At 33.1% G+C, this 72,089-nt stretch overlaps 4 protein-coding genes and 1 pseudogene across 4 annotated transcripts; 2 read left to right on the top strand and 3 right to left on the bottom strand.

Annotated features, from left to right (window-relative positions):
* Nucleotides 1-10,073: 10,073 nt before the first annotated feature.
* LOC133702523 (large ribosomal subunit protein uL13c-like) lies at nt 10,074-14,996 on the bottom strand. Its single transcript, XM_062126817.1, has 4 exons — nt 14,653-14,996; nt 13,575-13,760; nt 12,385-12,555; nt 10,074-10,505 (listed from the first exon to the last, which is right to left on the bottom strand). Exons 1-4 carry the CDS (start codon nt 14,902-14,904, stop codon nt 10,389-10,391), a joined length of 726 nt encoding a protein of 241 aa, XP_061982801.1. The 5' UTR covers nt 14,905-14,996; the 3' UTR covers nt 10,074-10,388.
* Nucleotides 14,997-38,710: 23,714 nt separating this feature from the next.
* On the top strand, nt 38,711-43,958 carry LOC133702607 (protein VTE6, chloroplastic-like). Its single transcript, XM_062126916.1, has 5 exons — nt 38,711-39,171; nt 39,738-39,991; nt 41,400-41,523; nt 42,631-42,735; nt 43,548-43,958. The coding sequence occupies exons 1-5, from the start codon at nt 38,779-38,781 to the stop codon at nt 43,632-43,634; spliced, it is 963 nt and encodes a 320-aa protein (XP_061982900.1). The 5' UTR covers nt 38,711-38,778; the 3' UTR covers nt 43,635-43,958.
* A 129-nt stretch (nt 43,959-44,087) lies between these two features.
* On the bottom strand, nt 44,088-46,766 carry LOC133702608 (protein ROOT INITIATION DEFECTIVE 3-like; annotated as a pseudogene).
* Nucleotides 46,767-55,443: 8,677 nt separating this feature from the next.
* Nucleotides 55,444-60,433, top strand: LOC133703856 (mechanosensitive ion channel protein 6-like). Its single transcript, XM_062128562.1, has 5 exons — nt 55,444-57,519; nt 57,878-58,001; nt 58,616-58,909; nt 59,019-59,221; nt 59,900-60,433. Exons 1-5 carry the CDS (start codon nt 55,682-55,684, stop codon nt 60,177-60,179), a joined length of 2,739 nt encoding a protein of 912 aa, XP_061984546.1. The 5' UTR covers nt 55,444-55,681; the 3' UTR covers nt 60,180-60,433.
* Nucleotides 60,434-60,806: 373 nt separating this feature from the next.
* Nucleotides 60,807-65,362, bottom strand: LOC133703857 (B-box zinc finger protein 22-like). The gene is made up of 3 exons (XM_062128563.1): nt 64,684-65,362; nt 62,804-63,235; nt 60,807-61,535 (listed from the first exon to the last, which is right to left on the bottom strand). Exons 1-3 carry the CDS (start codon nt 64,864-64,866, stop codon nt 61,254-61,256), a joined length of 897 nt encoding a protein of 298 aa, XP_061984547.1. The 5' UTR covers nt 64,867-65,362; the 3' UTR covers nt 60,807-61,253.
* Nucleotides 65,363-72,089: the final 6,727 nt, after the last annotated feature.

The raw sequence follows: 72,089 nt of genomic DNA, 5'->3' as shown, positions 1-72,089 counted from the left end.
ACCAAATTTAAACCTAATAGGTATTGCACACCATACTGGGGGCAAAAAGTGCACGTAGGGGTCTATAGTGAACCAAAGCCCAAAGTGGTATCATCATAGAACTTCTGAAACACCTTTTATGAGAGTTACTTAAAATAAAATATGATGATTGCATTGAAAGTTTTAGTTTTCATGAACAAAACCAATTTTTTTGAGTTTTCCTTTTAAAAATAATTTCTCAAAAAAAAAATGGAAAAAGACAATTAAAACATCGGTAAAAGTATAACACAAAGCAACGTTCAATGGAGCAAGGAAGTTCCCCATGAGGAACTGGAGATCTCTTCATCAAGCATGAAAAGGATAGGAAATATAGAGCGTGGAGCATATTCTAGTTCAAGAGGATAGGTCGAACAAACAAATGGAAACAGGAGCTCGAAGAAGTCCACAACGGAAATGAGGGACCTATATTTCCGAAAATAGGTCAACGGAACTACGGAAAAGGATAGTAATTGTGAAGCGGCACTGCTTCATTCCTCGAGGTAAGATGATTTCTTTTGAAGTTCACCCATCACAATGAGACCATTTTTTCTGGGTAGGTCACCCATTAGAATGAGACCATTCTCCATTTTTTTTTACTTGGGTAGGTCACGCATTATAATGAGGCCATTCTTCCCCCTGGGTAGGTCACCCATAAGAATGAGACCACTCTTCCCCTTTTCCACTTGGGTAGGTCACCCATTATAATGAGACCATTTTTTGGGTAGGTCACCCATTAGAATGAGACCATTCTCCATCTTTTTTTTTTACCTGGGTAGGTCACCCATTATAATGAGGCCATTCTTCCCCCTGGGTAGGTCACCCATAAGAATGAGACCACTCTTCCCCTTTTCCACTTGGGTAGGTCACCAATTATAATGAGACCATTTTTTGGGTAGGTCACCCATTAGAATGAGACCATTCTCCATTTTTTTTTTTACCTGGGTAGGTCACCCATTATAATGAGGCCATTCTTCCCCCTGGGTAGGTCACCCATAAAAATGAGACCACTCTTCCTCTTTTCCACCTGGGTAGGTCACCCATCACAATGAGACCATTTTTTGGGTAGGTCACCCATTAGAATGAGACCACTCTTCCCTTCTCTCCACTTGGGTAGGTCACCCATCACAATGAGACCATCTTTCATTTTGGGTAGGTCACCCGTTATAATGAGATCATCTTTCATTTTGGGTAGGTCACCCGTCATAATAAAACTACACACACATTTTTGTATTGGTTCTGGTTAAAGGAGATCGCCAGATGGGATCTCAGGTTAACCCAACCACACACAGAGTTTAACTTTGGTTAAAAGAGATTGCTAGATGGGATCTTAGGTTAACCCAATCAAAAGGGCAAGTAGCCCATGAAAATAGACCAATTTTCTAAAAAAAGAAAAGAAAAGAAGTGAATTCTTTGGATGAGTAGATCACTTAGCAAGCCAAAAAGACCTTTTATTTCTTTACAAGCTTACTATGCAAAACATTGAGGAGTTTTTGCTTCGTAAGCATTGTAAAGAGGGGGCATCTGTTGTTACTCATTTTCGGACCCCACGTGCTAGAGACGGTGTATACCTCTTTTGAACAGAGTATAGGAGTTTAGCTCATATTCGCCAGAAGATTGACAAAAGCACAGAAAGAAATATTTTGTGTTTTGAAACCTTGTTTAAGCTGTTTTCTGCTCTTTTTATCCTTCCCCTTTACTACCAAAATCATCAGGTTTTCTTAGGTTGATCAGGAGTCTTCATAATGCTAAATTCATTCTTTTTTTATCTGGTCTTTAAGGTTGAATAAATCCCTCATAATTTGCACTAAAAAAATAGTTCTGCTGCTGTCGTAATTTTTTTGGTTCCAACTTAGGCTCCGATTCTGACTCAGTTTCGTACGATATCTGACCATCCTAGGTATATCCTATCACTCATTACATGTTGAAAAGTTGACGTACACCTTTATTAGGTCCTAGGGATCATTTTTCTTAGAGCAGATTCTCAGTCAGATGTGGATGGCTCAGTTTTGTCAGATCAAGAACCTTTTGACCAACCAGATTACTGCCAGTTTCTGTTTTGTAAAAAGATTTTATCTCACTTCGACTCCTTCATCAAAGTTGTATTCCTAGACGCGTAGATGAATTTGGGCTTTTGAATCACTTGATTTCAATATCAGAAGCTCAAGATATTCCCGTTTGAATATCTGGTGTTGAAAGTAGGGATTCCTGACCGCGAGAAGGATTTTTGCCCAAGTTCGCGGGACTGATTCGAAGGATTTTTTTTGGATCAAGGACTGAATCGAAATGTGCTAAATTGAGGGATTGAATTGAAGAAGGACATTGAAAGCTGGAGAGGGGGGCTGGATCATCATAAATGACAGGATTTTTACCACACCGAATAAGGAAAATAAGACCTTGCAGCTGCACCCTCCAGCTGATTTCTTTCCTTTTTTTCTCTGATGTTTTCCTTTCTCATCACGCCTGATTTTTGGAGCTGAAGACCACGTTTTGTTGCCTCATTTCAAAGGGAGCAGCTGGCCCTATGGAAGGAAAGAAAAGAGCCACACCCTCCTCTAAAACTGCAAAGAAATCAGACGTAAAGCACTAACACAAAATCAGAATATTGCAGCTTCCTTTTGTGTTTTTTTTACTGCAAATCAGTAGGGATTTACGTCCTAGAATTAATGCATTAAATCTTTCCTAAATAGAGATATGTTAGACTATATATAAACCCCTCTAATGACCTAGCAAGGGGCGGGGAAAAGAGAGCAGAAAAATAGAAAAAAGAGAGCAGAAAAATAGAAAAGAGAGGGCAGAAAAATAAGAGAAAACCGGAGAGTAAGAGGCAGAAAAAAAAAACACAGCAAAGAGAGAGACAGAAAAGAAAACCGCAACAGAGGCAGGGAGTGAAAACACATATAGCAGGGGAACATAGAGGATCTGCAGGTATGAGTCTCGACTTCCTTCATCTTTGACATATTTAAAGCTTTGTTTGGTTTTTTGTTCTTTTTTTCAAAAAAAATTTGTTGCTGCTTTTGTTTCGGGGACGTTCATTTTCCATCTTAGCAACAAAGTTGCTTGCTTGCCCACTGTCCCTCCCATGTCTTTAAGTTTAGTTTATTATCACTGTTAGAGCTGCGTTCTTGTGTTTTACTCCCTGGTGATCAGAAACTGTGAGCTTTTACAATCTCCACCACCCCTTTCTCTCGTCGCTCAAGCGTTCTCTTGCAATGGAACGCTATATAGAAACAAGTGCTTAGGTGCAGAAGAGAGAGTTTTGAAAAAACGTGAGGGAGGGTCCCTTTCTTCAGTTAAGGATTCTTTTGTTTTCTGCCGATGCTGGGTTCACACTTTCTTCTTTGTTTTTTTCAGTTTGCAGGGGGGTCACGGTTCATGTTGTAATTTTTTTTTTTAGCTTCAGGACTTTGTTTTTTATGCTTTGTGCACGCTGACTTGTGTTTTAAATTGGTGTGCCGAACCTTGTTTATTTGAGATTAATTGTTTTAAGCTTCTTGCGAATTTTGGAATAGGTGAATATTTTTCGTGATGTTTGCATTTTGACAAAAAATATATATAAAAAATGTTTTCTTGTGTGTTGCATACGGCCAATACCCTAACATGTTTTGAACGCTCGTTTTTATACAAAAAAAATATTGAAAGTTTCGAAAATGTGTTTTTGCATGGATTTCTTAAACACAACAAAAATTATTTTCTTGCATTTCTGGATTTTACAACATGTTTGTAAAACTCCAAAGGGTATTGGCCAATATTCCAAAAAATATAAAAATCTTATTTTTGGGGGAATTCATCTATTATTCACCGTTAATGTTTGGATAAAGAAATTCCAAAGGGATGAATATCCAAAATATTTAATGGGAATAACTTGTTATTATTCACTGTTAATATTTGGATAAAGAAACCATAAGTGGTAAATATTCAAAATAATTTTCTAGGGATAATAATTCATCACACATCCTTGAAAGAAGCCTTGATTGTAATCGAGGACATTTCAATTTTTTTTACTCCGCGGTTTACGAGCCGTAAGAGTATGAAATACTAAGGGAAAAATGAGCTTTTAAAGCACATGGAATCTCCTTGGATTTCTATCTTAATAAATTTAGTTTGAATCAAACCTAGGAAAATTGATGGGATTAGAAAACACCAACACCATAGCAATTATAAGACAAACCAAATTAACACCAAGCAGCTTACCTAAGGTAGGGCGTACTAGGGGTGCTAATACCTTCCCTTTACGCAACCAGTCCCTTGCCTTAGAATCTCTGAAAGACCAGTTAGGTTTCCTAGTGACCATAATACTAGGTGGCGACTCCCTTTATCCACAATCAAAACAAAAGACTCTGAAATCAATCGAGGGATCGTCGCGACGCCGCGTCCCGCCGCACTCCGCTCACGAGGGTGCGACACCACTGTAAACTAGTAATAGACCTTTCACATTTGAGCTCACAAACCAAAATGAAAACACCAAAATGCACGAGACTCTAACACCCATAAAAGGTTGAAAATCAAGAGTTGAAGAAATAAAGCTAGAAGAAGAAGAAAAAGATGGAAAGGCTATTATGGAGCAACTGAGGCTTAAAAACTAAAAGCTTAAGATTGACAAAAAAGTGAAAAAGCAAGCTGAGAATTAAGTTGAAAAGGAATTAGAGAAAGTGAAGAAAGAGATGAAGAGTTTAGAAAACAAACATGAAATAGTATAAAGCTCCAACGAAGAATTATAGGAGGCTCATCGACTCCCTATAAAAGATCACAATCTCTTCATAACATTACAATAATGTGCCAATGAAAAGGGAGCCAAACTAATAAGTGACAACAAAATAGCCCAATGCTAACACCGAAAACAATTAGATTTGTTAATGGATGTCAACAACACCCTTAGATGGGAAATTGAAGTAGAGCATTAAGTTAGGTTCATGTGTTTCTTTGTAGGGGTGGACTAGAAAATATGGCTTTCAAGAAAAAGCTGGCCAACTAACCTAATGTATGGGGACCATGCCCAAACCTTGTATGTTATTACATTTCCACGCTTTTTAAAATTGTGTTTGTGCAAAAAATCATCAAATTGTTAAGTAAATAAGAGTTCATAGATGATAAAACTCAAAACAAATGAAAACTGGACTGATTCAAAAGGTAAATAAATATACATAGACTCATTTAATTTGTGTTAATGAGTTCGTTAATTTGTGAAAGTAAATTAAGCATTTAATTTCTTTTATTTTTTCTTACTAGTTTTTTAAGAACATGTGAGCTTCGTTAAAATGCATGTTCTATACATCAGTTCCAAATTCTAATTACACCATAGATAGTAAAGGATTGCTATCAACATTTACAATACTAGTATATATTTTAGTTTTCCTTTTCTTTTTCTTTTTTAGTTTATATTACTCTTCTCTAAAGGGAAAAGGTCATTTATTTACTATCTTTGTTCTCGGTCTTGTAGGAATATGTGCTCTTAGTTTTGTAGTTGAAAAATGGGTTCCTTATAGATGTGGTCTATGAAAAAATAGTTAAGGTTCTTAGCAACTAGTGGTTGGGAAAGAACATGTTGATCTTTAACACCTATCATTGGTAGCTTCACAGTGGACACTTACATACGAATGATGGACACCATTTCTATATGAAATGAATGAGTGGCAATTAACTTGTAAATAAATTATAAAGTGATTAGTTAATGAAGCACTATTATGTTACAGGTGAGACTGCTTTCAAATGAGAGATAAGATAATCGAAGGTATGGATCGTTTGGAAGCCTTGAAGATTGCATTAACAACTTGAGCTATTTAGATTGACAATAATATTGATCATTCGAAGACTAAAGTATTCTTCTAAGGAGTTGTTGCCATTCTTTCTGAGCAATTTTCCTTTTACTTGAATCTGACAACAGAATCTATCATTTCTATGAATAAATCATGTCTGCTTATTAATCTTGGCCTTAATTTATTTTTCGTTTCAGTCCTAAGGAATGGAAGGACCTAGATTCAAAATGAGGACATAAATAGAACAAACTAAACCAGTTGAAGGAGCAAAGTATCCTTGACCTAGTCGTCTTGAAGAAGCTGTTGTAAGAAGTGTGATTGGTAAAATAGCTAGGCTTACCTATTTGCTCGATAATACATTACTAACTCAGCCGAGAAAAGATGGACATCTAAGTAGTTATGCTACAAAAAGCCTCGCGTGGAACGATTGCAATCATTGGTGTCCTCTTGGTGCTCCTGGCACTTGGAAACAGGTACTATACGCTGCATTGCAATAGAATTAAATAACTTTCAGTTTGATTTTTGACTTTAAGATTTACTTTAAGAAATGCATGGTGAATCCCTGAATAAACAGTTTTTACAAAAGCAATGTGACATGGGTGTAATGGATTTGGATTTTAATGTACACAACATATAATTCATGATCATGAGAGGGAAATATTAAATTTCTTTTTATCATTGCATAAAGGTGGACAAGTTATTTATACAACAAATGTTGCAAGCCATCTGACATATGGATGCTTGTGATATTTACCAACAATATTCAATCGCAAAAAACTAAAACAAGTGCGTAACAATACATTAAACTACCAATATAAATCTGCACTACTTGTTTAATTCCTAACAAAGTCAAGTTTTCAGATATTTTCTAGCAATATCTTTTCTTAGTAAAAGCATATTGTTATAATTATTTGCCACAATAAAGTCATACTGCAAAGAAACTATCACATAATGGTATTAAGTAGACATCACAGGATGCCATATCACACGTTGTTAGCAAATGAATAAAAAATCAAGGTGCTGAAAATGATAATAATACCTGTAAAAAGAAAATATAGTGGCGTATAAACCATATTTTTGCATTAGTTATTAATCTTGTAAATCGAGAATATTACAAAAGCTTGAAATCTTACCTGAAAAGGCTATTGAGTATTAAACTTGTTATATTAATATCAACAAGATTATTTGATATAAATTACTCATAGTGGGATTAGAAACAGTGAAATTAAAAAAACATTCAAATCAGTATTTAGTTTAGTGCTTTAAGATGTGTAAGAGTCATTGCTATAATTTTCTATTAAGCCTATAAATACTATGTATTTTGTATTATTTAAGTAAGCCATTAATAAACAAAGAGTTCAAAGAGATTGTGGGGGTGTTCTGCCCTTTTATTTGTTCAAAACTCCAAAAATTTTGGTATTGGAGCAGGGATAAATAGCGATTTCCAGCAACAACAACAAAAACAACTAGTTTCAATCTCAAATTCCCTATCTCACAAAACAAAATTATGACCTATGGTGTATAAAAGTTTGTGGGAGCTAATGAAAGATAGGTATACTGAATAAGAATCAACATGAGTATAAGCAACCTTGAGTAATGCCAAAACAATGATTCTTAAATAATATAGGAAAAGAGATAACAAAACCTTGTTTACTATTTCTCCAGGGTTTGATGATGGTGTATTAGAGATGGTGGCTCTAACATAGGTCAATGCATTGACTAGTTTCCTTGTGTACTATTTCTAGCACCATTCTTCTTCTATAACCATCTTTACAAACCATTAGGTTTCCTTGTTCTAAACACAGCATATCCACAAACAAGTCCGTATAAAACCTTATCTACATAGCTTTCCATCCAAATACCTCTGAAAACACCAAGTTATTTTCTTTTTAAAAATTTAATGGTTGTTGTTGTTGTCATTGCCTCTTATCATTGTTTCACTTTTTATGCAATGACAATCCATATATTCTCAAGTTTCTTTCTAGTAATAAAAAAAATCTACTCATTTGGACCAAACTCAAATGGCTATAAATCCTAACCATCTGGCCCAAGCTTAAATGGCTAGATATCTCTCTACCATTATAACAAAACCCTTACTTTCTTTTTTATTATCTCCATTTTTCTCCTTATCAATTCACTAACTTAAATATCAAAGGATCCCTTTATCACATAGATAACTTGTTTTTTTGTAGGAAAGCACATAGCCAAACTTTCTAATCTAGTAACCCAATCAAACAATTAAGACCAAAAGTCAATCATGAAAGCCCACATCAAGTTGGTTATAGTAAAGATTTGATACTATTAAGTGTGGAGACAATAAAGACACACATCAAGTTGTAAATCATGCTATAAAGGAAAGGAAGAATTTAGTGCTACTAATTAGACTAAAAGATTTTATAGCTATAAATTTAGGGAAGGTTATTTAGTGGTTTGTTTGGAGAAATCATGGCTGAAAATGGGATGTGTGCTCCACCATTTTCAGTTGTAAATAAAATGGCTTAGAGAGAGCTAAACTAAGTAACAAGAAGTAGCACTTTGTAGATGCCTAAAAGCAAAGGTAATAGCTATGATTTGTGCAGTAGAGAGATAAAGATAAAATATAAGAGAGTAGGAGTATAGTTGAGGGAGTTTCTCTTTATACATTATTATAGTTTTGTGTTTTCTCTCTATATCTAATGAAAGAGTTACTCCATGGATATAGACAATTTCCAAACCACATTAAATTATTATGTTTTGTGTCTAAGCAATAATCAATTAATCCTAACAACTGGTATCAGACCTATGATGAGAAAACAATAGGTGTTTGATTTTTTTTCCAAAAATAAATGTGGTCAAAAATATGTTTTGAATAACTAATTGTAAAAACTAAGTCGATGCAAACATAATGGTGAAAATAACACGCAAAACAGAGCCCTAAAGGTTGTGCGCACCCCCACATGCTAAGAAAGGGTTGGTCTATGAGCATAAATGCATCCCACACTCGTTCTTAACCCAAAATAAAGACCCAACCTAAATATTAGTTTACTTGAGAGAGCTAACCTCAATACATGAATGACATCATCATGACATAAACAAGATGTCACCATCCTACATTGATAGATGTATCATCAGTTAAGTCAACAAGCTATAAGTTGAGCTAAGTTGTGAGTCGAGGTAAAAGGTTGAGTGCAATGAGCTCTACGTGCAATAAATTTATTGTTCAATCTAGGCTGTTCATCGATCTAGATTTGTTTTGATCAAATCACAACCATTTAAAATATGATTTAGACAATTTTTGACTACTCCATTGTTAAATTCAAAATCAAAGTGATTATGAATTATTTAATAAGATGGATTGCCAATATAAGTGATATCTGAAGGTCATCTCATGGGTTATGGTGTTGATGAAGAAAAAGTCATATATTAAGGGTTAACCTTCAAAACCAGTTATTTCTCAAAACCAAAAAGACTTTGAGGCATTTAAATCGTTGCACTTCCTCTTATTGAGATGCAAAGATCTAGCTCTTTAATATTGGACATAATTTCAGCTCGAATCTATGCACTTACATGGGAAGAATAGCAATCTCTTGTAAATTTAAGTATGAATTTTTTAAATCTTAACTCTATGAAGAAACAAGACTCTATCCATAAAAAATTATAAAGAATTTATTAAATTCTAAATTTATCAAGTACTTTTCAAGATTAAAGGTGTATTTAAAAATATAGTCGAACAGCCTTTCAAAAAAAAATTAAAATTTTTTTCTTTAAATTATTTTTTTTTATTGTTTTTGGATCATTTTGATATTCTAATGTCAAAAATAAATAAATAAAAAATATTATTTTAATATATTTTCAAATAAAACACTTTAAAAAAACAATATCTATCCAACTCTAGAACATAAACTAAATAATAACAAACCGTCAAAATCTAAATTAGTAACTGAAATCCAGAGGTAACTCCATCCTGGGACAAAATGCTAGTCCCCGGCTTAGGACACAACACGTGTGAGCTATTATTGTCAAGAGTTTATGTTCTCCACGTTTGCATGCAAATGCAACCTTGAGTTCTTTCCCATTCTCTCTCCGCTCAAAACCAGATATTTCTCTCCTCCCAGGGAGAAATTATTACATGAATCCAGCTCACCATGCAGATCCCACAATCAATTTAAGACAGGTCTTGCATAATTTATGTGAGCATGCAGTTAGGGAGCCGGGCTCACCATGTTCTGACCACACAAACTCAATTTCTGCACAAGGCACACTAACGATAGCCATCGAATACCAAAGTTTGCCCCCAAAGTTTGCCGCCTTACTCCACAGCTATAGTCGGAAGCGATCTACTCCTTTCATTTAAGCAAATAAAAAACCAGTGATACAAAATAAATTGTAGATCCAGCTAAAATACATCCGAAACAACAGAAACCTACAAAATATACTTCCTTGATTCCGCACTGAACCTTGGCAAAAGACAAGCAAGACCACCACCAATAACCTCTATTATCAAAGAGAAACATGAATGAAAAGCTTATCTTCATAAGAAGGCTATGCATAAAGCTAAAACTCGATCCTGCAACCATGGTAAACATTGGACAAAGATCGATCACTAGCCATATCTAAAGCCAGGGTTGTGAAGCAAATCTATCTCTCCATCTGTATTCTTTTGTCCCTTATCGGCAGCTCAATTGGCTTCTGAGCCTCATGCGGATGAGTTGGGCCTGTGTAAACCTTAAGGTGGTTGAACAATGCTCGGCCAAGCTGCAGGAAACAGACGTCAAAACCACATCATTGGGAAACAAGCAGATACCCAGTTATGTGGGCAGCATGAAGTGGAAGTACTTTAGATAGGAAATAAAATAGAAATGACAGAATAAAAATATCATCCAAAGACAGAAACCAAGTAGAAGCATCTATTTCACTAAAAATCATGAAATTAATGCATAGCTTATCACAAGCACACCGACACAAGTAAATTTAATTATTTACAAGAAAAAATAGTTGTCAGAGTTTTCAAATTTGATTTCTAATTGGACTGTGTAATAACCCTCTCATATTTTCCTCACTTAACTAATGCCAAATCAACGGTCCTGCAACCCATCAGGCCATGACCCACAAGGCTACTTGATGCCAGACCCCCTCATCCTACAAACTACTCGAACATAGAAAAGCTCTATTGTGACTAAGTACCTGTTTGTCTAAGCAGTTATCCGCAGTGCTTTTTCATTCCAACCTCCATTTCAACAGTGGATGACCGCATATACAAACAGAGCTTTAAGAATCATTTAATGGCCTTTAAACTTACTTAGGTCACAAACAATACAAACCCAAACAAACAAAAAAAGGCATATGTGAAAAGGCTTGCCAAGGGTGAGGTCAGAGACTCGGATATTTCAGGTATAACATATCCTGTCAATGAACTTGGGGAAAGCCAGATTGTTTAGCGAGTGTAGGAATTGATCCATCCAGACTTGTTCTATAGTAACATGCCAAATTTAACCTTGACTATACTTGATAGCTTGAGTGTAAATATTGGTATCATTCACCTAATTGAAGTAGAGCATATAATGGAAAAAAGATGGCTCTCATCACAACATTTTGTTTATGGACAAATACTGCAGTCAGATAGAGGGAGTGGCTGACTTAACCAATATCCTCACTCCAATTATTTTTTTAGGGAGGAGATGCGAAAGTTGCTTATTCTGGTTATCGAAACTCATATACTACAATGCTCCAGGGCCCACATGCTTGCAGCTCAAGATTCCTCAGTTCCTCAACCCATAATTTCATACTTCATAGAACTGATTGTTTTGTTTCCCTTCTAGGTCAACGATGAGCATACAGTAAGTACTCTTCAAATCTCACTAAGCCAACCTTCTTCCTTTTTCTATTCAGCTGTATACATTTTCTAAAAGCTCAATCTAAATCACTTATTCTTGACAATCCAAAACCATCAAGAGGACATTGCCAACTTATGTTCATCCTCTTTGGCTACTCAGTATCCTTTCAGCATTTTCACATTTTGGGGCCCTGTCCCCACAGATCCTTTTGATTATGTGTGTGCACACAAATCAAATTATGCAGCCCATCAAAAGGGCAACGTTTCAGAGAATGCCAGCACTAGCTTCATGAGGACCCCCCCCCCCCTCCCCATCATCATGAGAATATCCTTAACAGCTCAAGCAGCAAAATCCCCTAGCAATGCTATCTTAGCAACCCAATTACATGCAAAACCATAAATGAATAGGTTATCAACAATAAATTGGGCTCTATCATTCCACCTTGTCCATGGACAGACCAATCGCTTAAAGTAAAAGCATTTTAAATAAACTGTTGCAAACCTATGTACAATAAAGATGCTTTTAGAGTGAGACCGAGAGAAAAAAAGACAATAAAACTGGAGTGAAGATCAAAGAACCCAAGAAGAAAAAATCATACTGCAGAGCAAAACACCCACGGGAAAACCCAAAAAATATTTAATTAAGCAAAAAAAATAAGTTTAGAAAAATAATTCAGACTTTAAAGAAAAACTTTGTTCTAAAAATAAAAGGGAAAACAGATAATCTAAAATACATAAACGTGTATATGTATGCTTTATTTTATAAACAGTTACTCATTTGAGTCAGACATGCTTGCTCACCCTTCCTTTAGGAAGCATACCACGAACAGCATGTTCAATAATTCTTTCTGGAATCCTCTGTTGTAGCTGATCAAATGTCTCCACTGTCATACCGCCTGGTCTTCCTGAATGCCTCCTGTATAACTTTTGGGTCCTCTTCTTACCAGATACAGCAACTTTCTCAGCATTTACCTTATGAGATCAGAAAAGGCAAAGGCTTCCAGAACTTTAGCACAAGTTAATTCCAATTGGTACTATAAGAAAGCACTTTACAGTAATTGACATTCAATGAAGAAGCAGCCAAGTCCTCCTAATCCTTACACCAGAACCTCAACAAGCAGATACAATCATATAGAAACAATCACAATACCAATACCAGTTATCCATTAAATCTGAGTGGAGTTTTGAGAAAATTATATGAAACAAGGGTAATATCAAGTGAATATCTAGATGACAATATTTTGAAAAAGGTATTTGGTACCTGAACTTAGGTAAGAACTTGTCTATGTTGAAAATAATGATGCATCTAGTCAAAATAGATGATTTAGAGATTTATGTTTGGAATACAAAACAGATATCAAATGGTGAAATCCTGCAATGAGCCATTACAAATTCTAATTCTTCATCATACTTTTCAAGTTCAAATCAACAAATATATAGATGAACTATTGGCAACCAATTCCAATTTCAAATTTTCAACAAATTTCCTCATGTCTGAAAGTACCTAATGAACTGAGACAAGCCTCTACATATAAAATGCTGGTAAGAAACATGGTTGAAAAACAACTAATAACTACTCTCTTCTTCATCCAAACCACATCAGTAACTTGTACTAAGCACATTAAGCAATTAATGATCTTATCAATAAAGATTTTAGATACATATGTTATGCTGCCATGATGATAAAATTAGTAAATAAACCACAATTTAACAAGATTTTTCTGAATGACAATCAACATTTAGCAACTGATGCAAAAATGCAATAGACAGAAAGCTATATGAGGTCTGAAACCATACCAGGAGCACTGAGGACACCTAGAAGAAACTAATCAAATGCAAAATAATGTAACAGAATAAGAAAACATATCGCTGAACAATCCAATTGAAAACAACAAAAACCACCAACTTCATACATTAAGCAATCAAAATTCATTGCAAATGATTGGAAAAAAAAAGGGCATTGGCAATGGGCACTTATTCAATCCACATACCACAATCACAAAAGCCCCCATGTCCACACTAGGAGTGTAAGTGGCCAAATTCTTTCCACGAATGTAAATGGCAATTGTAGATGCCAGTCTTCCAAGAATCTTGTCAGTTGCATCAACAATGTACCAAGTTTTCTCTGTGTTAATATGATCTGCAGCTTTAGGATACCATGTCGTATTCCAAATATCCTATTTGAAATAAAACCAAAACAAAATTATCATTGTAATCAAGCAAAAGCAAACATCAAGAACCACCATAAAAAATTTACAATGGACTCAGACCTTAGTAAAAATCTGGAAAAAAAAACCAAATTAACAGTTTTTTTTCCTCGTTTAATAGACAAAAAAAACACCCAGATAAACAAAAGAAACAAAATGTGCATGCATCAAACAAAAGGCTGTTTGGAAGATTAAGATTTGACTAGAATTGATTTCAATTCTACAATTTTTGTCAAATCTCACGTTCGGATCCAACAATTCACTTCAGAATTGATTTCACAACTTAATAAATCTGAGATTTTCGTACACTTTGAAATCGCACCCCTTCAGGTGCGATTTACTGGGAATGGTAGAATAGAGCTGTTGTAATATTCCTATCTCTAAAAATACCCCCAGCAGCCATTAATTTGTGCATACTCCGGGATCTTCATCACAGGCTAAATACAACCATGGTTGCAGATCAAACATAGTATAGCTGGCCAAACTACAAATTCCCATTAGTCCTTGCTACTAACAAATTCCCATCATGCATCAATCTCACAATTTATTTTCTGTTATTGCCTTTCAGAATTGAAGAGATCGAAAAAATTTTAAGGAAAAAAAATACAGGAGATATGACGGAGTGGATGGTAGAGCAGGTTAGAAGATAAAAAGAAGTTACAGTCATCTCAGATTCTTTAAATACCTGTCATAAAATTAGCCGCATAGAATGTTTGCAATAAATTATGATGGAATGTGTGTTGCCCAACTTGTATTAGATTTCATAAACATAACTTTGGGTTTATTCCGATTCAATTATAAATCAAAAGAACTCAACTTAATTAGTAGCAGTCGAACTTGAGAAAGAAAGAGGGGAAATTACAGGGCCATTAATTTCAGATTCTTCAAACAACCAGCGTTGGTCAAGAGGAACGCGAGTGACGACGCTCTTGTCTTTCTTCTCGCACCGAACCTCGAAACCACGCCTGCTATTACTCAAAGAAAACCATGATTGTGAAAAAGAGAACCCAACAACAAAAGGGCTGGGACTAATACTAGTTCCATTCTTTGTTGAGTAAGAAGAAGAGGGTTTTGTTGAAGCAGTAAAAGAAGATGAGGCACAAAGCATTGCCATTCTCCTCTCCTCTCCTCTCCTCTCCTCTTTCACATGCACTTCACTCTCTTCTCTTACTCCTTACTGCCGTCCTCCTACCTGCTCCTTTGTTACATCTAACTGATAAGATGGGGCTCTGTTTTGAGTAAATTATATATCAGTCCCTGTTATTTTAAACACTGAATCAAATAGTCTCTTTTTCCTAAAATAATTAATTAGTCTCAAATTTTTTAAATATATTTGTCACTTGATTCTTTTCACCCATTTCATGTTCTTTTTTAATTTATTTTGTTCTTTTAAGAAATAAAAAAATATTAGGTAATATGAGAATATTGATGAGAAAAGAAGACTTTTTTTAGCAAATAAATATTAAATTAAGCATGATCAACACTAGTTTAGGGATTAATTAATTATTTTAAACCTAAAGAGGCTATTCGATTCATTTTAAAACATTATAGGGACTAATTTAAAATTTACTGTATTTTTTATTTCCAGTTGTATGCACATATCAGATGGATTTTAGTCTCGAGACAGAGAAGTTACCCCATTTTATTTTTTGTCTTGGATGCCATGCATTGAGTAGCTAGTGATTTTGTATGCTAGGTGGAGCATATTTCAATTAGAGCTACCCTACTATACTACAAAATAAAAAAAATAAAAACTTGGGAAAGCTTTTTATTTTCAATTCAAACCCCTTTTTTCTTAATTTTTTTTTATTTTATCCTCAAATTTTTTTTAATAATTATTCATAATTTAATTTTAAACCTGAGCTACATAAAAATCAAATTAAAAAGCTTTTTATATCAATTTTATTGTTTTATTTCTCAATTTTATCCTCAAAATATTTTTATTAGTAAGTCAAGTTATTTTTATATCGGCTTGGTCATATTGAATCAACTCTTATACATTTTAATTTTAAATTCAAAGAAGATGAATTTGAAAATTTCAAGATTGACTTATAGATTAGCTAATTTACTATGTAATGTTAAATATTAATTAGATTAGTGGTTTGCTTAAAGACTCAGCAGGATACATTAGTCTCAATCAATATGAAAAAAAAATTGTTATGAATGATCTAGATGTCCATGACAAAGAAGTGCATATAGAAAATTTTATAGTATTCAACAACTAAATATAAATAGAAATTATTTAAACTCACTTTGAATAGAAATACATAAATAATGAAAGAGAAAACTAAACATGCACTCATCATAAATAATAAATATATTTTTATAATTTTCTTTTTCTCTCTCTCTCTTTTTATCTTTTTTTATAATAAAAATGAGTAATTACTTTATAAACACCATAAATATTCTATTTGCATATAGTAACTTTCTTATTTAATAAGCATGACAATGAAAATGAATGTTTGGTCTAACAATATTCATCCTTGCACAATAAATAAATAAAACATTTGAAATCTTGTATTTAAATTTAAGTGTATGTTGGACAATATAATAGTTTTTACACTTGAAATTTTAAAAAAAAATTATGTTGTCAAAAAATATTTTTAATTGTTATTAGTTGGTGTATAATTAAAATTGTTATTTAAATTAATATTAAATAAAAAACAATTCAAAAGTGTTTGGTAAAACTATTATTAAAGATGTTGTTGATAATAAAAATGATTATAAAAATCATAGAGTAAGTTCATAACTTCAAATTATATTATAAAAAACTTATTTAATTCATTCATTTTAATATTTTCAATTTAAGACAAATAAGGTCCATGAAGATATTGTATGTAACAAACATGTTTACTTAATTTTAGTGATAAAAAGCTATTAAAAATGAAGAACAAAATTAGGGATGAAGAACAAAAATTATTTTTTTAAAATTAACTATAACCATAATATTTCTTGTCCAAGTGATCCCTTACTACTCTAATTGACTGCCCATTATCCAGCAAACTCAACCTTTTAAGAAGCTTATGAACTTGTTTGTTTTTACGTTACAAAAGTATTTTTTTTTAAATATTGATTTTTATTTTATTTTTTCTTTACTTTAAATTATTTTTTTATATATTTTCAAATCATTTAGATATGCTGATCTCACAAAAAATTTTAAAAAAATAAAAAATATTATTTTAATACATTTCCGAGCAAAAAACACTTTAAAAAATAACTACTACCACACTTCCAAACACCTTTTACATCCAACAACTGGAGTTATGAAATGTACAAAGCTCTATGGCAACAAGGCATACTAAATTAAAAAGGCATTTATAGAGTGATCACAAAATACAAAAAGTCTAACATTAGTCCAAAATAAATCAAAATCTAAGGCTTTGTAAAGAAACAAAGTTTCCATTAATTTGCAATTGGATGCTCTCTTATTCTCTAATAGCATCGCCTCTTGTACCTTGCCCTGACATTTGTACTCTCGCTTTGGTAATCTTTTTCACCCACTACTCTGTTTGTTTTCTCTTAAAATGCAAGAAAAACGAAAGTCAAAATCACCCCCAATCTTAAAATTAATTTAATGTAGGTATATTTTTTTTATTTAGTTATTTTTTGAGGTTTTTGAGGTGGCTCGTGTTTCTGCTTTCTCTTTGAGTCTTCTATACAAACTCAATCAAATCTCTCAAATCAGTTTGCATCGTATGTTTGAGAAAGACTATTCATTTGTTGATGCAGGAGGGGAGATGAGGTTATTTTTGTTAGGAGTGGGTTTTTTAATGGTAATAAGAAGTAATCTTGGGTTTGTCAAATGAGAAGCAGATTCAAAACTACAAAAATGTTTGTTTAGGTGGTAGAAAGTGTGGTGTGGTTTTGACCGATATAAATGAGTGTATGGTAATAATTAAAAAGCAGATTATGTTATTGGATCCATGTTAAAAATATGGTCTAACAACAGGTTAATCAGAAGCATGCTTTTAAGATTATTGTGCAAAAAAGAATTGAAGCTTGAAGACAGTTTAATTTTTTGTTGACCAAAATATCCCTTTCTCTTCTCCTCTCTACTCCTATGAGAAACCAGTGAATAATTATTCTCATCATCCATATTTTTTAGCCTCTTCACCAACCGTTTCCTTTCTTGAACAACCTTTGTTCCGACACTGTTTTCTCTTTTTTTTTCTTTTTTGTAGCCAAAAACGATTTAAAAACCCATAAAACCAATACTATATTTACACAAACCACCATCCACGACCAAGATCTATAAAAACCACCACCAGATTTGTCTTCCTTAAGTCCTGTAATTCTTTTTCATGTACATGTAAGTGTTTTCAGCAGAAAAATCTAGGTAAATTTTGATTTTAATATTTCTTTAATTCCAACTTTGCATGTTCATAAAAATATCAAATCTAACCAAATCTTGTTCATTGTTGAAACTATATCCATATTTATTATTGCAGGAAGTGTTGATCTACTTTTGTCATTTATGTTTAGCACTCGTAGTTCTAATCTTCTTCTTTCTTAGTTGTATTACTTATTAGGAGATTGATAGCTTTGTTGATTTTGATTTCATAAAGTAAATTGAAGAAGGTTTAAAGTGTAGTTTTGATTATTTTGAGTTCAAAAAAATATATGAATTGATGAAATGACGTAGAAAGTTGAGATTTTGTAAATGATGTAGAAAGGAAATAACAAAAACCCCAAATACAAAATTACTCACAAAAATTATTAGTACGATTTATATGGTGCAAGAAACTAAAATCAAGTGTTGGATACTATAACATAGGAACCAGACTGATTATCCTAGACACCTTGATTAACCCATTTGTGGCTTTAAACAATCCAAAAATCGGTTAAAAAACCAAAATAAACCTGAATCCAAAACATTTCTCAAGACTAAATCTACCATATCATGCGATATTGATGGAAAATAACACCACAATATAACTATTCTTATCGAATGAAACCATTTGACACTAAAATCAACTATTTTAGTGGTTGAAATCAGTGTCAACTAAAACTTTTTCTCGCTGTCATTGAAATGCGATGACTATTTCTCAAATCATAGACTAAAAAATAATAAAAATAAAGTTTTATACATGATTGTGCATCAAAAGTATCATTAAGTCTCTTATTTTACATATGTATTTATTATTTTTATTTGGGTTTTTTATAATAATTGATGTGCTTTTTAGTAATGAAGTTTCTTTTAATGTTTCGATAGGTTTTTGAGCTTAAATGAATTATTTCAGAAAATTCAACGTCGGAATTCAAAACAAAGAATTGAAGAGAAATTTAGTTGAAGATTGAAGCAAATCTTAGTTCAAATAAGTGCTCCAAATTTGCCCCAAAAATCAATTCTATTCCAATTCTAGAAAAAAAATATCATATGATCTATTTCAAGCCCAAACATGCCTTATGTTGTGTGCAAACTTCAACCATCAAACACTCAAGGTTTCAATGTCAATCTTAGCCCAAATAATAGGTACATTTGTATCCTTATTTGATGCTTAAATTCAGCCCCAAATCACCCTCCAAATCAGCCCAAACACAATCCATGATCCTACATGTCCACACAACAAATAACATTTGATTTATTTGGGTAATTCATTGATCCAAGAGGGCAAGCACATGGATGGAAAGCTGGAGGGTACATTGTGACATTATTTTGGGTCAAAAAAAGAAAGAGACAACTCTTAAAGGAGGAAGAAAAACGTGCACCAAAGTGTTCTCCAAGCTGGCCTGGTTTGATTTTCCAGAACACCTTTCGGTGTTTTGCCCATAACGTTTGACTCAGATGTTCAAATGAGCTGTTCTTGAATGATCTGGAAAGCTAACAGAATGGCCTATAAATATGTCTCTAATATCCATCTCCAAAGGAGGCTTCTAAGAGGGTCGAATTGCTGTCCAAAGTTAGAGTCAGATTTGTGTCCGAATTTTTACTGAAATTGTGTTGTGTTCTTCTTTATAGATTTCGGTTCTTTAGCTTGTAAAACTCATTATTTCAGTTTGATTCAAGTTATTTTATTTTTATTAAAGTGTTATTATATATAATCATGGTTGGCTAATCTTCTTCTTGGATCCAAATCAAGGATGATGGTGGTTGAGGTGAGTTCTTTAAGATATGAATGAATCTTAATGTCTATCTTTTCATTTTCTTCATGAATGTTTTATTATTGCAAAGAAATTTTAGAAATCATTTAGGTAATGTTATAATCTTGAATTTTTATGCACAAACCTTAGTTTTGATATAGAGATTGCTTGATTCAATGTCTTACTTAATATGAAAATACTTGTTCATTCTTAAGCAATAATCAATCTTCATCTTTTTAAACTTCATTGTAATATCTTCCAATCTAATATCACCATCGTTGATATTAGGTTGAGTTATCTTATATATGTTGAAGGAATCACCAATACATCACCATTAAAATTGATTTGGACCAAGACTTACTTTTTCTTGTCATTTAAAATCTATTTACACTTTTTCATCTTTGAAAACAAATCCATCAATCATTTTCAACCAAGTTATTGTTAATTTAATTTTTTTTGAGTTTTTTTGTTACCTAGCTTAATTTCCAGATCTAGCTCTCTGTGGATATGACCTCGATCTTACCGAGTTAATTGCTACATCGCACACTCGTGCACTTGCGAGTTAAAATAAGCCGATCATAAAAAGCGGTCAAGCAATTTTGGCGCCGTTGCCTGGGAGCTAGCAAGCAAAGGTAACAAATTTATATTTGATTATTGGAAAACAAAAAAAATACATATAAATAAAAAATCAAATGGTCGGTTTTACCGCCTAAAAAAAAATTGACCTCAACTTTTCGGATATTGGACTGTGGACTGGACTATTAATTGTTGGATTTTGGTTGGTTCAACCATTTTTCTTTTATTGTCTATTCTAATTAGTTTCTAATATTTATTGTTTATATTATAAGGCTGGTTTTACTGCCTCTTGTTTATTTTATTTTATTTTATTGTTATTATTTTTCTTATATTTATTGTCTGAAGTGCTTGGTCGGTATTACCGCCTTTTGTTCATTTTATTTTATTTTATTGTTTATTGTCGATTTTCTTATATTTATTGTTTGAAGTGCTTGGCCGGTATTACCGCATTTTTATTCATTCTTGCTATAATTAGCTTTTAATGTTTATTGTTGTTATTATTGCTTATTAGTTGGAGTGTGAATTTCTTAATTTGTTGTATTTTTATTTTTGTGCTATTACTTTAACTTTTACGTTTCATTTACTTTTATTTGCAATCTTCTTTTTCTTTTTCTTTTTCTTTCATATTCATATAATTGTTATATTATTTTTCATCATGGCTAATTTTGAAAGTGTAGAAAGTGAAGGGAGTGTTCAAGGTAATGGACCTCCACAATTCAATGATCAACCTAATTTTCGAACTCTTAGGGAGTATCTTCACCCAGCTAGATAAAGTACACCTTCGTGTATTATCTTGCCTCTTAACCAACAAGCTTTCAATTTGAAACCGGGCATGATTCAACTTCTTCCCACATTTCACGATATGGATTCTGAAAATCCATACATACATATTAAGGACTTTGAAGAGGTATGTAATACTTTTATTGATAGAACATGCACCGAGGAAACCATTCGGCTTAAATTGTTCCCATTCTCTCTAAAGGATAAAGCCAAGCTTTAGCTAAACTCCTTGCGTCCTAAGTCTATAGGTACATGGAGAGAAATGCAAGTTGAATTTTTGAAAAAATACTTCCCCACTCATAGGACGACAGCCTTACAACGTCAAATGATGAATTTTTCTTGTAGTCTAAATGAGTCATTTCACCAAGCTTGGAAAAGGTTCAAAGACTTCTTAAATGCATGCCCTCACCATGGTTTTGAGATGTGGAGGTTAGTGAGTTTCTTCTACGACTCTCTTACCGCAGATTTTAAAAAGCTAGTGTCAACCATGTGTAATGGTGAGTTTTATGACAAAGAACCAAGTGAAGCCTTTGATTTCTTTGATCAATTGGCTGAAAACACAAAGCAATAGGAGACTTCTCTCCCACTTCATGTTGAGTCTAGAAACACCATTTCTCATTCAAGTGGGAAGTTCCAATTGAAAGAGACTGATGACCTCAATGCTAGATTAGCCTTATTGGCTAGGAAAGTAGAGTCTCTTGAGATTAAAAAAATGCATGTCATGAGTGAACAACAAGAGAAAAGTTGTGTTGTTTGTGAGAGCAAAGGGCATAGGACAACTGAGTGTCTTACCATTCCAGCCTTCAAGGAAGTGCTATATGGCCAAACTTCTGATTCAAGTAATGTTAGAAAGCCATTTTCAAACCATGTAGGCAATCCTTACTCTGAGACCTATAATCCTGGATGGAGGAACCACTCAAATTTTGGATGGAGAAATGAGAGCCCTTCAGTAACTCAAACATTTCAACCTCCACCCCAACCATTTCATGCTCTCACACATAATACATACCAACCACCTCATAAGAGATCCCTAGAGGATACTCTTCAACAATTCATGCAAACACAAGGAGGAATCAACAACCAAGCTTATAAATTTCAAGACCAGACCAATAGGACCTTAGATGACATTCGAAGTCAACTAACCAAGTTGACTCAATCACTAAGCATTCAAGAGAAGGGAAAGATCCCAGCTCAACCAATGCCAAATCCTAGAGGTCAGGTACACATGAGTGAATCCTCATCTAGTGAACCTTCAAACCATGAACAAGTCCAAGCCATCACTACCCTTAGAAGTGGAAAGATTGTTGATAAACCTATAGGTTTTGGGATTCCTAGAAGTATTGTGGAGGAGGAATCTAGGGAAAGTGAAGAGGAAATCAAAACACAAGTGACAAATGAGAGCTTGAGTGACAAAGAAGGTGAGATAAATGAGAAAGAGATGAGTGAGAAAAGAGATGATTCAAGAAAAATTGGAGTCAAAGTGAGTGATTTAGAATTTGTTCCTAGAGCACCATTTCCACAAAGGTTAGGGAAACCTAAACATGATCTTATGAACTCGGAAATCTATGAATTGTTCAAACAAGTGAAAGTCAATATTCCACTCGTTGATGCAATTAAACAAGTCCTATCTTATGCAAAGTTCCTCAAGGACTTATGCACAGTCAAAAGGAGATTGAATGTGAAAGAAAGAGCCTTTCTAACTGAACATGCTAGTGCCATCATCCAGTTTAAGACCCCTCCCAAATACAAAGATCCTGGTTGTCCTACCATTTCATGCATTATTGGAAATCATAAGATGGACCAAGCTTTGTTGGATTTAGGAGCAAGTGTGAATTTGATACCCTACACTGTTTACGAACAATTAGGTTTAGGAGAAATCAAGCCTACTCGAATCACCCTTCAATTAGTTGATAGGTCAATCAAGATTCCCAGGGCTATTGTTGAGGATGTGTTGGTCCAAGTAGATAAATTCTACTTTCCTGTTGATTTTATAGTGTTGGACACCACACCAATTCAAGGTTCTAATGCTCCCATCCCAGTCATCTTAGGTAGACCTTTCCTAACTGCATCCAATGCTTTAATCAACTGTAGGAATGGGGTGATGAAATTGTCTTTTGGGAATATGACTGTGGAGATGAACATATTCAATGTCTCCAAACAAATTAGTGAACATGAGGACATTAGAGAGGTGGATTTGATCCAAACAGTTTGTCAAGAACACTTTGAGAGAGAATGGATAAAGGATCCATTAGAGAGAACTCTAATTCATGATGAAAGATTTTATTCTTTGGAATGTGTTGATGAGGAAGTAAGAGAACTCGAGACTTATCTAGATCTAATGCCTATTATGTTAATAGGTCAATGGACCCCATCGTTTGGGCCTTTGATTTCACCGCAAGTGAAAGTTGAGGCATCTCTTGTCCAACCTTATAAACCAGAAAGGAAGCCTTTACCGAGTGATCTTAAGTATGCATTTCTAGGGGAAGATGAATCATATCCTATTGTGATTTCATCAAAACTTAGCATAGAGTAGGAACAAGAACTTTTGAGAGTGGTGAGAAAACACAAGAAAGCAATTGGGTGGACTATTACTGACTTGAAAGGAATTAGCCCTCTTTTATGTACACATATAATCTATCTTGAAGAAGGGGCTAAATCTGTGAGGCAAATGCAAAGACGATTGAACCCAAACATGAAGGAAGTAGTAAGAGGTGAAGTGCTTAAGCTACTTGATGCAGGTATCATTTACCCCATTGCAAACTCAAAATGGTTTAGTCCAACCCAAGTTGTCTCTAAAAAATCTGGAGTCACGGTAGTGAAGAATGAAAATAATGAGCTAGTACCAACTAGAATCCAAACTGGATGGCGTATGTGCATTGATTATCGTAAGTTGAACATGGTGACTAGGAAGGACCATTTTCCGCTTCCATTTTTAGACCAAGTGCTTGAAAGAGTAGCCGGAAGAGCTTTCTACTGTTTTCTTGATGGATACTCAGGTTACAACCAAATTGAGATTTCTTTAGAAGACCAAGAAAATACCACTTTCACTTGTCCTTTTGGTACCTATGCTTATAGAAGAATGCCTTTTGGCTTGTGTAATGCACCAGCCACTTTTCAAAAATGCATGATGAGTATCTTTAGTGACATGGTGGAATTTTTTTTGGAAGTTTTCATAGATGATTTTTCAGTTTATGGGGATTCTTATGAGTTGTGTCTAATGCATTTGGAAAAAGTTCTTGAAAAGTGTGAGGAGAGCAATCTTGTACTCAATTGGGAGAAGTGTCATTTTATGGTGACACATGGCATTGTCTTAGGTCACATTGTCTCTTCAAAAGGGATAGAGGTAGATAAGTCAAAAGTTGAAGTTATTCAAAAATTACCTACCCCTAGGACTGTGAAAGATGTGAGATCCTTTTTAGGACACGTTGGTTTTTACCGAAGATTCATTCATTCTTTTAGTACCATTGCCAAACCATTTTGTAACTTGTTGTCACAAGATGTTCAATTTGATTGGACATCAAAATGTCAAGAAGCTTTTGAAAAGCTTAAAGGGTTGTTGACCACTGCACCAATCATGCAAGCTCCTGATTGGTCTTTACCATTTGAACTGATGTGTGATGCTAGTGATTTTGCGGTAGGGGCTGTTTTAGGACAAAGAAAAGATAAGAAGCCTCATGTCATTTATTATGCTAGCAAGACTTTGAATGATGCTCAATTGAATTACACTACAACTGAAAAAGAACTCTTAGCTGTGGTCTTTGTATTAGACAAGTTTAGGTTTTATTTGGTTGGATCTCTTGTTATTGTTTTCACTGATCATGCAGCATTGAAATACTTACTCACAAAACAAGATGCCAAGCCACGTTTGATTCGATGGATCCTCCTACTCCAAGAGTTTAACCTTGAAATTCGAGATAAAAAGGGAGTAGAGAATGTAGTGGCTGATCATTTGTCCCGTCTTTCAAGCTATGAGATCATAATTGATGAATCTCCAATAAATGAATTCTTTGCTGATGAAAATTTATTTTGTGCAGGTACTGTTTCCTACATTGGCTCTCCATGGTATGCTGACATAGCAAATTACCTAGCCACATGTCAGATTCCTTCTCATTGGTCTAAACTTGACAAACAAAAATTCTTGCGCAACGTGCGAACTTTTTTTTGGGATGAACCCTACTTATTTAAATACTGCCCTGACCAAATTGTGAGGCGGTGCATCCCTGATCATGAAATTCCAAGTGTCATTAATTTTTGTCATGCATTAGCCTGTGGTGGGCATTTCTCTTCCAAGAAAACCACTGCCAAGATCTTGCAGTGTGGTTTTTATTGGCCCACCATGTTCAAAGATGTCCATGCCTTCTGTGTTGTATGTGACCGATGCCAACGACTAGGTAACCTTACTTGGCGTAACATGATGCCCCTAAACCCCATTCTTGTTTTGGAAATATTTGATTGTTGGGGGATTGATTTCATGGGACCTTTTCCAAGTTCATTTGGTTACCAATTCATCCTTGTAGCTGTTGATTATGTGTCTAAATGGGTGGAGGCCATTGCATCTCGAACCAATGACCATCGAGTTGTGGTCAAATTCTTGAAAGAAAATATTTTCTCTCGTTTTGGCATGCCCCGGGCTATGATTAGTGATGGGGGTAAGCATTTTTGTAACAAGCCCGTTGGGATTTTGATGAGAAAATATGGTGTAATTCACAAGGTCAGTACCCCCTATCATCCACAAATTAGTGGCCAAGCTGAGTTGGCAAATAGGGAGATCAAGAACATTCTAGAGAAAATAGTCAATCCAAACCGTAAAGATTGGTCCCTACGACTAGTTGATGCTTTGTGGGCATATCACACTGCTTACAAGACCTCTTTAAGAATGTCTTCTTATAGGCTAGTTTATGGAAAGCCTTGTCATCTCCTTGTTGAGATTGAGCACCGTGCATATTGGGCCATCCAGCAATTCAATGACAATGAAAACGAGGTTGGCAAAAATAGAAAGCTTCAATTGGATGAATTAGATGAGTTAAGAAATGATGCATTTGAAAATGCAAAAATTTCAAAACATAAGATGAAAACCTTGCATGATAAACATATTCTTAGAAAATCCTTTCATATTGGTCAAAAGGTTCTCTTGTATAATTCACGATTACATCTCTTTCCTGGGAAGTTGAGGACAAAATGGATTGGTCCATTTGTGATTAAATCCATATCTGAGCATGGTGCATTTGAGGTAGAAAATCCTAAGAATGGAAATGTTTTCAAAGTAAATGGTCATCGATTGAAACCTTATCTTGAAAACTTTGTGGCTGAAGTTGAGACATTGGATCTTAAAGATCCAATACCATTGTAGTATCAGAAGTAATGAGTTTTTATTTGATTTTTTATTTTTTTTCTCTTTCTTCCATCTCTTATATTTTCTTGTTCATGCATTAGGGACAATGCATTATTTTAAGTTGGGGGGTGTGAGGTTCTTTATTTTCAAAAAAAAAAAACTTTGATGTTTTCTTTTAGTTGTGATATGCAGGTTAAAAAAAAAATCAAGCAAAAAGTCAGCTCATATCCAATTCAATCAGACATTCATCCTTGAAAAAAAAAGAGAAGTAACAGTTTTCTAATCTTTATACTTTTCTTCTCTTCCTTTTTTTTTTTTACATTGAGGATAATGTAAAACTTAATTTTAGATATTTGATTATGTTGAATGCTTGAGATGACCATGCTTGTTTGAAAAAAAAAAACTTGCATTCGTATGTGAATGAGACTTGTTTAGGATCAACATTACATTTTTGGATTCATTATTGTGTTGAACATTGCATGCTTTAATTTGGGATAGATAATATCTTATAAAGCAAGATATAGCATACTTTTTTTTAAGATTATTGAAGTACATCTTTCCTTGTAAAAGTTGTGTGAGTTGTGTGATTATGCATGAAAGATGAGTGTGATGCTTTACTTGTGATCATCCTTTTTGATCTAGTCCTAAACAAGGTTTAAGTAAATAGAGTAATCATTATTACACAAATGTGTACAAAGTTCTATCTACTCCAATGTTTTGAGTTGCTCAGTAACTAGGGGTATTCATCACAAATGTTTATCTTTACGTCAAACGACAGCTTGAAATATGAGTATGCAAAGCACTTTAAGTTTGTGACTTTGTGAATAACCGGGTGCATTCATCACAAATGTTTGTATTCACGTCAAAAGGGAAGTGACCACTTAATGAAAAAGAATAAATAATATCATAAAAAAAAAAGAAAGAAGAAAAGAAAAAAATATATATAGATATTTCTCTAGTTTGCTACCTTGTTTGTAGTAATGAGAAGGGAAGATTACAAGTTGAGTTTTCACGTGAATCAATTATGTTGGTTGCATGATAAATATGATTGAATTTGGAATTTTGTATGGATGTTTGATTTAGAGAATGTGAGTATGCTTATTTTTCTTTATTCGTTATTGTGTACACTAAGTTAAAGATACCAATGTTTGCATAATAGGTCCTTTAAGTGTGATGAGTCAAGCCTAATTATGTTATTATTATTCTTTTTATTTCAAAGGTTTTATGTTTTGTTTTGCTTGAGGACTAGCAAAATCTAAGTTGGGGGGTGTGATTGTGCATCAAAAGTATCATTAAGTCTCTTATTTTACATATGTATTTATTATTTTTATTTGGGTTTTTTATAATAATTGATGTGCTTTTTAGTAATGAAGTTTCTTTTAATGTTTCGATAGGTTTTTGAAGCTTAAATGAATTATTTCAGAAAATTCAACGTCGGAATTCGGAACAAAGAATTGAAGAGAAATTTAGTTGAAGATTGAAGCAAATCTTAGTTCAAATAAGTGCTCCAAATTTGCCCCAAAAATCAATTCTAGTCCAATTCTAGAAAAGAATATCATATGATCTATTTCAAGCCCAAACATGCCTTATGTTGTGTGCAAACTTCAACCATCAAACACTCAAGGTTTCAATGTCAATCTTAGCCCAAATAATAGGTACATTTGTATCCTTATTTGATGCTTAAATTCAGCCCCAAATCACCCTCCAAATCAGCCCAAATACAGTCCATGATCCTACATGTCCACACAACAAATAACATTTGATTTATTTGTGTAATTTATTGATCCAAGAGGGCAAGCACATGGATGGAAAGCTGGAGGGGACATTGTGACATTATTTTGGGTCAAAAGAAGAAAGAGACAACTCTTAAAGAAGGAAGAAAAATGTGTACCAAAGTGTTCTCCAAGCTGGCCTGGTTTGATTTTCCAGAACACCTTTCGGTGTTTTGCCCATATCTTTTGACTCAGATGTCCAAATAAGCTGTTCTTTAATGATCTGGAAAGCTAACAGAATGGCCTATAAATATGTGTCTAATGGCCATCTCCAAAGGAGGCTTCTAAGAGGGTCGAATTGCTGTCCAAAGTTAGAGTCAGATTTGTGTCCGAATTTTTACTGAAATTGTGTTGTGTTCTTCTTTATCGATTTCAGTTCTTTAGCTTGTAAAACTCATTATTTCAGTTTGATTCAAGTTATTTTATTTTTATTAAAGTGTTATTATATATAATCATGGTTGGCTAATCTTCTTCTTGGATCCAAATCAAGGATGATGGTGGTTAAGGTGAGTTCTTTAAGATATGAATGAATCTTAATGTCTATCTTTTCATTTTCTTCATGAATGTTTTATTATTGCAAAGAAATTTTAGAAATCATTTAGGTAATGTTATAATCTTGAATTTTTATGCACAAACCTTAGTTTTGGTATAGAGATTGCTTGATTCAATGTCTTACTTAATATGAAAATACTTGTTCATTCTTAAGCAATAATCAATCTTCATCTTTTTAAACTTCATTGTAATATCTTCCAATCTAATATCACCATCGTTGATATTAGGTTGAGTTATCTTATATATGTTGAAGGAATCACCAATACATCACCATTAAAATTGATTTGGACCAAGACTTACTTTTTCTTGTCATTTAAAATCTATTTACACTTTTTCATCTTTGAAAACAAATCCATCAATCATTTTCAACCAAGTTATTGTTAATTTAATTTCTTTTGAGTTTTTTTTGTTACCTAGCTTAATTTCCAGATCTAGCTCTCTATGGATCACAAAAAGCGGTCAAGCAATACAAAATTGAATTTCAAACAACTTAAGGGACTAAAAAGAAATCATTTTAAAAATTGAAAGACAAAAATGAACTTTTAGCGTCAATTTTGAACCTACCAACTATTTTTAATGCTTTTTTTCACCTTGGTCCTCCTTCTTTCAATTTTGGCATTGGTTAATAAATAAGAAGCATTTGCCTTTAAATTTTTCAAATTAAGGACTCAATTAAGGAAAAAAAACTTTAGGAATCAAAATAAAAAAAAATCACCAATCCAATCCATAATGAAACATGAGAGGGTGCATAATACATGCATGCACAATAATTTTACCTCACCTCTTAGTTTCTTTATAATATATGTTAATGATGTTGACCACTTAATAATTTAAAAGTTAAAGAAAATATAACACTAGGACTATTTATTTATAAATCATCATGAAATATTTAAGGGAAGATTACATCTTGTAGTTTAATCATGTGTGTGTTTCTAATGTAATGAAATTATAAAAAAAAATTTGTATTTCATGTCTTTCTTTCATAAAAATTTTGAAAAACCAATATCTTTTCTCGGCTTTATGGTTGCTATAAAAATCATTATAAAATATTTTTTATTTACAACAAAATCTGTTTCAAGAACATTCAACTTATTTTGGATGTTCTCAGTTACAGATGAGAACGTTGGAGAGATTGGAGGAAAAGGTTGGTCAAAGTTTGAATATAATAGTTTTGATATGTTTGTGGTATGATTGCCATTTTGGAAACTAGTGCTAGGAATATCATATATTGATTTTCTAGAAGAGTTCATGTGGTAAGGCATATTTATAACTAAAGGAATCTTAGAAATTCTTCTAAGATTTATTATACTTGATGTAGAAGATTCAACTGAGAACCAATAATTGGTTGATCGTCTATGAAAGGATAGTTAACTTTACCATCACTATACTGGATTTATGTGTTTGAGAATTGTCTTTTGGATTTATTTTTCTATTCTGGTCAATTACTCTCTTATAATATTGAGGTTGGTATTAGTGAATTTATTATGCTAGATAATATGTTTGATGCTTATGGTGATATCATCATTTGAATTTGTGTAAGGGGCAACATCTATAGTCTGATTATTATGTGGGATTTCAAAGTTTCTTAAAGGTGGATGTTCAGACTCAATGGAAGTACCACTAGCAAGTTCTCAAACAAGAGTTTTACTTCTAGATGTTATAGGACATGCATACTTTACAAATGGATATGAAATTATAAAAATATTTTTGTATTTCATGTCTTTCATTCATGAAAGTTTTGAAAAGTCAAGATCTTTTCTCAGTATTATGGTTGCTATAAAATCATTAATAAAATATTTTTTATTTACAATAAAATCTGCTTCAAGAACATTCATCTCATTTTGGATGCTCTTAGTTACAGATGATAACGTTAGAGAGGTTGGAGGAGAAGGTTAGTTAGTATTTAAATATAATAGTTTGAGTACCTTTATGGTATAATCGACATTTTGGAAACTAGTGCTAGGAATATTAGAGGTCGATTTCTTAAATGAGTTTGTATAGTAAGGCATATTTATAACTGAAGGAATCTAAAAATTCTTACAAGATTTATTGTACTTGATGTAGAAGATTCATCTAAGAACCTAGAACTGATTAATGTTCTACGAAAGGATAGTTTAACTTTACCATCACTATACTGAGTTATGTGTTTAAGTTGGATCAATGTTGTCAAAAAAGCGAGTTGACTCTTAAAATCTTATGATTTTACGAGTCAACATGTATCTAATGTGTCAAATCAAATTAAAACTCGAAAACTAGTAAAATCGATCACACTCGATCAAACTCGATAAAATAGGACCGATTTTACGAGTTTGAAAAACATATAAAATTATGCATTCTGGTAAAATGTACCTTAACATTTTCATTGTTTTAAATTTATATCTTGCAAAACTGGTGCAATTTGATAATCAAAGGCTTGATTTTGACTATAATTATTATAATTGTTTTAATGATACAAGTTATTTGTGGATTTATTTTTGTAAAATTAAAATACCTTTATTTGTGGATTTTATTTTTGTAAAATTAAAATACCTATTCATTCTTCACAATTTCTTATATAAACTATTAGCATATCAATTGATATATTACTCTGTTTTAGCTGGCAAATATATAAAATAAAAGTCTTGACCCTTAGAGTAATTAATGTTAAATGGTTTATCAAAATTTGAAGGGACTCATTTATTGTAAATGACGAAGTAAGTGGGTCGATTTGTCCAAGAAGTAGAGGAATCAATGTAAATAAAACAATGGTGTTTGGACTTTTCTATTGTTTATTTTATTTTTATTTTAATTATGTTATATTGTTAATTACTACTTGATTGAAATTGTTAATATATAATTAGTTAAAATATTTTACTTATGATTTTATGATTTTATTATTTGAGTTTACGATTCGAGTTTATATTGTATATTCCATGTCGTGTTAAAAAAGTATTTTTGACAACCTTGAATTGCATATTTGGTTGTGGTACTTGAATAAGCTTAGGTTGGGTGGCACCTTTAAGGATCCATTCTTCTGGTAGGGTAACATCTTTTCATTCTATAGATTTAGGTACAACTGTGTTTTATCTGAAAAGGTTTGTTTGGAGAAATAAGGTTTTATCTTTTTGGAATTGGAATTTATGTTTACTAGAAAAAGGTAGAAAACATAGTTTTGTAATAGATCTTAAAGATTAATGGTATAAGGATTGATCCTTCAAACATGTTGTAATTATCAGTTTTTATTTATAAGATCATACTTTGTAGGATGTTTTTATCTTTAAGGGATATGGTAAGGTTTGGATGACAATCGAAAGAAATAGGGCCACTATATAAACCGAATTTAATGGAACTGAGTAAAGAATTTTAGAATTTAACATCTTTTAGGACAACTAAATTAAATGTGTTTAGTACTTTTTTGGTAAGGGGTTTTATTCCTACCTGTACTAGTTCAATATGAATATATTTATAACTTTTATTTATATGTTTTTATAAAGATTTTGAGGAAAAAAGTTGGATTTTGTAAGTTGAGTATCCTTTTCTTCAGTTTTTATTATAAAATCAGTTTTGAAAAGATTGAAAGAAGAAGTTTGATAAATTTGGTTCTTTTGAACCTTTAGAATTTTTCAATTATCAATAATTTTTTGTCAAATCTTCAATTGTAATGTCTTCACTATTTATAACCTTTTAACTTTCATTAGAATCAGAAGTAGAGGAAGCTAAAATAGAAGTTGTCCTACAAAAAACAGAATCCATGGTTTAAAGATAACTTAGATAACAATATATAGGTTATATGGATTTACTGCCCTATCATCACTCATAAATGGGACTTACACCAATCTATAGTATTTATTTATTCTTTTTAGGTTCTCTCTTCTAACCAAGTCTCTAAAATCTTGTGTAACAATACTATCCAAATCCCAATAGGCTCTGATACCAATAGAAAATAAGAACATGTACGTGACATTGTTACATCTAAGAATGATCTAAAGATCTGGTCACAGGTTTCTAGCTGATAAACTAGATTTTAAAATAGAGCAAAACTACAAATAAAAATAAAATAAATTTTTGATGTGAATGAAGAGGCAAGTTTAGGAATGACATGATCTTCTAATAAACATAGAGCATACTTAATTTTGCATAAATGTAAATATAAAATAAAAAGAATTTGATATATATATATATATATATATATATATATATATATAGAAATGAGATTTAAATGAATATTACTTAAATTTGTATAGATAACAGTGTATGAGATATAAGTTCTTTGGTTTGGATCCAAAAATATGGATCTGTTTATAGGATATTAGAGAGTAATACAGAAGATTACGAGAAATTACAAAATGAAAGGTTTTGATGCCTTTAAATGAACACTTTTTATTGGTTTTGCCCCTCAAGTTTGGGGAAAGCTTATTTATATAGAGGGGTTTGAGACTAGCTGCAATATACCACATCAGTGAGTGAGGGAGTGGTAGCTGGTTTTATTAAGAGTGCTGGTTGCCAACTTGTCATACGTGTTTTGGGGCGTCAGGCTTAAAAGTGGGCTCGCTTTACCAAGAACAAAACCGTGAGGACAGAAATTTCTTCTCATTTTCTAAAAGTTTAAAATTTTATTTGAAATAAATGTAGTTATTTCAACAAAAATATGAGGTTTTATTACTTTGTAAATACAATCAAAGTAATCCCATCATTGAAGGAACCAGTTTGGTAAATTTGAAGTCTTGATAAAATTATTGAAATAGAATAGCCAGGAATGGCTACCTGTACTATTTTGAAGAAAAAAGGCATCGAACCATGCTTGTTGATAATCTGAGTATGAATAAGAACAAGCAATGAAATCACTAAGTTTGACATGGTAGCTGATTGGAAATTGAATTGTTTGGAGAAGAGGTTGTTTTCAATCAGAAAAATAAAGAATATTTTGGATAATGCATGTGAAGTAGACATATAGGGAATAGTTTTGTTGTAGTTTGAAATGTTTGAATTTGGCAGATCCTATTATTTCAAGTATTATCATGTAATAATATTGGGATTTGGATAAGTCTCATGGTTTGAAATACCAATTTGGAGGGAAGATTTTTGTGGTTGCAATAAAAGGATCATGATGGAAAATCCATTTTCGATGATCAAAATATTTTGATAATTTAATTTTTCAATATAATCAGATCTTTTTTTAAAAACTTTTTGAATAGATCGAATGTAAAATTTGAATTATAATGAAGCAAGGATTTTTGAGAGGAAGATCCTGCTTCGGGTTTTGGAAATTGGTTTAAAGTATTTATTTGTCTAGGAAGATTTCTCTTTCTCGGATGACTTCTTGTAAAAGCTTGTCAAGCCAGAAGTAATTTTGGTGAGTTGGATAGGGATTTTTCCTAATTTTTTACTTGTAAAGAACGTTCTTCTTCTTCTTTGATAACCATTTCATACCATGATTTGATTGGATTTGTAGAGGAAATTGCTTATGTAAGTAGTATTGTAGGGTTTTGACATTTTGGAGACTCAGACTTTATTTATGAGTCTTTGCCTCCTTTGTTTTTAGATTTGGATTTGGGAGGCATCGGGACCTGTTTTGAAGGAATTCTCTAGTTAGGAAATTAGGAATAAAATTTGTATCTCCTTTTATATATTCTTTACCAAAATAAAAAAAAAATACTTAATATAACTTTTCATTGAGTAAAAATCTGTTTTGAAGCAATATTTTGAATGTTTTTTTTTTGTAAAACTTCTTTAGCAGATTTACAATCAACACATAAAAGGAATTTTTGATTTAGTAAATCGCTTTGAAATTTCATAATGCATAACACAATAAAAATATTTTCTTTTTTAATAGTAAAATAATTCTTTTAACAATTATTCTAATGTGTAGATGTAAATTGAAAAATTTGTTCTTTGTTTTCTTGAACCTATTTGAGGATATGAGTACCCTAACTCTGAGGCATTTGTCTCAACTATTTTGGGAGTTAAAGGATTGGAAATGTGTAGGTAAGGAATCTCTTAGACCTATTTTTACCTATTTTTTAACTTGTCGAATGATTCTAATATGTTCATCAGGTCAATAAACACGGTTCTTTCTTAGTTTATCATATAAGAGTTTTGTTATTCTACTCATATTGGGATAGAAGTCTAGAGCATGGTTAAGACTTCCTAAAACTCTTTATAGCTGAGTTTTATCTAAGATTTTGTTAGGAAATTTACTATCAAAAGTAAAGGATTTCTCTATAGGTGAAATAGTTTCTTGGGAGATATGATGACCAAGAAAACAAACACAAGTTTGAAAAAGAGAATTTTTTGTTTTTAAAACAGCTAAATTATTTTTCTTTGCGATATAAAAATATGTTTGAAATGTTGTTCTATAGAATTTGAGAAGATAAGAATATCATCAAAGTATACAATGCATAATTTTGAATATGCATTGAAATTATCATTTATGATTTTTTAAAATTCAGAAGAAGCATTTTTTTAGTTTGATTGGCATAGCATTCCACTCGTACTATCCAAATGGAATTGTGAATGCAGTTTTTTAACGATCTTTTGGATGAATTTGAATTTGCCAAAATCTTAACTTTATATCAAACTTTGAAAATATAAATGTAAAATGTAATTTTTGTAATAATTTTTTTTATTTGAAATTGGATATCTAATCCATTTTAGAGTTTTGCTAAGAGGTTTATAATTTATGAAAAGCCTTGGTGTACCTTTTTTAATTTCATAATTTTTGTTAACATAAAAAGTTGCACGTGACTAAAATGATCTAGACTTTTGTATAAGGCTTTTAGACTCTAAGTCATTGATCTTAAGATGACAATGTTGTTCTAATTTATCATTCATTTGAATAGGCCTTGTTTTAGTTGAAATTTGCTTTTCATTAAAACTATCATCATAAGAAAAATCAACAACATGTTGTTTTCTCTTCCAAAAGACATTTATTAAATCAGAACAATTTTTTTTTTATCTTGCTTTGAAATTCTGAAATTCTTTTTTTTTTTTGTAAAATAGAATTTTTTAATTGCTACTCAATTTTTTGTAAAAAATATCTTTTCTGAGATGCTTAAGATGAGTTTGTTATCCTTAAATCAATGCATTGATGTAATAAATATGAATGGAACATACTTTAATTAAATTTAAATTTCTAGTCTTTGGCTTTTATAGGAAAGGAAAAACAAGTTTTCAACAATTGATTTTTGAAATAATATTTTCATGATTAATTTTGTAAGGAGTAATCATGTCAATAAAAGGAGTACCAAGAATAATAGTATGATTAATATCATTAGTAACGACAAAGAAATTCTTGAGATAAAGCCTATTATTAAAAACCGATGCTTGAGTTTTTTATGCAATAACTAATTTAGTATTATTTGCTGTAGAAAGTTTTTTAGAAGTGTTTTGTAAAAATTATTTTGGAATGATTTCTTCTTTACTACAATTCAGATCTGCACATATATCAAATAAGACAATAGTGTTTTATTTTAAAATCATTTGAAAAATTAATGTAATTTTTATTATATATTTTTGAAGTAATTTGGGTTAAAGCATGCAGAAAATCTTCAGGAACATGCTTGATAATGCATGATTTTTTAGGGTTTAGTCTTTTGTTTCTGGTTTAGAATTAGATTAGTTTTCTAATTTTGAGAGGATGTGTTGTAAAATAGCTGAGTCTTTTTGTTGGGTTTGTTTAAGGTTTTGTATTTCAGTTTTAAGGGTTTTGATTTCAAATTGTAAATGGGGGATAGTAATAACAGGTTCAGATTTCTTCTTTTTATTGAGAATTTTGGTAAGGTTATGTACTTGTACTGATTGATGGCAATTAAGTTGGTTTTTGGACAAGTTGCGGTGTTTCAAACCATTTGAAGAACTTAAGAGTTTGTCTAAGTAAATTTTTTATAGCTGAGGGTCATCAAGCTTTTTGATAGCTTTAAGAATAAACTCTTAATCTTAGGTTAGGACATGTATTTATTTTGGAGTGGTGTAGTTTGATGTTTCTGAGTCAAAACTGGATGTTGCTAACTCATCTATTTGGAAAAGTTCTTCAAAAAGATCTGATAGGTTGGATTCAGTATCAAATGTCTCAATCAAAAGGCTTTGGATATGATAAATGACTTCCTCTTTTAAATATAGTTCATATAATTTTGTATTGATCCAACAAAATCTAGAGGCATGACCTTTCTAATCACATTTATAATAGGTAATGTTTTTGGATCAAATTTTGGTTTGGATTATGATTTTGATTGGAAAGGTTTTGTGGGTTTTTTAGTGGTCTTTTTGTAGTAAGGTTTGATTTTAGTATATAAATGTTTTCTATATTTGTGGGCTATTCCTTTGTGAGATGGTTTATTTGGTTTTGAGGTAGTAGGTTTAGAGTATGAACCATTACAAGTTGGTTTTGGTTGAGACAAATCAAACTGCTGACAAAAGCTATATAGTTCTTGTTGAGCTCTTTTCATTTCCCACTTGAGGTGTTTTTGAAGTTTAAGATCTTGACAAATCTTGGGTCCTTTCTTTTGGGTAAAACTAACAAGCTCTCCATATATTAATTGGTTATAAGGGGTTGTTTTGGAGAAAAAAATATCTTTAATTTTTTTTTTCTGACTCTTTATCCTAGAAGGGTTGACAATCCAACAATGAATATTTCCTTTCAGAAAGATTGGTTTGAATCTTCTCAGAGCATGAAACGAGTAAGGAAAATGTTTGTGTAACATTGGAAGTCATTGAGTTTTTTTACATCAAAGGTTGGAAAAGAGTTCAACATATTTGTCTTTGAGATGAGAATGATCTCTTACAAAATATAGAGAAATGGTTAAAATAAGGGTTAAGACTGTATCTTAGATGATGTTTCTATTAGAGTCAAAGATGAGTATTTGGTTTTTAGTTATCTGGATGGAATTAAGGATCTTAAGGTGTTGGGTTTCATTGAGATAGTAATCCCACTATCCTTTTAACTGGCCAGAAAATCTACCTATAAGGAGCTCATCTATAGCTTTATCTGAAGTTCTAGTTTGGGTTTTTTAAGCATAGGCTGCCATGATCATTTGTTGTAAGGTGTTTATGATATTATATTTAGACATTTCATCTATGTTCCATTCATAGAGGGAATAAACATTGAATTTGTGTTAGTTTATAATGATTGGTTCATCATGGGTGGTTATATCAGCAACAATGGTTGTTTTATGACTAAAATTCCTCCAATAAATTTATTGATTTTAAGAGTTTTTTTTTGAAATGCTTCATCATCATAGGTTTGGGTCTAATAATTCTGGATAGTGTTTATGTAACTTATAAAGGTGTGAGCCTGTAAGGGTTGTTGTTGACTTATAGAGTATTTGGAGCAATTAGGGTTAAGGTGATTTTTTATGGTTTCGAAAAAGCTATATTTGTTGTTTTGAAATTGGATTTACCTTGATTTTATGATTTGGTATGATTTATAAATTTATGATTTGGTATGCGAGTTTTTTAATTTATGATTTATAAATTTTACAGTCTTAACATAAAAAACAATAATTTTTTGGATTTGTTTTTCTAAAGATCTGGTCACTAGTTATCAATAGTTATCAATATAGTGTGTGTATATATATATTAAATGGTATATGATGCAAATTTCTTTAAAATACATGATATAAGATCATTCAAACAAATAATAAATATATAAGTCAACACTAGATACAAGATATATAAATATAAAATAGATATTAAATGATTTATATAGACATATAACTGTATCGATCATTAATAATATAGCATTTATTATAATTCACTAATATATTTAATGAATTTTTTTTATTTTAAATTTGATGTATTTTTATTTTTAAATATGAATTAGAAAAATAACATTATCAATGGGTATTTTTTTTTTTTTTTTAATGCTTCTTCTCCACCTGAGCTTTACTCAAAAGTCAAACAGAACATAAAAAACTTAAAAATGGCACTTTCGACGCTCCTCTACATCAAACACCCATATCCCTTCCCTCCTCTTCACTTCTCCGAATCACAAATTCACCCCCAAAAACCATTAATTCTTACTTCCACCCCAACATTTCCATCACTCAAGTCCCACAAGAAAATGCTCCCTCACAGACCACATGCAGTCTCAATGCAAGGAGTTCTATCAGACGCTATGAACTTAATCCAATCAGCACATCCCACTTGGAAATCAGCCCTTTTCAGCAATCTGTTGATTTTTGTTGTGGGGTCTCCAATTTTGGTATCCGGGCTCTCTCTCTCTGGGATTTTTGCTGCTTATTTGCTGGGCACTCTTACTTGGCGCGCTTTTGGACCTTCGGGGTTCCTCCTGGTTGCCTCTTACTTTGTTATTGTAAGTTACAAAGAAAAAAAAAGATGGGATCTATGCTTGCATGTATTTTGTTATTTTTGTTGGGTTTTGGTGATTTGTTTTATTGGGTTTTTTAATGGCTAAAATAATTGAATTCCTTTTTTTTAGTGATTCAGGCGATACATTTTATGCCCTTTTTGTCTTTTCTAGCTATATGTATAATATTTATGCATGATTAGGTTGCTTGAGCTTTTTTCTGATTCTATAGAATTTAGATTTTGTACACTTAATTTTGAAATAATTAATTGGTCAGTCTGCCATAGATGTTGGGTCCTTTTCTGGGTTTAATCTGTAATGGTTTCACTTCTTTTAATAAGTGGTTGAAAAATATAATGCGGGGTTTCTCTCTCTCTCTCTCTCGCTTTCTCATTTTATAGATTATTTTGTATTTCTTTCGTGCAGGATTTGAATTTTAAAAGTTAGAGATTACTCTTAGCAACTGATTGGTTACAAATTGCCAGTTTTAGAGGGTAATTTTAATAGTCATTGCATTTTTTTTCCATTCAAATTCTTGTTTTTAACAGGATTCAGTTAATTTATGCTGTTAGGGAACTGCAGTTACAAAAGTGAAAATGGCTCAGAAGGAAGCTCAAGGGGTGGCTGAGAAGAGGAAAGGAAGAAGGGGACCAGGCAGTGTGATTGGTTCAAGTGCTGCTGGTTGTGTGTGTGCTTTTCTGTCAATATTTGGAACAGGGGGACGGGCATTTCTTGCGCTTTGGAAACTTGGCTTTGTAGCCAGTTTCTGTACTAAGTTGAGTGATACAGTCTCAAGTGAGATAGGGAAGGCATATGGCAAAACTACGTAAGTATTGCTTTTCTGTTTGGTGAGGATTCAGTAGTTCATTCTGAATTTTTAGGCTTTGATTTGGTCACTCTTGATTAAGCTGGATTTGGAATTCAGTGGCTTTGAATGCCATTGATCTATCGCCACTTAATAGCATCAGTCATCAGCCAGTTTTATTTAGTTTTTCATTGTTTATAGGTGATAGTTTTTGCTGAAATAACTTAGAAGCATTACTTGTTACAATTTTAGAAGTTCGATCATCTAGTTGGATCTGGATTTGGAACACTGGTGGCAACTGTGCTAATGGGTATCCTTCTAAACCTTGAGACAAGGATTATTGTGCTTAAGAAGGTTACTGGGATAAGAAAACTAGGTTTGATTAAGACCTGTGTATGTAAATGAATTCCTTGGAGTGTCCTTTACATTGATGTATTAAGTACTAAACTTTTCAAGGAGGAGTGTTCATGAACTGTATTTTATCACTATGTGAGAACCATGCAAGAAAAGCCTGATTATTTTGGAGATATATTTTATGGACTAAACTTTCCAGTGATTAACTACCTTATTTTGATAATAATTTTCTGTTTGAGGTTTGCATTTCTTGTTTGTTGATGATTTTCAAAAGAATGAGTGTGATATGTTCCCATTATGAGTTTACACTTTTTAACAGTAGTTTTGAAAAGAAAATGTCTAAAACAAAGCATGAGCGATAGAAGAAGCGTAAATAATGATATTATGAAGTTGCTTTCTCAACGCTTTTGGAAGATTAATTCTTCTCTGGCAGGTTCTATATGGTATTTAGGTGATCATGACATCAAACCTGTGTACTTTGCACATGTACCTAAATCTAACAAACTAATGGAATGCTGGTGGCATTTGCAATTAGCATAATCAGATCGTGTATTTAAGTTTGTTTGCATTCACTTGAAAAGAAACATGTAGTTATTATGCTGTCCCAGTGACAATTGGTAGTATTGCATCTTCATCAATCATTTACCTGTAAAATGTGTTTAGTGCTTCCGATATATGAGTCACATCCAGTTTATTGCATTTTTCTAATACAGTTTATTACTGATAAGTATAAAAAGGGAAAAATAAATAAAATCCTTCATATGAAGAGACATGTTCTTGAAAACTCCCAGACACGTGTGCATGCACACAAGTTGAGCAATTCCTTGCTGTAGTTAGATTATAGTTTGTGAGGGTTGGCTTTTTATGAGTTTTACTTGGTAATCTAGGTAATGCTGGTTGGAATCGTTTCTTGCGATTTGATCATTGCATTTTCAAGGGTTTCAGTTTTTAATGAAGCTTGTATCCATAGGAACAAATTTGATTTGATTACCATGCTTTGATGCTTTTCTTAATCTTTTGTTTTGCTTTTGGACTATGAGAATTTTATAGTTCCACATTTATGTGGCTTGAGCAGGTACCTTGTTACCACATTTAAGGTAGTTCCAAGAGGAACAGAAGGGGCTGTCAGTGCTGAGGGAACACTAGCTGGATTGTTGGCCTCTATACTTCTTGCCTCCATTGGTTGTATCCTGGGTGAGGTATTGTTTATCATGTTCTCTTTAATTATGCATAACCTTTTCTATTGCTTTACATTACTCTTTTTTTTTTCATCTGTATCATCCATTCTTATTTAGGTTGACTTGTATTCTTTTTAAGCATAAGAAAATAATTATGCAACCAAAGCATGTATAACTAAAATGGTCGTTAGCATTATGAGCATTTTTCCTGCCTTCTTTCTCTTTCTCACATTGCTTTGGTAAACATCACACCATTACATAACCTTATGCTATCATTATCATAGCTTCTCATTTTCAGATTGTGTTGTTATTGCAAAGGCAATGCTGATGGTTATTGTCAAATTTAAAATCTAAAAACACAGTTTTGGCTTGATCCATATATTTTTATATTCTCCATTTAATTTCTGCCCCCAATCCCACATACTGCTTTGAGAAAAGTTTTGGTTTTTTTTTTACTATTATTTCTCATCAATAAGGTTATCTTTTTGTTGTAATTACCATTTTTATTTCTGAAGCTAGTATTCTCGATACTGTTGTGATTAACTTTTATGAAACCTTGCCAAAAAAAGGAAGAAGCTTTGCTGAAAGAGATTTGTAAGAAACCTAGTATTATGGAGTCACTCCTATTATCTCCAAAGAATGATTACCTTGTTTTTTGTAGTTCTTTTAGATGCATTTCTTCATTGTTCATTTTGTAAGTTTTGAAATGGGTTGTTATGATGCTTATGGTCCAACTTATCCCATAATAAACTTTCCTCCTATATTTGACATAAACAAATGTACTATTTAAAGAATAAAGTATGCTGTAAGAATTAGGAAGTTGATTTTTAAGGAAGAGTGTGCATTTTCCAACATGAAAGTTGTGTTTAGGTTTGGTGCATCAGCAAAACCGTATGGTCTAGTGACTGGCTTCCAAATAGAGGTAGCCTCTTCATCTTCTAAACAGAGCATCCTCGCTCTGAATAGGATTCGTGGAGACTTTACTGGTTAGGTGCACCCATTTTGACTACATTTGTATGCTGTATCTTCAGGTTATGTTTTAATTTCATTCAGACCATGTAGCAATATTTTAGTGTATTGCTTTTTTTGACATATTCCAATCATTCCCCTTTTCTTTGTATGAATCAGATAAATGCACCTGAAGCAGTTATATGTGTGATAGCATCCCAGATTGCTAATGTTGGTGAGAGCATAATAGGTGCTGCTTTCCAGGAGAAAGAAGGATTTCAATGGGTAAGCAAGCAAAAAAAAAGAAGAAAACTTAATTTATCATATGGAACTCAATCTTTTTTTTTTCTTTTTTTTTCTGGGAGGGGGTTGGGGGGTTATACTTTACAGGACTACCTCCTGATAAACCACTCCCCATCCCAGGAACCTTAGAAGGCTCAAGCTCCGTACTCACTGGCATAACAAACTATGGAATGCGGCCAGCAGTCGTACATGTTATGTTTCTCTGCTATTGTCAATATGTTTTGAGTTCTGATCAGCCGTGTAGAAGAGGGGGTTGCACTTCATTGTCTATGACTGTTGGGGACCATTAACCAGCTTGAACCTTACTTAAATTGATTAATGTGTTAGAATATGATTAGCTTTGAATCCAAGTTTGGATCCATGTAGCTTACCTGATTAATTTGGGGTTGAGGATTACCTTAGTTGAGCTGACCAGTTTCTGATTAGTCTGGATATAGATGCTTTATGTGTGAAACCTATTCCAACCATAGAGAAATAGAAAAATCAGGCAAATGAGATTTACCTTCTCTGTGTATTATGACTTCATGGCTCCTAGCTTTTCTGGACTCTCCTCTATTAAATGGACATGTTTAGGAAAGAATATTCTACACTTCTGAGTTTCTACAGATTATTATGATACTTCATCAGTACGAGTACGGAAATATCCTGCAATTCTATTGCTATCTCGTATGTAACTGCCTGATATTGCTGAGGTTGAGGATCTCATCAATCATTGATAGGCTGTTTGAGTCCGTGTTTGCCACTAAACCATTCCTCTTTCATGATATAATTTATGCTTCTGCTCTTTTTTGCAGCTCAATAATGATGCTGTCAATGTCATCAACATATCTGTGGGCAGTATTTTAGCTGTACTGATGCAGCAAGTCTTTCTCCGAAGCTAGGGTGCTTAAATCTATAAATTACTGGAAATTAAAATGTCTGAAAATTTTGGACTTTAGTTTCAACATCATTTCAGCCATCTATACATTCCATTGATGAACAAAGCATGACCAGGTGCAGTGCAGATAAGGTATTTTGCTCTGTTTCGCATCAACCTGCAAGATTGACTGTTTGTTATCTGCATACATAGCTCTCGGCTATGTTAGCAACAGAGTGCCAAACAAGGAGGCGTTTGTAAGTAATTCTAGATCAGTTCGGGATAATATTCGTTATATAGTTGTTAGATACAAAATTTTACCAATTTTATCTATATATTATTCTTATTAGCTGATGCATTAAGGCCTATGTTAAGACGCCAGACTAATAACTGGACAATGTGATCCTTTAATCACTGGATCCTTCTTTTTGTGGCAGTTTTCTGATGGAAACGATAATGGCTGAAATAGGACAACTAATTTAGAGGAACTTCTTACACAGTAAGCTTTTATTAAGCAGCTAATAGACCATATTTAGCCCTGCACGCACATGATAAACACAATGGATTTCCTTTCTTGAAGGTTGAGAAAAATGGGAAGATTTGTAATTTGGAATCTGTTTACATGTCACCTCTCTCCTTATGGCTATTCCTGCTGGTGCCTCCCTTGGCTTCCTTGAGAATGAGCTCCAATGGTTTCTCGTACGCTCCAACAGCAGACTCCAGCATATCAATGGCTTTGCTCCTATCTTTTGCTTCCACTGACAAGACATCCTCTATGACTACTGTATCCTTTACTGATCTGGTAAACCTTTTCAACTTCCCATAAATACACACTCCCATCTTCCGTAGCAGAAACCAAATTCTTCCCCTCATTCATAATCACCACTGATATGATCGCTCCACCATGTTTTTCACCGCATGTCTCCACTTCAAGCATTTGGGTAACTTCTTTTCTGCTTCCAACCTTCAAAAATCCCTTATAAATCAAACCATCTGCCCCTGCAGCATAGAATTCTGTCTCTGTTGGGTCCAAAGAAATCCCAGAAATTGCACATGGGAATGTAATTTTGCAGAGGTTTGTTCCATCCAGATGACTCCACAACTTGCATGTGCAATCTGTTGAGCAAGAAATTACGGTAGAGTGGCTGGACCCCTTACAACAGCCGTAGCTGGACCATCATTTGCGTAAAAGCTATGAAACATGAAATTGCTAATATTCTCATCTTTTGTTTGCCCTGCGATCTGAAAGATTGGCTTCACAATCACGGTACCATCATCACCGCCAGAAATTAGGAGTGACCAGTTGTTGATGTTTGCAGGGGGGAAAAAAGAAAAGAAAGAAAGAAGTGACAGCTCAGCCCAGCTCACTATGGGCTGGACATCATCTCGCCTGGCCAGGCCCAACGAGGTGTAGCTCGCCGATGCATAGGCAAGCTACTGTACAGTAGACAACATAACCCGCGCCAGCATGCTAGTGCTACCTCTGTTATTACCCAATATCTATTTATTTTTATATTTTAAAAATATTTTTTTAAAATTTAAAATTTTTTATTTTTTTATTTACTTCAAATTAATATATTTTTAATATTTTTAAATTATTTTAATATATAAATATCAAAAATAATTTTTAAAAAATAAAAAAAATTATTTTTAATATATTTTTAAATAAAAAATAACTACAACCATACTCCAAACATTACGTAATCTACACATCTACAAAAACTACATCGTCCATTTATATTCTTTCGTTTTTTTTAGCAATTAAATTAAAAAACTAACTTAAATATCATTCTCGTGAAGGAACTTATTTTGCAGAATCATACTGGTCAAACCTCATTAACCAAGAAAAGTCCATTTCCAAGTAAAGTTTTTTCACACTTCATCACTGTTAATTGTTGACTGTGAGGCAAGATACTGGTTTGTTGTGGGCAGGAAATGATTTCAGAACGGGCCCTGAAGGGATGGAAAGAGCACAGACATTCCCAGAAAGGCCAGTACCAGCAAATAAAAATGACCCATCAAGAGTGGCATATCAAGTGGAGCTACAGGTTCAGAGACAGGCAGATGGTGAAAAGCTGTTGAGGACCACCAATTGTACAGGTGAATTGAGCCTGAAGAAGTGACCGAGGAGATATGAGAGGCATCAATATAAGCCTTTCCAGCAAGGACAAGGCCATGGCAAGGTGACCGGCTGCCAGAGAAGCGAGCTACGGTGGTGCCTGAGAAGAAGTCATAAGCAGTAATGGGGCGGTTAGGAGAGCTATTAAAGAAAATTTCATGAGAAGACGACATTTTCTTCAGGTGGTACTACTGACGGACATGCAAGGTATGCATGAATAGAGAAGGATGTCTTGTGATTTACATGGGGCAAACGTGGACTACGTGTTAAGGTTTTGTGGTCATGGGCGTTGAAAACGAGGTTGTTTATCATCAGCAATTCGCCTTCTTCTTTACTAAACCTGTTAAACTAGGAAAGTTAGTTCACAAGGTAAGAAAAAGACTAGTTTTGCGTCAGGTCTAATTTTCAAGTTTCGTTGGCTAATCTTACCCGTCAAAATAATACCTTAACCTTCAGTTCTATCACAGGCACCTTAAAAGTTCCTTCAGATGTATGTGGATATGAAAATTACAACGATTTTTTACCAAATGTGTGAGGTAAACACCCCATTATAGAGTGCTAATAAAATTTTCCACGAGCTTGGAGTTATATTAATGATCATATGCATGTACTCACTTCTCAAATTGCGACAGTACAGGAATAAATTAGTAGCCCATGGAACTTGTCAGAAACTAGCAGCAAAGTTCTATGGGCCTTGCTTGGTTCTGAAGAAGATAGGAACCGTGGCTTACAGATTGCAATTACCCCCATCTGCAACAATTCACCCAGTTTTTCATGTGTCACAACTTAAGAAGCACGCTGGTAATAGAATGGTGCAGGCAAGCTTACCCAGTTTCTCACAGGAACAGACTCCTCAACATCGAGCAGTTTTAAATAGAAGAATGATCAAGAAGGGACATCAGGCTGCTACACAAGTTCTTATTCACCGGGACATCCTCTCACCAGCAGACACCACCTGGGAGTTTTCAGAAGACCTCAAGTGCAGGTTTCTCACCTTCTCTCTTGAGGACAAGGTCGAATTGAAGAGGGGAGCATTGTCAGGTGTGGCAACCTGAGGAAGAGAAGAAGCTACAGTATCTCAAGATTGATTTATAAATCAAATCTTTAGGCTAAGTAACTATTGTGCAATACGCACCGTTTCATTAAGTGCGATACGCACCGTTTTATTTGAAGAACAAACCCTCTGTCCGTAGGCTAGAACGCAGCGTTTTATTATCTCTTTTCAGTTATTTTATTGCAAGGTACTGTGCATTCTGGGCTGCTTAGAATCATCCCTCGCTTCCTGGATAGCCTACAGATAGGTGCAGTCAAGATCTCGAAGGAATTCTATAATTCACTGAACAGTAATAAAATCTTACCGCTTTGATTACCTTCTTTGACTAGAAACCGCCTAACCACTAACCAGGGAGGTTCACGGAATTGCAAGAGAAGTGGGCGTCTGTAAGTTTTACAGGTAAGCTTCTTCTGTAACGGGCTAAAGCTTTAACTAGACATTTTTTCTGGTTTTGAGATAAAATTCAGCATTAGATTATCTCAACTTGGAAAAATATATTTAAAAATATAACCATCAGCACTTGATTTTGATGATGTAGCTAGGGGTCGGCCAACATTTTTACAAATCTTTTAATCTTGTAGTAAATAGTATGGTTATTTTTTATTGGATTAAAGAAATAAACTTAGTATCGTTGTTTGTGTGAAATGTGGTGGAAGATGTTTTTGACCATAAAACCAAAAGAAAACATATTAGGAATTATAATAATAGAAGAAGATATGATAATGTTTATTATTATTATTATTATTATTATGAATGTAGATGTTCGAGTTAGTTTATGTATATCTTAACTAAATTTATTTATTTTAAAATTAATAATTATATAAATCTCTAGTGATTTTGAAGTTTGTAAAACTCAAACAGATAAATTAAAAAAAATAAATTTAAAATTTATCAATAAACAACAAAATTACCTTAGACATTTTACACATCCCAATTCCCTCACCTTGCGTCGAAAATTTTATATTTTCTGATAACAATGAATGCTCGGTAAGTGGATGTATATCTCTACTGATCTACAAGACTTTTCGATGACCTAAAAACACTCGAACTTGCCACCATTGCAAGCTAATTCGGAGGGTGGATTGATTGATCGCCGATCATCTCTTTCCAGCGTCTTCTTTTGTCAAAAATCATGTTGCTGCGTAAAACATTCTCGAACCCCAATCATTTTCTTTTGTTTTCTCCTCTCACGTCGCCGAGAGAGATCACGAGTGGTCCCGTCTACCCTCCCAATATGTGACTTTAAATTAAAATCAATTGTCAAAAGTGTATCATTAAATAACGGCTCTGTTTCTCGTGTCGCCATCGTTTGGTCATCTACCAGTGAATGACACCTTCGGCCTTTGACCAGAAATTGCATTTTTAGCGGTCCTAAAGAAAATTGAACGCGTATTTGTTAGTAACGAGCGACAATGTGATGCCAATCAATACACAGTTCACGCCGCTCCTTTTTTTTTTTTTTTTTTTAAGTTTCTTCTTTTAATCGTAATTTGTTTTGTATGAGTTATTTGTCTCGTGGCTTTATAGTAATTTTTATAATATTAAATTGATTAAAATTTATTTTATATAATTTGTTTTTTAATGAGATATCATGATTTTATATTCGGGGATTGAATTTCATGAGTTAATCTGAATTAATTTAGGTTAATGTAACATGTTATTGTGTCAATAATTGTTGTTTTAAAATATCAATCTCGAATTATTTTTAGACAAATTACATTTTAATTAATCATTCAGTTTACATTTGAACTCGTTAAATTAACCAAAATAAACCTACAAAAGATAAAAAAAAAAAAATAATTGATAGGGTGTGCAACACATACGCTAGCAAGTAAGAGAAGCCTGCACCTTTCAGGAGGCACGTGCGAGCCCCTCCAGCTGTCAAACACCATGTTTCACGATAGCGTTTGAAGAAGAGTACCAAGAGCTTTCTGATGGTGGCCTGCATGGCAGTGAATGATGGATGATATGACTCCGGTGGACTTTTTTCTTCTCCACCCACTTTTCTCTATCCTCTTTTTGGCCAAGTATACAAGCTTTCTTTCATTTGTCTTTTTTATATAATGTGATCCTTATTAATTTGATTTTCATCATTTTTTTAATCTTTTGTAGGTTTATTTTGTTTTTAATTTCATCCCTATCATTTGATTTCATTTGGTTTTTATTTCAAATGTGATCCTTACTCTTTTGATTTCTTATCGATTTTGTTTTTTAAAATCTTTTGTATGAGTTTTTCTCTTTTAATTTTGTCCTTATCATTTGATTTCATTTAATTTTTATTTTAAATTTGGTTCTTATTCTTTTAATTTCTTATTTATTTTATTTTTTTCTAATCTTTTGTAGGTTAGTTTTTTTTTCTTCAATTTCATCTCTCCTCATTTAATTTTGTTTGGTTTTTATTTCAAATTTGATCATTATTCTTTTTATTGCTATTTATTTTATTTTTATCATTTTCCTAATTTAGTTTTGTTTTTTATTTAATCCCTCATTATTAGAAATTGCAATTTATTCCGAACATAATGGATGTCACCTCGACCTAACCTACTCGGCCCTGCCCTGACCTGAACAGATTGGTGCTTTTTGAAAAGTTACCTTACCCGATAAGTAATGAATAGGATATGAATATTATCAAAACATACCCAAAACTTGCCTGAACCTAACCCAAAATGTATATTTATATTATATAGATATATTTGTTGAATATTTTTTTATACAATGTGATATATATAGTTTTTATTGAATAATAAATAATAGTTAGATGATTGATATCCATATGGATATCTAAAATCCAATTTATAGTTTATAAATATCTAAGTTTCTTACCCAATAGGTAATGACTAGAGTATGGATATAAAAAATCTGACACAGAGGCAATCATTGCCATCCATACTCAATATTGGATTTCGATTTATTTTTGTGTCAAATTTTATCTGCTTTGTTTTTGTTTTGCTCCCTTTTTTATTGCCTTTTTTTCTTTCAAATACCATCATTTGACGTTTTGTTATTGAAAATTTTAATTCGTTATTATTTTAGGGTTTACCTTCAATGAGCTTAGTTCTAAGCTCATTACTAGGGTCATAGGTTTCTAATATTAATGTGTAATTTGTTTTTTTTTCCAATATCATCCTTCAATATTTGAATTATTGGGAATTGATCCTCATGTTTTTTTTTGTCACTTTCCTTTTTATGAGGTTATTTCAATTCTATACCCTTGGTTGCGGGTTCAACAGGTTAACTCGGCTTGATTGAGATCATTTTTTTTCATTTCTTTTGGTTTATTATATTTTTTTTCAATTTCGCCCTTCAATATTGGATTGTTTGATTGAGATTTTAATTTTCTTTCGATGGGTTATCCCAATGTCACAACTAGGTCATAGATTTTGCATATTAACCTGAATGGATCCAAGTCAGTTTTTTTAACCTTTATCTTTGCATTTTTTTATTTTTTTCATATTATCAAAATTATATGAGCTTATTAACTTAGGTTAAGTCAATGACTCAAGTCTTAGTTTTTATTCTTCTTTGAGAATGCTTGCATTACCTTGACTTTCATTTATGATGGGAAAATAAATCAAGTCGGCTTGCAATGTAGCGCTAGCCACCTATCTAGTAACTTTCTATAAAGCTTGAACTAAAAAAATAGAGATTTAGTAGGCGTACTCCTCTCTAGCTTTTTTAAAGATATTGTACCAAATGTTTATGTTAAAAAGAGATCCTCAAACACAAAAAAACAACACTTCCAAGTCTCTCTCTCTCTCCCTCTCCCTTCTAAAAGTGATCTCTCTTTGTCTCCCATGAATGATCGCTTTACAGTTATCTTTTGAGATCATTACAAATAACCTTCAATATATTAGGGTTTATGTAACTTTTTGCAAATGATAAATTATGGTAAGAATTGATAAATTTTAGGAGAATTTGTGAGACTTGATGAATTTTGTCAATTTTTGTAATTTTTAATATTAGGACTTATATGAATTATATATTGTATTTTATTGAATTTTTAAGAATTTGAATTATAATAGAATTTTGTTTTTTTAATATATCTTTTAAAATGACATTATTATGTCATTATGGTGTTACTATTGATGATAGAACAATATTATCACTTATTTTGGAGAAAACAATGTAATTTTTAATGCTAGATTAAACATTTCACTCATAGTTTTGAAACTCGAATCGGCCTGGCGGGCTGACCCAGGACCCAGCCGATTAGGGCCTGGGATAGGTCTGGGTCTAAGTAAAAACCTGTCGGGGAGTTGGCCCGGCGAAACCCGGTCCACCCGGCAGGTTGACCCGGAACTTGGGCGACCCAGGCAAATTCGGCTGAGACCCGACCCTTTATATATATATATATATATATATATATATACATAGTCGTGAAACGACATCGTTTTGGCCTTTTAAAAGGCCAAAACGATGAAGACAAACGATGCAATTGCAGATAGAGAAAACATAATAAAGAAAAAGCAATTTCAATTGCATAACTCCTCTTTACCTTCTATTCTCAATTAAAAAAGAATGCCTATTTGTGGTTGGAAAGTAGATTGATGAGAGAGGGATTGAGGGTGAAGAAAGAGATAAGGTTGATGGAAGGGAAAGGCTTTGGAGGTTTATTGACCTAGTTATCAAAGAAGTTATTGTTGAAGCTTATTGAAGCCATCACTGATATAATTTTGATGGGGTTTTTAGGTTTTAGGTTTCTGGGTGTTAAAAGAGAGCCTAGTGAGGATATAAAAGTTGAAAATGAAGGATTGTTAGGGAAAAGATGAGGGAAGATGATGCGAGATATCAACTTGCCTTATTTGTGGTGAGCCTTCAATGTCCCTTCCTTTCTAGTCAGTATTCTTATCATATCAATCTTGACAAATAGGACTGGTGGTTCTAAATCCAAAGTTTCTAGGCGACTGTTGGGTTTGGATGGCCGAAATCCACTTATGAGAAAGGACGATGGGGGTGGCAAAATTTTTTATTTATTCATGGAAAAGTTGTGATTTTTTATATATGAGTATTTTATTTGTTCAATGAAAAATAATGATAAATTTATAAATTTATAAATAATTTTTTTATTTGATTTTTTTGGGTCAATCCATCTGACCTGATCATTAGACCGGGTTGACCACCGGGTTGGGTTTCAAAACTATGATTTCACTAGCTAGTCTAAAACAAATCATATTATAGTGTTGACATATATAAAATTACATATGCTTTCCAATTTCATCCATTACTTGATCAACTACTATTATATGAATATATTAGGCATATGATTGAAGCATATCCATTAAGATAGAGATGTGGTAGGGGTCAAAGAAAATCAACTCGTTTACACAATAAAATGGATGTAAGAAAAAAACATCAATATGTAGACATATTGAGTTTACTTGTGATTGTTATATCCATAACTAGGGGGACCATGAAGAGAGCAGCTTCATTCCTAGCCCTATTGGTAATTTGATGTTGAACTTACATAATTGACATCAATACATAGACATATTAAGTTTACTTGTGATTGTTATATTCAACATTGTTTATATTCAATTATGCTCTTGCTCATATTGATATTTATGCAATTTTATTAATTTTAAGGGTATTAGGAAGATATATTTATGCAATCATAGAATGATGCCTATATATCTTTGTGTTTATGCATTCATCATTCCACACATCAAGCTTGATCATAAACTATTTTGTGTTGGTAGAGTGATGGAGATATGAGACCTGCATGCTCTAAGTATAAGGTAGAAGACACCTACACTTTAGGACATTGCTCAAATATTACCCCATTACTTGGGTTGCTAGACCCACCCTTAAATGACACCATATATGGAGTGTTAGTTGGGTATGCTAGAGCTTACCTCGTGTATATGTTATTCATGAGTTTGGTTGACAATGTAGTAAAAGTCACGTTTCTTTCAATCTTGAAAGATTTTGACATGATCTAGGGATATAACTCAAGTTTATAGTGCTTTCTTGTATATATCTCTAGCTATGTCATTGGTGCATGGTTGGCTTAAAACAAGTTAGGCGTTGTTTACCACCACCACTACTATAGTATAATTATTTCAAATGTTTTGATTTATCAAATTTTATTTATATGGAAATAACACATTAAAATCTTTACTAATAGTTTGCATGTATAAATACATAATTATGGGCATGGGAGCATTTTTATATGGATTGTCCACAAGTGAGGAGCATCTAAATGGTAGATGTGGGAACCACAAATACCACCGGATGTTTGGTCACATTAATTCTTAATGAAATTTCTATTAACACAAAATATATTACTTGCAAAACCGCAATAAATCCATGGCTTGCGACATTAGATGTTGTAGGTCTAAGAGTTTCCTGAAAATCCAATCCATATTCAGTAGTTCTACCGTGATAAGTTAGATACACCACAACATGATTAGTCATTTAAGGTAAGAAGGAGAATTATTGATCAAAACTTAGGTAGATTTTTATCAACTAGTAAGATGCAAGGAGGCAAAAATCCATGAGCATCACCCCACCATTGCAGTCGATGACTACAGGAACTTGTACATTTATATCTAGCATCGCTTTATCTCACCATCAAGACATCAAATTCTGTAGCCTCTGTATGTAGTACGATTCTCAGACATCAAGGAATAATAAATAGTTTGTTACACATTAGCTTCTTTTGGCAGCATATAATAAATGTATTATATATTATCTTCACCAATTGGTTCTCAACTTTCCATTACCAACGAGGCTTCACTCTTAATGATAGTGATTAAATCCGGTCTGGTTAATGAGTAGTATCCTGAGTTTTATAGATCAATTCGGATTAATTTAAAAAAATAAAAAAAATATTTAAAAATTTAATATTTCATATAAAAAAATTAAAAAAAAATTTCATGTGAATACAAACTATACAGGTTGTAAATAACAAAGTTTGAAATAATATTTTAAAAAGTTTTTTTATCTTACATTGAAAAGATATTATGTTATCCTTTTAAATTAAAGTATTTAAACCAAAATTTTTTTTTATCCCACATTAAAAAACATAACTTTTTTTCTTGTGAACATGGAGTATATATACTAAAAGGCTTCATATTTCATATTGAAAAGATAATTTTTTCCTTTGGAACATAGAATATATATACTAAAAGGTTTCAAATCTCAATCCTACATTGAAAAAATATAATTTTTTTCTTGTGAACATAGAGTATATACATGAAAAGGTTTCAAATCCCACATTGAAAAGATACTATATTATCCTTTTAAGTTGAAGTATTAAACCAAAAAGTTTTTTATCCCACATTGAAAAAATATAACTTTTTTCTTATGAACATAGAGTATATATACGAAAGAGTTTCAAATTTCACATTGAAAAAATGACTTTTTTCTTGAGAATATAGAGTAGATATACTAAAAAGTTTCAAATCTCATATTGAAAAAATAACTTTTTTTCTCGGGAACATAAAATATATATACTAAAGGGTTTCAAATCCACATTGAAAAAATAAAATATTTTTCTAATATTTATATAGTAAACTTTAAAAAGTGTTAATAATCAACTAAAAATATATATAAAAAGAGAGGTATAGGAGAAAAACCACATTTGAAAAAAAAAACACTGGGTCTCATCCGGGTTCGGTCGAGTCGCCCGGGTCATTGGTCGACCCACTGGGTTGACCGGGTTTTGCCGGATTGTTGCACATGCCGGTCTTTTAACAAATCTAAACCGATCCAGCCATCGGATCGACCCACCGGTCCGGGTTTGATAACAGTGCTTTTAATGTTTCGTTTGGTAACACAATAAAAATCACGTTCCTAAAAATTTTAAATTTTTTTATTAAAAATAAAATTTTTAATGTTTTTAAATTGTTTTGATATGATTATGTTAAAAATAATTTTTAAAAATAAAAAAATTATTATTTTAATATATAAAAAATATTTTAAACTATTATTATTATTATTATCACAATCTCATACCGACACTATCTGAGAATTATCTGGTTGTGGGAGACAAGGACTAAAGTAAATCACAAGACATGATTCGCAGGATGTAGCACTTCAAAAAGCACCAGGAGGTGAAAATGATAATATTATTATATGAAAATGGATATATTTAAACATAGTTAGATGTGATTATTTGATTAATAGCACCACTTAAATTCCTCTATTCCTAAAAATGCAATACCTCTCTCATTCACTTAAATTTATCACATCATCATGGAATTTAATTTTGAATGCATTACAAGCCTTATATTCTAAAATATCATAAATGAAATTGTGATTATTTTGAGTATAAAACAACTTATAAAGAGATGTTTTACATAATTTTTATTTCTATTCTTAGATATTTTTTAAAAATATGTTTAGTTTGAAAAAATATTAAATTAATATCTTAAAAAATATTTAATTTTAATATATTTTTTAATATAAAATTATTTTAAAAAATAACCTTAATTATAATTCCAAACAGTAGCGCAGCTCCATTACCTATGCTATTTGTACAATTTTTCTGAACACACTAATTTGTCAAATATTTTCTTGACAATTTTCCCATTTTTTTTAAAAATTCTAATACCCAAAAACTCCTCCAAAAATACGAAGGAAAGATATTAAATTTCCCCAACATATCTGTCGCTTTCTGACTTTAAAGAGCTCGAAATCCAAGCGCCACCTGTTCCTCTTTCTTCTCTGTCTTTTTACTATTTCTCTCCGCAGAACTCAGCGGCGCTAATTAACCTTAATGTCATAAAGTATTCACTCTATAAGTACACGCGTCCACACTCTTTTCTCTTCGCTAAGAATCCCAGAAAAGAAAATTCATTCTCTTGTTTTCTCTCGCAGTTTCCCATGTTCCAAACCGCACCGCCTTTAATAATACACTTCTTTTTATATTCACACTGTTCACTTATCACAACCCAACATGGCCCTTAATTCAACTGACCTGAAAGAAGTGGTTGTGAGCATGGAAGGCTTCGATGACAGTGGTGTTAAAGTGATGTTGAATAACAGAGGAGGAGGAGGACGAGGAGGAGGGGGGATTTGGAGGGAATCAAGCTATGATTTCTTGAATGATGCAAATAAAAAAGATAAACAACGTGTTATTAATGGCGACAACAACAACAACAACAACAGTGATGGAAATGGAAGTCACGAATTTGATTTTAAAGGTCATCAGAACATTAACAGTAACAGTGGTGTTACTGTTAGTGCTAGTGGTAGCGGTTCATCAAAGGAGGAAGAAGATCCACCCTCGAAGCTGATTGGTCAGTTCTTGCACAAACAGAAAGCATCGGGTGAGTTTTGTTTAGATATGGACTCTGAGATGATGACTCATCTCCAGGACGACGCTGTTGTTCATCATAAGAGTTTACCTCCGGTTTCTGAATCTCCTACTACTATTATGAATCGGGTCTCTTTCGACCCGAACCCACCAGGGTCATGTGAGTCAGTGAGGAGGAGAAGGGATTTTAAAGAGTCTTCTCCAGCTAAAGAAAGTAACGGTGGCAGTGATGATGGTGAGATTTTGAAGTGTAGTTCTAGAAACCACAGGTCTTTTTCGAGCAATCCCTCGTTTAAGAGGAAGTCTACTTTGTTGAAGGACAGGCCAAAGTCTAGATTGATGGACCCGCCACCGCAGCCGCCGGAGAGGTCGGGAAGAGTGGCAGTTGGGAGGTCGGGGCTGTTAAAGTCTGGATTTTTAGGGAAAGGGAGTGTTGTTGATGAAGAGGAAGATGACCCTTTATTGGAAGAGGATTTGCCCGAAGAGTATAAAAAAGATAGGCTTGATATTTGGATTTTACTTGAATGGGTGAGTTTGATTATTATTATTGCTGCTTTAGTTTGTAGTCTTGCAATTCCATATTTGAGAGAGAAGGATTTTTGGAGACTTAGGTTGTGGAAATGGGAAGTTTTTGTTTTAGTTTTGATTTGTGGGAGGTTGGTTTCAGGTTGGGTTATTAGGATCATCGTGTTTTTCATTGAGAGAAACTTTCTCTTGCGGAAACGGGTTTTGTATTTTGTTTATGGAGTTAGGAAAGCTGTGCAAAATTGTTTGTGGTTAGGGCTTGTTTTGATTGCCTGGCACTGCTTGTTTGACAAGAAAGTTGAGAGGGAAACTCGGAGTGACAAACTTAGATATGTGACTAAGGTTCTGGTCTGTTTAGTTGTGGGTACCTTGTTGTGGTTGGTGAAGACCTTAGTGGTTAAAGTTCTTGCATCTTCATTTCATGTGAGCACTTACTTTGATCGGATCCAGGAGTCGTTGTTTAATCAATATGTGATTGAAACCCTATCTGGTCCCCCATTGGTTGAAATGAGAAGGAATGAGGAAGAGGAAGAGAGACTTCTGGCAGAAGTACAAAAGTTGCAGAATGCAGGTGCCACCGTGCCCCCCGGCCTTAAGGCAACTGCGAGCCTTTCACCACCACAGAGTGCAAAGGTTATCGGAAGTGGAAGGCTCCAGAAAAGCCCTCGAATAGGTACCCCCAAGCTCTCTCGTTCTCTTTCTAACAAAGTTGACGAGGGGGATGAGGGTATAACGATCGACCACTTGCACAAATTGAATCCTAAGAATGTTTCTGCTTGGAATATGAAGAGGCTGATGAATATAATTCGACATGGAGCTCTGTCCACACTGGATGAGAAGATACAAAATTCTAATGACGGTGATGAAGAGTCTGCTACAAAGATTAGAAGTGAAATTGAAGCGAAGGCTGCAGCAAGGAAAATATTCCAGAATGTGGCTAGGCCAGGGTGTCGGTAAGTTCCTGTTTCCACTCACTTTTTATGTTTTGAATCCTGTGTTAAATTGTATTTAGGTTCTAATTTTCTCGATTTAATCTACTATCAGCCTATTCTAGTATCTGACTTGCTCCGTGACTCTTCTTGTTGGATAATGTGGGATTGATTATATCAAATTTAACTGATTTCCAAATTTGGTTATGCTCTGTTTCATGATGCCAGAAAATGTCTCCTGTAAAAAAAATTGTCCATCGAATGTCTTCTTGGACAAGGATCATTGAACATATTCATTCCGAGTCTGTAACTTGATCTGTGTTTATGATGCCAGTATCACAGTCATCTTGTGATGATCCTCTGTCATTGTTTTATCATGCAGGTATATCTACTTGGATGACATCATGCGGTTCATGCAAGATGAGGAGGCTACAAAGACCATGAGCCTCTTTGAGGGAGCATCTGAAAGCAAAAAAATCAGCAAAAAATGTTTGAAAAACTGGGTGGTAAGAACCAATTAAAATTATACCTTTTATTTTTTTATTTTTTATTTTTTCTCATTTCTCCTTTTTGGCATATTTTTCATTTTTAGTTCTAGAATTTTTGTTATGCTTGCTGAGTTGTGTAGGAGGTGCAAATGAACTCATACCCAATGATAAAACCCTTCTGCACAAGTTGGGGCACTCATTTACGGGACTGGACTGGAAATCTTTTAGCAATTTATAGGTCTATAACAATGTCAAAATTTGGACATTAAAGTCTTAAGCTATAAAATATGAAATCTCCATGATTTTTTTTGGATGCTTGCCTTTGAAAAAATGTCAAAATTTTAACAGTTCTATGTACTTCTCTTATAAGAACCTACTTCAAACATTGATTTCCAAGAGGGGTTGCTTTATCATCTCCAGTATAGACATAACTGTTTGCTTTTCAACGGGATGATCTCCTCTCTTCAATGAGGATTTCTTTTCACAGATTATGAAAAAAAGGAAACCTGCTTTGCAGATTCATATTTGATGGCATATCTGCAAAGTTTTTCTGCTTCCATATTTTTTTAGACATGAGATTGTGATTTTCTATTCTATGATCATATGAAAAGGCACCTACTTGATTGTCTCAGGTTAATGCTTTCAGAGAACGGAGAGCACTTGCTTTGACACTGAATGACACAAAAACAGCTGTTAACAAACTGCATCGTATGGTGAACATTATGGTTGGGATTGTTATAGCAGTTATTTGGCTTCTTATACTAGGAATTGCTACTAGCAAGTTTCTCCTCTTTCTAAGTTCACAGCTTCTCCTTGTGGCGTTCATATTTGGAAACACCTGCAAAACTGTGTTTGAGTCTATTATTTTCTTGTTTGTAATCCATCCATTTGATGTGGGTGATCGCTGTGAAGTTGATGGAGTTCAGGTATGTAAGCTAATGCATATGAACTGTATCACAGTTTCATGGATTTAACATGATATAAGTTTTGGCTTCTTTTTTTTATGGGTCTAATTTGTTTTTCTACAAATTTCAGATGGTGGTTGAAGAGATGAACATTTTAACTACTGTCTTTTTAAGATTTGACAACCAGAAGATAATAATTACAAACAGTGTTCTTGCTACCAAAGCCATTGGTAACTACTACCGTAGCCCAGATATGGGAGATGCAGTTGAGTTCCTCATCCACGTAGCTACTCCAGCTGAAAAGATTGTCATCGTGAAACAAAGAATAAACAGGTAACCACAGAAAGATTGGATAACCTTTTTTTCCCATCTCAAATTCTCTTTACTGAAGTCATAATGGTGCTTTATCATTGATTTTACAACATTTTGCTATGTTAAAGAGTGTCCATTTTTGTTCTCTTGAAGCTGAAATCACATTCATAAAGTTACATTCCCAATAAATCTCACTATACAGCATGAAAACCTTGGCAGAAAATAATCTCAACTCTTTCTTTCTGGGATCCACATGTGGAGCCTGCAAATTCAATTGCTGTGATTCTTTTAGGTTGCAGTTTTCGTTCGAATTGCACTTGTCCCTTGTAAATTTATGTCTTTGGGAAAGTTAAATTCAATATTATGTCATTTGAATGAGTTTGTACAGACAGATCTTAGCCATCAAAATTTTACCTTGGGTTGATTGACCGACTGGGCCCTAGAACTTGATGTAGATGTTATTGCTTTGTGATGGAAAACAGCAGATACTGTGAAAATACATGCACGATTGTGCGTGTTCATATTGCGAGCATCTTTTTTTTTTCAGTGCTCATTTCTTGTAAGATTCTTTTTCCAACTAGTGGTTGTTCTTTCATTAGTTTATTACAGGCATGCATCAAGTTAGATATTTTTCAAGTTAGATATTTTTTGTGCAATCGATCATCTATGCTAAGAATTACTCTGCATATGCCACTGCAGCTATATTGAGAACAAAAAGGACCACTGGTATCCTTCCCCCATGATTATATTCAAGGATGCAGAAGACTTGACCAGGGTACGGATAGCAGTTTGGTTGACTCACAGGATGAACCACCAAGACATGGGAGAGAGGTTTGTAAGAAGATCTCTCTTGCTGGATGAGATGATGAGAATTTTCAGGGAGCTCGACATGCAATATCGCCTGCTTCCACTTGACATCAATGTTCGTGCCTTGCCACCTGTCACCTCTGACCGCCTTCCTGCCAATTGGACCAGCTGAAGGATGAAACAAAGAAAGCAGATATCGTACATTCACTGGCCACTCCTGCCACTTATATCTCCTTTTGAAAACAGTCCCCATTAAAATGTCGGCTCTAGTATTTATCCTGGAGGATGAGAAGACTATATAGTACACGTAGAACTGTGTGCCAATTTTTATTGTTATATAATCAGCTACTGTAGCGTCGTTGAATTTCTTGTATAGTTGAATTATGATTCTCAAGGCAGCTGCATTCGCTAGCAAATTTGTTTTTACCTCTCGTTAAAGAGAATATGGTGATTTTGCTGCCCATTACATGAGATCGTATGTAAGTTGATCGATCATCTGTAGCCACATAGAACCACTCCATGTTTGAGGCATCATGGCCATTTTACATCTTATTCCTGTCTGAGAATTCTTATATTAAGAAGCATCAACGTGCCACCTGGGCCAGCATGCTGCAACACAAAGGACTTCACTGGCCGAACTCCTAGAGATGAAGAATATAACACCGCAAAGCCAAGCTGATCTTTGCCACATCAAGTCATCAAGCAAAACGGTAAAGGCGGGGCTATGCCTCTGGTGTGATGATACCGAGCAGCATCAAGTAGTTAATAAAAGAGAGTTGAAAAGGAAAGCAACATTACCTTGCTTGAAGCGGCAGACAAACAGCTTTCAAACTTTTAATTAGGTTATGCACATGGAAACAGACATCAGGTATCATCATTAAGGATGTCTGATTTCCATGAAAAGTAAAGGTCAAACAACCTTCTCAAGTTTTACAAAAGATTTAATAATAACCACTCAGCACGCTCCTATCTTCGGATTCAGAAATTTTGTGAAACATGGGTTTCCATCATGTTATTGAGGTATTTCTTGAACCAACTTACTGACTCTTACAGATATCAATGTCTCAGGTGAATGAATTATTGACTCAAGCACTAATGCCTTTTATCTTACAAGCTCCAAAGTAGCAGCAGTGGAATGGAGGAGCTCTGATGTCAGGAGAAAGCTACACAAATGAAGATTTCATTAAAAATAATGCCAACAGACCCTCGGGCATCCCACTTGATGATGAAGCTGGCAAAGAGTAGTCTAGAGTTGCCGCTGCCGTTTGGAAACAGTGCCACGTTGTTCACTATAATGACAGTTCTGCACAACTGAGCAACATATATCAGGCACAAAAATTGCTGTCTCAGAATGATTATGAAAACTTTTTGGCCAGTATAGCCCCGAGGCTGTAGGTGGGGAAGGGATTTGGGGAACTGCCCTGGAGCTATCTGGCACCTGACCCAAGCATTCTTCATCATCCACCTCTTCTTCAGTAGACCTTAAAATGGCAGAGCTGTCAGAATCTCCACGTTTGCCACTATCAGCCTGACTAGTAAGAAAGAAGCCAAAATTACAAATTGTGGCCAGTCACAAGCCGTTTCTAATAGCAAATTCATTAGGAAGTAATTCTGAAAAACAGCAGTATAATAAGTTTAGAAAAATCCACTGTGCGCACACTTTTCTGTGACAAACGCAATGAATCCAAAGTTTTGAAAATACCACAACGGACACAAAGCCAATGTGAATCAGATACAGAATCCAATTTTAACATTGGATGGGGAAAATGTTACACACAAATAAACAAACAATACATGTTTACTAACACATTTCACAGGTGTTCAGTTGCTCTTAAGAGTCGACAAAAGTCAATATGTAACACACATCAAGGAAACAAGGGACCATCTAGCTAATTTGATAATTGTTAAGCGGTGTCCAGATTACACAATCATAATCAAGAAAATGCACGTCTGTGGACGGGGGTGGGGGGGCGTTCGAGGATTTAGTCATTTCTGTTTTTCCATCATGTCAGATCCTTTTTCTCAATCATTATTCTATAATCTCTCTGAATCAGTGGGATAAGAACTTGGCATGTAATCAGCGGAACTTAGCATTTCTCTCACACACGTAGCATGAATAATACTGAAAGATCCCTGCCTTATTATTTGGAAAGTGCTTGAGCTAAAACTCTTGGAAATTTTGAATGCAAGTGCAGGTAAGGAGAACAAAAAGGGGAAAAACGCTAGGAGCCTCAAAAGTATTTTACTTCCTTCAGATAGCCCTGCTTATAACAACAACAATACAGCCAAAATCAATGTTTTACAAGGGCAGGGAATTTTTGGTAAAAGGCGAACCATAGATCCCTGATTCCTGGTAAACAAACTTTGGTAAGAACCTCTGGAAGAATGGCCCTTGTTCTTGCAATTATACTAAAACGAGCTACAGTTATTAATTACATGAAAATATGTAGTCTAATTGGAAGAACCTTCAGATGTAAATTCCTACCATCAAAACATGAATTAGATCAAACTCAACTGCACCAATAATGGATCCAGTCTAGTTAACTTAAGATATTACCCTCAAACTGTACATCTACGTTAGATTAAACTACAAGCATACCTTAGATGATCCATTATGCATATAGCCATAATTCTCAATAAATTAAGCCAGTTCAAGAAACTCATCTAGCCTTATAGGTATATTATAGGTAATCTAATTCATGTTCTCCTAGTTGGGATGTAATGTAAATCTCAACCAGCTGAACATGAATTAGATCATGATCAGCCCGTGTTTGCCTTGTGAATCTTTATGCGTACCTTAGAAGATCCATTATCAATATAGCCATAATTTTGATTAAACTCAGGCAGCTCGAGAAATTCATCTATTTGCCACTGTGAAATGCTGGAAGTTGCTGAACCTCCAGAATAGGGCAGCTTAGCAGGCCCAAAGTCTCCAACTCCACAGACATTCACAGGCGAAACTTGATTGCAAGGATTGGCCAAAGGCAATAAGGTGCCTCTTCTAGAAACAGGGCGTGATTTTGTTTCCAAGGTTTTCTTTTCCCCTGAAGGTGACTTTCCTGAGGAAGAGGATGCACCAGGATCAGTAGGTTCTAGACCTACCTTTACTCCAGTGAGCAGAAATCTCTGATGAACAGACACATGGGTATTTGCTGTGTGTATGGCAACATCACATTTCCTGCAGAGCAATGCTCTATCTTCTAGACAAAAGAAAAAACCAGCAGTCTCCTGTAATAAGCAACAGTTTCACCAGTTAGTAAACAACAAGAAAAGAAAAAAAGTATAAATTCGTACCCAACAAACTCACCTCTAGCAAGTAGGGCCAGTGGTAGAGGGTGTATTGAATTATTTGGGGTGACAAGTTAAAAATATCATGAGGCTTTAGGAATACTATGTAATATTTTGAAAATGTTTTTTTGGGGGATGAGGGCTCAACCATTTCCCCGAGTAGAGCAATAACTCACATTTTTAGAACCATTGAAAAGAACATGGTGCTATAAGAAACTGGAAAGCTAGAACCTACAAAGCATGGATTCTGTTTAATACGAGTATATGTCACTATTGCGAAATAAAAAATCTGGTAATGAAAATGACGAAGAAATTTAGAATTATGCATATAACTATTTTTATTTCACTAACCTTTTCACCATTCAAGAATAGATGAGTTACACGTCAAAACTGAAAGTAAAATCGGAAAACTGCCACCAAAGAGCAAAATGTAGATTTCAAAGAAGGAACTTGATAGTTTTGAGGAATTAGATATCTGAAAGGAAAGCACGTGTTTCGAACAACCTAAGCCATAGAAAAGAATGAATTTGCTCTTTGATGGCAAGCGAATCAGACAAGCAAATCAACAGGTCATCTTTTTGGCTCTTAAGTTACAATACATACTAGGCAGTTGACTACTTTACTAGCAGATATTTACAACTTGTTGCCAAACCAAAAGAACGCTCTCTTCTTCCCCTTTCTCTTCTTGATTGTCTTGGTTTACCTTTTTCACTCAAAATATTTGTCAAATCCGGCCTTCCTTAACATTAATTTACCCCAAATGTGGCCTTGAAAAACCAGCAGTTATCACTCTTATTCACATCTAACTATCATACTCTGCTTAATCGAGATAGAGACTATAATAAATTCCCCAGGATACAAAAAGAAACTGTGAATGTTTTGGCAATAGCTTGTGTAAGAATACAAAAAACCAACCTAGTTTCTTCACTTTAACAGCAGAGGTTCAGAGCTGGGAGTTGTTTATTTATTCACTAGTTTGGAAGGGGAATGCTTACATAATTCCGAGGAAAGAGAAGCTAATCCCATTACCCTCAACTTATAGGTTGGATACTAAACAATAACCTTATGACCCCAAGTCATTAAAAAGATATCAGAGATCATCACACTAAACCCAGAATCATGTTGAGTCCGCAATTAATTAAAATTATAAAAAGGAGATGTAGGCATACATTCATCCTAATTACTAATAACTAATTCAGTAAGAACAAGTTAAAATTTTTTCCCTTCCTATTGACAAACTGAAAAACAAAATCTAAAAACAATCTCCAGAAGCTAATAACCACAACTAGCACATGACACATCAAATCCAAAATCTTATTAATCACAGAAACTCAATAACATCATCAAGTTAAAAATAAATTAAACACATGGAAAAATAAAATAATTACCTGACAAATATCACATTTAGGCATCTGAGGAGAAGAAGTAGAAAGTGGAATCCTCTGATGCTTACTAGCAAGCTTGTTAGCCGCATGAACCTTCTCGTCACACGTCCAACACAACGCCGCCTCATCCGCACAACATAGCACGTTCGCTTCCGCTGCCTCACAGACGTTGCACTGTATCTTCATCTTCCCCAGCGATCTCTCACTCTTTCTAATTTTCTCTAAGAACTCCCAATCTTCTTAGGATTTCTCTGTTTCACTATCCACACAAAAAAAAACCACACGCAACCACAATAGTTTCTCTTCTTCTACAACCTTAAACTTCTCTCTCTCTCTCTCTGAAAAATCCTATCTTTTTCTCTCTTCTTTCTGAAAAAATAGAAAAAAGAACCCTCTCTTTTGTCTTTTCGAACCTCGAATCTGACCTTTCTGCCTTAAAGTGAAACCCAGTTCGTGTTCCCCCCTCTCTCTCTCTGCAAGGAGAACCTCAATCCAATATCTCTCTCCCAAGAGCAGGAAATTTCTTTTCAAAAAGATAGAATATGAAGATATTTTAGTAGAGAGGCTTGAGAGTGAAGAAATAAAGGCAGAAGAGAGATCTTTCGGGAGAAAAGAAGAGGATGAAATGGAGCCACAAGAGCTGACTTGTATAGTTAGGAGGTGGGACACGTTAAGAAGGAAGCAGGTGAGCGAGGCAATGACTCCCTCAAAGTTTGAACCTTTGGGCTGGGGGATATTTTTAGCGGCGGATATCAATTTTTATTTTTTGATGTACACGTGGCAGGTTTTGGATTGTGTCCAAGTAAATGGAGTGGAGACCAGTTTCGCTGTCTTGGGCTGTATTGTAATGAGAGAGAGCGGGGGAAGCCACAGGATAAAATTGAGAAAACCGATGTCTAGAGATTGTTTGCACGCGCCAATCTACTCTCGTTATTGCCTGAATATTTTACTGTCCTTTCATGTTTCACGTGGGCTTGTGTGAAAATTCACTCTAAGGTTTTTATTGTATCCAAACTATAATCAGAGAGGTTGTACGATATTCGTCACAGGCAGACTGGATTGAAATTATTTTTTTTGTACATGAAAAATGATCGGTTACATGATAGAAAATAAATCATAGTAAATGAATCGATTATAAAAAGAAAAAGTGACAATGTTAATAAGAAGGAAAAACAAAATACTTGTCAAAATTTATCCTTCAATCAAATCCATTATAACAAAAAAATCAACATAAAAAAAAAACAAAAATACCATTATTTTTGTTTTGCTTTTTAAAGTAGTATAGCCATTTAATCATACTATGAAAATAAAAGAAAACAATCAAATTCTGACAAATCTTGAACCTGAGCTAATCTTTTAAAATCACAATACATTGAATTTTAGACTTGAATTCAATTAAGAAGTTCAATTCCCAACAAATTTAATATTAAATGATGAAATAAAAAAAATAGCAATCAAAATAATGAAAATCAAACCTGATCGGAAAAAAAATAAAGAAGAATGAAATTGTAAAAAAAATTAATTTTAAAAATAATCTCAAATAAAATAAATGGTAATTAAAAAAATGATAATCAAATCTAACTTATAAAAAATTATAGGAGGAAAAACCAAATTGAAATGATAAAATTAAAAAAAAATTGATTTTAAAAATTATTACAAATAATAAATGCTACTAAAGAAAATAAAGACCAAATTTGAAAAAAAAAACAAATTGAAAGACTGCTTTGAAAATTTGAAGGCTTAACAAAAAATTTGAAAAGGAAAGAGAAAAAACGAATACTAATATCAAACCAAAGGTGATTAGCCACACATATCGTTTAGGGATGGAAGGGTCGCTGAGACAATTTGAAAACTGCATTGGAAGTTATTATTTGGCCACCAAATACCACCACACACATTGCTAGAAGACCGTGGGATCTTCCTTCGTGCCTCCCCTCTTTTTCTTAAAAAATAATATTCTATATTTAATAAAATACCTTATTGTCCTCAATCAAATTAATTATAATAAAAAAATCAGAATAAAAATATAAAAATACTCCTAGATGTCAATATTTGTTTTTGCTTTTATGAATAAGGACACCATTTTACTGTGAAAAAATTAAAAAGATTAAAAAGCCCCTGGACAAAAGATATACATTTTATTTTTATTTTTAAATGTAATAAAATTATTTTATTGTGTTAAAAAATATGTACATATCAATTTGTCTCCCATCAGTTTGGTAATGTCAAATTAATTCCTTGAAAAAAATATATATGAAAAAAATAAACCTAATAATGTAAAGAAATAATTCTGAAATCTTAACCCAAGCTAAAACATTATATTAGAAGGCTCTACATAAATTTTTAGAATTTTTTGATACCTCAATTAAGAATTATGAATTTATTTTATATAAAACTAGTAAAAAAATATTGAAAAAATCTTGACCTGAATTAGAACCCACCCGAGCTCGGCCCTTGAGTTCAAGGCTTTTAAGGATATTATTGGACATTCCAATACCATAATTCTCCCACATGAGAATCACTATATTCGTGCATATCATTTTGATGCGAGGGAGAAAGTATTGCTCTCATAATACCTTTTGATGTCAAGCATCCAAGTCTAAGGCCAATCCTTCTTCACTATGTATGTTTCTTTTCTATAAGCCAACATTAATTAAAAAACTAAAACATCCAATAAATTAATTAAGGATGCCTACCCTAAAATATCAGTGGGAAATGCAAAATTTACAATTATGAAATCTTTGTAAGAGATCGAACTAAGTTTTTAAGAATTCGTTTTGTATAATTTCTTTTTATTTGATTTCAGATTTGTTGTTTTTGTTCCTATTTTTTTTGAATAAAAAAAAACTTTTTTGATTGGATAGTTTTTTTCATAAAAGAAAAACACTTAATCTCACTAGGATGCTTGAATTAGTTGGATTTAAATTGAAGTTATTGAAAGATAAAGGGTAAGACTCTATCTTCTACTCAATTCTTACTTGATTTTTCGTCATGTCGATCTTAATTTGAGACACATTGAACCTAGTCTCTATCTTACTCCAATAACTTTAGACTTAATCCTCGCATTTTAGACCTAAATTTATTTTTTTATAAAAAAAATTAATTTAATTCAAAAATTTAAATTATTAGGTGAGGTCGTAAAATATAAATGAGGATGATGAGATTTGAACTCGTGACTGCTTGATTATCAAGGCTCTGATACCATGTCAAATAACTAATTCAACCCAAAATTTAAATTGTTAAGTGAGGTCTCAAAATATAATTTATAATATTCTCTAACATCATTCTTGTTGGCATCATATCCAACTTGGATTCAATTTCAACTTGGTCTATTACCACTTCATACTAGATTATAGCCTAAACTTGATATAACTACTAAACCTTATTTTAATGGTGTAAAAACAAGTTTTGAGCTATTTTATTTTTCTGTTGAAATAAACAATTTTTCATGTCTTGTTCTTTATTTTAAAAAAAAAAATAAAAAAAATGCCTCATTTTCTTTTTCAAAGTTGTTGACGCTCCATAGAAGCAAAGTTTCGATGCAGAATGTAATCTTTGTCTTGCATTGGCAATAAGAAAGCATACTAAAAATTATCACTGCTCAGGCTGGCCATATTTTTGCAATTTTTTTATTGATCGATGAAATTTGTTTAGAAAGGAGGATCTCAAGAATGAAGCCTGTTAATAAGCTAGCAGCTAGACAACACGAAAGGACAATAAAAATACAAGTTGTAGTTAAGCTTGTTGCAAGAAATAGTCATTAAGCAAATGATGACATAATCCGAGACATCGTCCGGCGAGTCAAACTCTTGAACATGCAGACGATCACGAAAATAACATTGCAAAGAATTGCCGAAGCCATACAAGAATATTACGAGTATTATTGTTGTCGCTCGTAGACATTCAAGCGAATGCAGAAAACCTAATATATAAAATATATTGAAGTCGCTACTCTATTTTATTAAAGAGTTAAAACTAAGGAAAAACTAATCCTAGAGGACAGTACATTTAAAACAAAGATCAAAGTAACCTTGAAAATGGCTAACAACGAGTTATTACAGCTCCTTGAAAATGGCCCAATAGAATTTCCACTACCCCACAAAACAAGGGTTAAAGCTAGTTCAATCATGAGAGGTATAACTCAATTAATTAAATGTTTAATTTGTTTTTAAAAGATTATCAATTTGAGTTCTACAAATCTCAGGGCCACTAGAAGCTTATATGATCGTTAACTTCAGAGTCCATGAAATTAATCGAGGCGTGTACAAACTGGCCCGAACACCCATATTAATTAAAAAAAAGAGTTAAAGCTAGTTTAGTCTAAACTCCAAGAAAGATCCCTGGATCTTTGGCCAAAAGTAATAATCTTGCTCCTGTTTTGTATAAAAAATGGCCTCTACCTTATTACAAGATAATAGACTTGTCAATACATCAATATCTTATGGTCTAAAATAATTTAACTGCAGTTATAGGCAATCTTTAGAGTGAACAAAACTCAAAAAGTGTATCTATAAAACAAATGGTCTAAAAAGCAATTCTCGGAACGTGTGAAAGCACCCTTCGACTATGAGAGTACTTCACATATAAAATCCAAACTCAAGAATTAATAGATCATAAAAATAACATTCTATCAACACCAAACAAAACTCAAATTCACTTATAAGAAAACCAAATCATTTAAGAAAAAAATTAGAGCAGCATGAACTTGAAACTAAATAAAAAAATAAGTTCAAGATTATCAGTTATATGCTGTAAATAAGCATGCTCACTAAGGGTCAAAATAAGACTTATAATATAAAGTCTTTATGAATTTTTATTTTACACATATTTTATACTTATTATTTTTTATTAAAAAAAATTTATAGTTGGTAATAATTTAAGATTAATTAATATTTATATAGAATTATAAGGTTTGTCGCACTCGATATCGCGATAGCCTTAAAAAATTCTAAGAAAAGAACAGGTTTATGGTGTCTAGTTCTTTAATGGGGAATGGTCTAATTTAAGGAGTCGCCACCTAGTATTATGGTCATTAGAAACCCTAACTGGTCAACAGAGATTCTATTGTACGAGACTAGTTGTGGTTAGGAAAGGTATTAGCACCCTTAGCGCACCCTACTTGAGGTAAACTGCATTGCTGGTTTTGTTTTAAGCTGCTAAGAGTTTGTTGATTTATGCTATAATAGTTTGTTTGTGATATTCCTGACTCTGGCGTCAGTGAATATTCAACTACGGATACTTCCTACTCTGGTATTGGTAAATATTACGTAGTAAAAAAAAACATATGGTGTTCTTGACTCTGGTGTCAGTGAATAAACCAGTAAAATAATTGTAAAATCAATGCATGCATATTTTTATTTTTAAAAAATATCGTACCCTAAATTTGTATTTCATAGTAAAAATCCACAGATCAGGTATACAGTATTCTTTTTTTTTGTTCATTTTTCTCTGCTCTCTCAGTTTAGTTCCTCCTAGTCTCTCTCTGTTCTATCTCCCCTGTGTCTGTTTGCGTCTTGTGTGGTCTCTTGGAATGCTTTGTTGCTGTTAAGGATGGAGCTCTGGAGCTGCTACAAGAATACAACGGTCTGGACTCGCCTTCTGTTTCTCTCCCATTTTTTTTCTCCTCTCCCCTTCAGCTCCCCTTCTCTACTCTTCCCCTATTCTCTCTTTTTTTTTCTTCAGTTTCTCTCTTCTATTCCTTCTATTCTCTGTGTTTTTTCTCATCTTCTCCTTTTTTTTTCTCCACTTGTGTTCGGTTCCTTCTCTGGCTTTTTATAGCCAGAGAATGCATGTGTTTCCCCTGATAATAAAAATATTCAGGATTGTTATTGCAGGAGTAATGATAATGATCAGCGATGGCAGGGGTGTATGTTTTTTTCTCTTGCTTTATAGCCGAATAAATGCCATACTTTTCAGTAACGTATTGCATCGTGGGCAGCCAAGGCTAATTGTTTCTTCTTCTTCTTCTTCTTCCTGCTGAAACGGCTTCCCTGGTGTAATGAAGAAGGTGATGAACAATGTCCTTTGAAACGGTGCTGTTTTAAGATGTGAAATGACTATTTTCAGTTTGGTCACTCAAGTTCTGAAATTTTGTAGTCAAGTCCTTGGAGAAATTGTAATTGGACTCTTAACTTTAATTTCTTTCAAATAAAGCCCAAATTGACTTAAAAAACATTTTTTTCTTGCAATCAAACCCTCCATAAATTCAATTAAACCTTCAATAAAATTTAATTGAGTCCATAAACATCTGATTTTGAACTTTTTTTCTTCAAATTGAATTTTCCTTGTCAATAGGACTCTCATCAGTAAAAAATATACTGTCAAATTTCAATTCTTGTATTTTTGAACCCCCTCAACTAATTTCTAGCCATTTTATGGGCATTCTAGCATCTTTTTCTCGCTGCTATTATTTTTTGGTTTTCTTCGAAATATTTTTTGATATATTTGTTTTTGGATTTTCTCATTTTTATGTGGGAACCCAAAAATGGGTATCAATAAGGTTCAAGCAAAAAAAATTAAAATCAATCTTATTATTATTTTCATCCGTGATTATAATTGACATAACATTCATTTTCAAAGTCCAATATAAATACCCATTTTTTACAAACATTTTACTCTTTGTGATTATAAAGTTATCACTCTTAAAGACTATTTTGAACCTATTTTTACTTGAGAATGAGGGAGACACCAATTTTTTTCTAATATCAGTAACATGAAGCACATTGTTTTAAGTGAGAAGCTTTTTAAAAGTTCTTTTTAGAATGACTTGTCCAATGCATGGTACTTTTAAGGTTGAAGAGTTTTTCATGTATAGTTGTTTGACATTTATGTCTTGTTAGGTAAAGAACATATCTTTCTCGTTTATATACATGTCTTATTGCACTAGTATCAACCCATAACTTCTTGAGATTGTTCACTAGGTTGGGTTTAAAAACAATTGTAGACATGCTCATCTCTTATATATCATTTGAGAGGTTCTCAACTTCAACAACATTGACTTGAGCAACCCTTCTCTTGGAGTTTCCTTACTTAAACTTATTTATGTGATCTTTAGCCAAATGTTCAATATTCTTATTACTAATAAAGTATTTTCATTGAAATTCTTGATAATGGATTTGCTTTTCACAATGAGCTTCCTTTTTTGATTGTTCTTCTTATGGAAATTTACCATTTGTTCAACCATATTTTCCATGGGAGTCGGTCATTGAGGAGGAGCTTGCTTTCTTTTCGAACAACTTATTATCATTTTCTATCCTCAATTTTAAAATGATATTTCAACTCCCATCTCCTTTTGCTTATATTTAAAATAGTTCTTAAAGTTATTTCAATATGATATTAACATTTTAATAATAACAATTACTTATAAAGATTCACTTAGAACCATTCCCTCTTCATAAATATCATATAAG

Source organism: Populus nigra, chromosome 9 (genome assembly GCF_951802175.1).
Source record: "Populus nigra chromosome 9, ddPopNigr1.1, whole genome shotgun sequence".
Taxonomy (NCBI): domain Eukaryota; kingdom Viridiplantae; phylum Streptophyta; class Magnoliopsida; order Malpighiales; family Salicaceae; genus Populus; species Populus nigra.
Note: the sequence above shows the minus strand (reverse complement) of the source record. Positions and strands in the feature narration are given on the sequence as shown.

Bases quoted from the DNA above. Each gene is read 5' to 3' on its own strand.
- LOC133702523 (XM_062126817.1), bottom strand. From the start codon at position 14,904: ATGGCAATGCTTTGTGCCTCATCTTCTTTTACTGCTTCAACAAAACCC. The intron at 13,761-14,652 runs GTAATTTCCCCT...TATTTCAAATAG, and splicing joins AATCTGAAATTAATGGCCCT to GATATTTGGAATACGACATG. The intron at 10,506-12,384 runs GTGAGCAAGCAT...TGTTTCCTGCAG, and splicing joins GTATGCTTCCTAAAGGAAGG to CTTGGCCGAGCATTGTTCAA.
- LOC133703856 (XM_062128562.1), top strand. From the start codon at position 55,682: ATGGCCCTTAATTCAACTGACCTGAAAGAAGTGGTTGTGAGCATGGAA. The intron at 58,910-59,018 runs GTATGTAAGCTA...TACAAATTTCAG, and splicing joins GTGAAGTTGATGGAGTTCAG to ATGGTGGTTGAAGAGATGAA. The intron at 59,222-59,899 runs GTAACCACAGAA...ATGCCACTGCAG, and splicing joins GTGAAACAAAGAATAAACAG to CTATATTGAGAACAAAAAGG.
- LOC133703857 (XM_062128563.1), bottom strand. From the start codon at position 64,866: ATGAAGATACAGTGCAACGTCTGTGAGGCAGCGGAAGCGAACGTGCTA. The intron at 63,236-64,683 runs GTAATTATTTTA...TGCTTATTACAG, and splicing joins CTAAATGTGATATTTGTCAG to GAGACTGCTGGTTTTTTCTT. The intron at 61,536-62,803 runs GTACGCATAAAG...CTTACTAGTCAG, and splicing joins TTGATAATGGATCTTCTAAG to GCTGATAGTGGCAAACGTGG.
- LOC133702607 (XM_062126916.1), top strand. From the start codon at position 38,779: ATGGCACTTTCGACGCTCCTCTACATCAAACACCCATATCCCTTCCCT. The intron at 39,172-39,737 runs GTAAGTTACAAA...TTATGCTGTTAG, and splicing joins TTGCCTCTTACTTTGTTATT to GGAACTGCAGTTACAAAAGT. The intron at 42,736-43,547 runs GTAAGCAAGCAA...TCTTTTTTGCAG, and splicing joins AGAAAGAAGGATTTCAATGG to CTCAATAATGATGCTGTCAA.